The 51,752-nt window shown below is 31.8% G+C and overlaps 5 protein-coding genes and 1 pseudogene across 6 annotated transcripts; 1 reads left to right on the top strand and 5 right to left on the bottom strand.

Annotated features, from left to right (window-relative positions):
* Positions 1–1,040: 1,040 nt before the first annotated feature.
* LOC128182959 (uncharacterized) lies at positions 1,041–3,254 on the bottom strand. Of its 2 annotated transcripts, none has more exons than XM_052851739.1 (5): positions 3,091–3,254; positions 2,861–2,998; positions 2,545–2,628; positions 1,335–1,443; positions 1,041–1,217 (listed from the first exon to the last, which is right to left on the bottom strand). In XM_052851739.1, the coding sequence occupies exons 1-5, from the start codon at positions 3,164–3,166 to the stop codon at positions 1,115–1,117; spliced, it is 510 nt and encodes a 169-aa protein (XP_052707699.1). In that variant the 5' UTR covers positions 3,167–3,254; the 3' UTR covers positions 1,041–1,114. The 2 variants fall into 2 exon arrangements, with proteins under 2 accessions (XP_052707699.1, XP_052707700.1); XM_052851740.1 differs by having other exon boundaries at positions 2,545–2,625.
* A 3,928-nt stretch (positions 3,255–7,182) lies between these two features.
* LOC128185978 (uncharacterized) lies at positions 7,183–14,886 on the bottom strand. Its single transcript, XM_052855698.1, has 6 exons — positions 14,634–14,886; positions 8,423–8,715; positions 8,187–8,324; positions 7,908–7,994; positions 7,468–7,579; positions 7,183–7,336 (listed from the first exon to the last, which is right to left on the bottom strand). Exons 2-6 carry the CDS (start codon positions 8,493–8,495, stop codon positions 7,192–7,194), a joined length of 555 nt encoding a protein of 184 aa, XP_052711658.1. The 5' UTR covers positions 8,496–8,715; positions 14,634–14,886; the 3' UTR covers positions 7,183–7,191.
* A 1,810-nt stretch (positions 14,887–16,696) lies between these two features.
* Positions 16,697–18,732, top strand: LOC128184767 (uncharacterized; annotated as a pseudogene).
* Positions 18,733–18,915: 183 nt separating this feature from the next.
* On the bottom strand, positions 18,916–21,205 carry LOC128184768 (uncharacterized). Its single transcript, XM_052854356.1, has 3 exons — positions 21,000–21,205; positions 20,412–20,581; positions 18,916–20,094 (listed from the first exon to the last, which is right to left on the bottom strand). The coding sequence occupies exons 1-3, from the start codon at positions 21,162–21,164 to the stop codon at positions 19,578–19,580; spliced, it is 852 nt and encodes a 283-aa protein (XP_052710316.1). The 5' UTR covers positions 21,165–21,205; the 3' UTR covers positions 18,916–19,577.
* Positions 21,206–22,141: 936 nt separating this feature from the next.
* LOC128186154 (uncharacterized) lies at positions 22,142–23,380 on the bottom strand. Its single transcript, XM_052855896.1, has 4 exons — positions 23,195–23,380; positions 22,898–22,984; positions 22,452–22,563; positions 22,142–22,274 (listed from the first exon to the last, which is right to left on the bottom strand). The coding sequence occupies exons 1-4, from the start codon at positions 23,214–23,216 to the stop codon at positions 22,142–22,144; spliced, it is 354 nt and encodes a 117-aa protein (XP_052711856.1). The 5' UTR covers positions 23,217–23,380.
* Positions 23,381–44,621: 21,241 nt separating this feature from the next.
* LOC128185393 (uncharacterized) lies at positions 44,622–47,303 on the bottom strand. The gene is made up of 5 exons (XM_052854997.1): positions 47,138–47,303; positions 45,545–45,652; positions 45,204–45,284; positions 44,891–45,002; positions 44,622–44,758 (listed from the first exon to the last, which is right to left on the bottom strand). The coding sequence occupies exons 1-5, from the start codon at positions 47,301–47,303 to the stop codon at positions 44,686–44,688; spliced, it is 540 nt and encodes a 179-aa protein (XP_052710957.1). The 3' UTR covers positions 44,622–44,685.
* Positions 47,304–51,752: the final 4,449 nt, after the last annotated feature.

The raw sequence follows: 51,752 nt of genomic DNA, 5'->3' as shown, positions 1-51,752 counted from the left end.
AAAAGGATTTTTTGGTGGAATATCAAGAGTAGGATTGTAAAAACATTAGGTGATTCTAAGAGTAATGCAGGTTTTCTCTCTTTTCGCGTATGAGCTCGAGACAAGAATCATCACACAAACACTTAATAAGATCAATATATTGTTTAATATAAATTACAACACTTAAAGGAAGTCAGTTCTGATCTTTGATTTTTATGTTTGACAAAAACGAACACGCTTGTGTAGAACCAATCGCTTTCGTTCTTTAAAATCTAGAGAATTATTGAGTATGTAAAACTGCAAAAACTAAATACAAAGCTCCTGATTCATTTTTTACCATCTGTACTGAATATGACTTTTAACAAATGCTGGCTTTCATTTTTTTCTTCCACATATTGTACCGATCATGTTTAATTTAGGCTTTAGTAAATATTCGATTCATTTCTATCATTTGCCATTCAGAATATGATATTTTTGACAAAATTGGCAATCGTTTTTTTAGAATTCAGGTAAAGTAAAGTGGTTAAATACATTTTTGCTGATATTGTTATGTGAAGAGAATTTATATCAAGTTGCAAATATTTTTACCCTATATAAACCTATTAAATATTAACACCATTTATTTCTGGGTGAACTTTTGAATGACTCAAAATGATTTCCGCACGCGCTGATCGTTTAATGGTTGTATTATAATGAATATAAAATCACGGTTATATCTATAACTCTGAACGAATAGCCTTTCTCAAACGTAAATAAAAGTAATAAACAACAGGGTTAAAAAGTTCACTAGTTTAACTTGGTCAGTACGTGATCAAATCTTCTGGGAAACTTTTCGACCTTTAGAGGATTGATCAATAAACAATAAACAAGTTCATATTCCGGTAAACTTTTTAATATTGCTACTTATTTCTCAAATACTTTCTTTTACCAATATTGTGACGCAAAACAAATGTGATATGTATACAAAATAGTTCACACATTCAATTTAAATTAATTTTATTTGAATATGAAAAAAAACTCATTCAAAGCCAATATGTAAGGACAAAAACTATTTAGGGATATTTTAAGTCTCAATAGAAATTAATATAAAAACGTACGAAATCACTCAATTTAAGTTCTAAAATTTAATCATTGGTTACAGTAAAATTATCATCAACAGTGTCTTTTTCACTTTCGATTTTCCTAGCAAAGATCTCAAATCTAAAATACTCTGAATCTCCTTTCGTCTCTTGTTGCATCTACAAGAAGAATTTTTTGTTAAAAAAAACATAGACTTTGCAAAAGTTATCTTAAAACATATATTTCTTTCAGCTGCTTACATATTTGAAAAAAAGAGAGATTTACAAACTAAATACCTTTTTGATAAAAGTTTAGTAGTGGTACAACAGTTTTGATGCAATGTCGAGTTAGTTTTGTCTTTGCACATCTTTACAGTGCTTTTCCTCTTTTCCAAGAGATCCGTCCCTGAAAAACCCAACATATTTAAAAATGTAGATTATTTGTTTTCCTACTTTAAAAAAAACTAATGAAGTATTTAATACTATTTTTTAAATCAATCTATCTAATATACAAACACAATCCCTGGTAAATGAGATATTATACAAATCAAACGACTAATTCAAATCATTTAAACGTAAAATTGAATTAAAAGGACTAACAACAACAGCTACATGTAGACATATTCATAATTACATTTTTTACTGTAGCATTATAGAAATAGCTAGATTTATATCGACACATTACATTTACCACAATGACATGTAAAATGTTGAGATTCGTTGCTACTTATCATGTTTTTAATATGTCAAGAATAACTAGCAGAGCATTAAAGCTTTCAATGGCTTTGCCACTTGGGCACCAACCTGGGCTTTGCTCTTGACCCACTTGGGACCCTAAGGCGGTTCCAACCCCCCTTTTTAACAAGTTCTTTTTTTATCTCTGTATATTTATTAACTATATTCCCGTTGACATTTCCATTGCTGAGTTATATTTCGTTGCTCTCTTACTATAAACTTTCCAAACTTTTACTTATCTATCAAATAAATGTTTGATTATAACAACATGTAATGTATTATATTGATTCAAAACATCCAAATCCATGGTGATTTGATTACCTATATATGATTCAGATGCGTTCATAATATTTCCGTGCGTGTTACAATTCAAGTCGTGATTTCAAAGCCAAGATTGCAGTACGAGGAATAATGAGATAAACGATAAACAAAATAAATGATTGTATATATCAAAATTGAAAACTCATTTAAGGTAGACTTCAGGAAAAAATTGCACTTTAGAGGGAAAACAAATGTAAATTTAGGGGTTCGTGTATTTCATTTTATTAAAAACGACCTAGAATTAGTTTTCGATTATTTTCAATGTTTTTTACAACTTTAAATTTAAAATATGACAATACAGCAATTATATTAGAGGGAAAAAATTCAAATTTGCTCCCCAATCAAAGACAATAACTAATAAAGGTTGATTGTTTTATATAATCTGCAACTATAAATCATCTTAAAATGTGGAAATAAACAAAAGATCATAAAATGTTTTTGATACACTTACGTTTGTCACAGGTTTTCATTATTATATCCATTCTAAGTACTTTGTTGTTGCAGCAGAGATCCATTCCTAGTCTATATATTCCTTCTTCAATTGAAATAAATGGTTCAAAATGAAGTATTGTAGAATTGACTAGGTTAGAAGCAAACAATTAGAGCCTGAACGTGTTTTAATGTTTTTCTTTGAATATTTGCATTTGTTGTTAATATTACACTTTTAACAATGATACCATTTTTTAAAATTAATTGTCTCATTAAATTTTATCTTTTAGAGTGGTTTGGAGCACATATTTTTGTAAAATATGTACGCTTATTTTTACCTCCACAACAGTCTACTTCCTGTCCTTGCTGATACCTGTCGTGAACCCCTGATCTTGAGCAGCAGATCTGTGTCGTGTTATCAAATTCTGTTGAATCTATTGTATCGTTCTGTGTGAAGACGCATTCTCCACCTACAACTAGACGGCATTTTAAGTATATTATACAGCATTTATAGAAAATTATATTTATGAGATTTTTGAAATAAGTATGTATGGAAATTTGCTATTACCTTTGGCGACAGCTTTACCGTAGAGGACCCCCAGTATCAGCAAAATGCAGGCTAACATTTTCAGAGTACAGTTCATTCCTTAATTATTATATATAGACCTCTTCAGCAAAATTCAAAATGGGCTAAATGTGAGCGCTGTTTTATATAACATGGAAAAGCGGAAAGACCAGATATCAGCCCCCATATTCTTTTTTGAACCAGGATCATTCGGGATGTGTAGATCTTCGGGGGGTTTTAAAAAAATGCTTTGTGCTATTTAATGCTATTGATCTTACATATGATACCTGATTTTTTTTTTACTTATTTATGACGATTTTAATTTGAAGTAGAAAAATAACTACTATTTCATTCAATATATTATTTTGATTACGTTTTTGACATGCTTTTTAAAAAAAGAAAAGAATAATTCTTATGTAATCATTTATGTCGTGGTAATTAGTGCCTTTTAATTCGTGAATCCATTGATATAGTTTGTTCTGAGATTTAAACATTATCAAGCATACGTTTGCATGCATTTTCTTTTGAAATTTTGCACTGTTGATATTGCATTGGCATTTTAGCATTAAGTGGTGATGACATTTTTATGTCTGATACAATCTAAATTATATATTTAGTTCAAGGTATTGATTTCACTCAACATTGTTGGAATGTTCGTAGGAGTGGGTTAGTAGAAGTTTGAAATAATAAGTCACAATGCGCAAAGAAATTATTTTGTCAGGCATATCTTTGGAATGTTTTGTAATTAAAGGAACCATTAATCTGTATCGAAAACCCTAGGTTAAAAAAATTAGTTGTGTTGTTTGTGCCCAGACTCGCTGTATAACTACACACAATTAAAGGAGCATAGTCGCGATACATGTATTAGTTAATTTTTTCGAATTTTAAAGCTTTCAATACTTCAGTAGGGCATTTCTACATGTAATAGACAACCATAAAGTTGAGTGTCAGTCGATGAGTCATAAGCTAGTTGAATAGCCCTCAATTCGTTGATATTCTATGTAAAGCAAATCTTTTTATGCTTGAGTCGAATAAATAGATAGACAAATCAGCTTGAAAAAGATTGCTTGCTGGTATATTTATCCTATGTCATTAAATTTTTTTAGAATTTCATTTGATCATTATCAATGCATTTTTAAAGCATTGCAAAAAATAAAAAAACAATTTGATCACAATCGTGACGATGCCTTTTTTTTAAATCAAATGTTGTTTTTTCAAAAATGTAACAAAAAACATGTATGTTTCATAAATCGTTAGTTTCTTGTTTGCACTAGTTGTTTACATCCACAATTGTGGTGCTTAGCTCTAATTAATAATTCTATCGTTGTTTTGTAACATAAACATCTTCGTAAACAGGAAATAATTGTAAGCAATGTAATTCATTTGTTCCTTCTACAGCTGTTCATTTCGTTGCCTTGCTTAAATCTTTCACGGACTCCTGATCTGTGTTGCTAATCAAAATTTGCGTCTGAGATTTTGTCCTTTTCATTGATTGTACCTGTACATACCTGTTAAATGTTTCTTTGTGGTATCAGCAAAATACGAAACATCATGGAGACGTATATGAGATTTTATTACTTATCTATAAATTAAACTATTGATTAATCCTAATATTATAGAAATATGTCGGGGCGGGGGTTAATAAGAAACTTTCAACAAAATATATTGTGTTGCATATAGTCCTATCATTGTACAAAATTCAAATATTAAAAACCGTCATGCATTATGAATTCTATCAAAAAACATTACTTCGAATGATTTTATAACATGTTTGCCTGTAACAAAGCATATGGAGGAGGGAAATCATAACCTTAAGGTTGAATAATTTAATCGACGTAGCGTTATGAATATAAAAATATCTTGGAGGTTTACTATAATTATTCTTTGTCTTTATAACTTTATCTGCAGTGCTACCGAGTATGGACACCAAGGTACATCTATTTGTTAGAATGTTTTTTTGTAGATTATAGCAGATTTGCATTTTATTTATCAACGGGAAAAATGAAAGAAAAAACCGCATGAATAATTGTCAGCAACGGCAAATTTTACTCTATAATCTTTTCATTTTTTGTGTGCTGAATATTAACTTTAGGTTGAGGAAAATGATACACCATATAAACATTTCATTTACAGTTTGGCTGCACTGTGTCATTTAAATTTCAGCTTGAACACAATGGGCATTTAAAGCTTATTGGTTAAATTTCAATGAGAAATATCACTGTATGGAAAAGTGCAAATTTAACAGAGGTTTTCTTACAGTAACAGGTAAATATTATATGTGTGAAAAGAAAAAAAAGACGTTTGTATAAATGTAACACAAACGGATTAGCATAAAGATGGCCAGGTACATTTTTTTTATAATTGGTAGTAGTATAGTATGTTGAATACCAATATTTTTAATTGTGAATATGACCAACGAATATAATCAATTTTTGTGATATTTTGCATGCTGGTTTTTTATAATCAGCTAAACACATATTTCCCAAACACAGCGTTATTCAAACAGGCCCTCAAAACATGCTAGAATTCATTTTTTCATTCACGGCTATCTGTTAAATGCATTATCTGCTCTCTAAAAGGTATTAGAAGTAATGATATTCAAAACAGACGTACAATTTTAACAGTGTCATTTTGATTAAGTCATTATTAAAGCACCTATTTGAATGCCCATTTATGTAACATACATTTAAAGTACGTATCATTTTAATCACGAAAAAAGATTCATATTATGACAGTTTAATTTCACATTAAATTCCAAGGCATTCTCCATAAAGATGCCGCATACCTACTTTTTAAAAGATTTACTGCTTGACACATCCTAGGGGTTTTCCGAACTGGGGCGAGGAAATACGGAAACGCGATGGGTAGTTCAGGGTACATGTAATTTAAACTCTTAACTTCTGAATTTTATCAGACAAAATTAAAATACCGCATGCTTTAGATTGTGTAAAATGTAAAATACTGCGTTTTGCATTTATCTGTCCGTGTATATTTTTATGTATTTAAAGTATATTTCATCTTACATGTTAACTATTAATATCGAATACATTCAAATTATAAATCTAAAAACAAAAAGCATTCATTTAAACGGAGCAAATAAAGTTCTTAACCATGTGTATATATTGTTTTTTTGGGTGTTGTTGTTGTTGAAAAATTGAAATTGTTGTGTTGTTCTAGAGACACATGTACCAATACATGTAAGTAGTTAAGAGATCTCTGACTACTTATTTACTGTTTGGAATATATATACTTAAAAAACTGATGTAGATTGACTTGAAAAAATTCAACTCTTGGTGATTCATTATTACAGCTCTGCTCGGTGTGGTAAATACTTGTTATTTTTATGAATGAAGCTTGTGCATTTTAAGAGCAAAATAATATTTGATATTTTTAACTACCCTTCTATATTACCTGAAAGACTCTGAATATCCATTCACCTATGTATGTGTCATTTAAATTCTTTTCTGTAGATCTCACCATTTTTGCTTACGATCAAAATATGCGTAATAAAAAAATCAAGACGGTATTCGGAACGATTTTTAAACGAATTGAGAAAACGCCTGCATGTTTTTTCGCGGCTTCTTGGATTTATAAATCAATCAGCACTTTATAATTATAAGATTGTATTTCTAGAACAAGCACATTTGCAACATATTTATTATTTATGCTTCTATATATATTTATCATATGTTTATCTCAATATTTGATAGATGTCACTCCTGGAATACATTTTTGATATTCAACTGTGTGTTCCTACGCCACGTGACATCATAATTAAACATTACGTAACTTTAGGCAGATTATGGACGTAGAATGAAAAAGTAACAAAATAATTCAGTTGAAAAGCGAAGGTTTATAAATGTGTATATTTAATGCTGTTTCACTTTTTTTTCATAAATTGATAAAATACCAGAAAATGACTGAGTGAAATATTTAAGAAAAGTTTAAAAACTGCATTTGGGTAATGATTTGATTTTCCACAAAAAAATGTCTTTGAAAAACATTTATTAAAAATGTTCATACTTGAATTTTTAAATGTTGATTTTTACAACATACTTAAATACAAATAGAAACAACAACGTAAAATGTGTCTTAATATTTTTATTAGCTCCAAATCAAACTCTTATAAAAAAAGGAGCTGCCACTGAGTATGGATATTAAAATATGTTTGCTGTTCTTAGATTTTGTTGTCCGTAGTTTCCAGATGCAAAACAAAATTTTAGAGTTGCGTGGATATTTCTTTCTGCACCTACATGTACGTACACAAATATACCATGATTTTCATGACAAGTTTTATAAAATTACTTTAAATCTTTTAAAGCTTGGAAATTGTCTATTGTATATTCAAATTGAAACATTCATGAAAATATTGACTTTTACCTTTTCTCCAAACTGTTCAACTCTTTCCAACGGTTTTGACGAGTCTGTGGTGAGGAACCTTTAGCTGCACCAGATTTTATTCTATTCTCGACCTTCTCAAAAGTTGATTTTCCTTTTAAATGAAAAATAGATGACAAAAGAATTTTTAATTTTTATCATGATGATCCGAAAAAGAGACTAAAGAGATACTTTTGAAAGCACGATGATTAAATCTAAACAATAATTCGTTTTAATTTGTATTCATTTTCGATTTCTTCCTTTAAAATGAAGCAATTTAATGTTTTGGAATATACCCATGATATATTCTTGACAAACTTTATTTACTAGTCAATTTTTACTGTATTTAAAAGTTATTTTCTTGTCAAAGGCTAATTTGAATGTATAAAATCTAGTGTTTGAAACGACAAGAGTATATAATGCATTATAAAAGGATTACTTACCACACTTACAATCACAGTTTGTTTGCAGGTCCTTTACATACACTTGCTCGTTACAACACAACTCTATTTGAGGTTTGTAAATTCCCTCTGAAATCAACAACCAACGACTTCAATTCACATGGGATAACATAACAGAAAATAGTACGACTATAATGTTTTCTTGCATAAGTTTAAAGCAAAAAATCTGTCATATTCTCTCTTTCCCTTTTTCATATTCGTGAAAAGTAGTCCGTATATAAACAAAATTTTGAGTTGTTTGAACACTTATTAAATACTTGCCACCACAACAATCAATTTCCATTTCCTCTTGATATCTCGCATGGACACCGGATCTCCGGCAACAAATCTGTGTTGTTTGATTAATCTTTGCGCTGGTAATTTGGTCAATCTTTGAATATACACATTCTCCATCTACAACTACATGTACATTCCAGGTCAAGCAATCTGCATTTGCAAATAGTGTATTGGTCTAAATTTTCAAAGGTTTTTATACGTATGTATGTACCAGTACATACCTTTTAAATCCGTAGAGTTTACGACCGTTATTATGAGACGAAAACTTAGCATCAGGAATGTAAACGCCTTCATATTCTTCTTGAAAAATATTGATCCCAAGGTCTCTGGACTTCTTTGCTCAAGAATCGGGCAGTGTGTATTTGTTTAATATGATATATTAGAGTATATCATAGCATACTCCTTCATATTCGGAATTTCCTTGCATATATCAACCCACGGGTTTTATCTTCTTTTGGATAGAACTTGGGATTTGTCATTTTGGATTTTCCGCTATGTTTAATTGGCCACTAATCTGTGTCCGATAAAATGCATATTGTCAGGTAGTTGTTAATTTTATCATCGTTTGATGGAATGTACATTGGGCAGCAACATTTAATATTTTCATGTACTTTATTAATTTGACTGGTTAAAATGGACTGAGTCTGTATGATTTCATAATCTTCATATATAAAGATATCAATTTGTTTGTTTTATAATAAAGGATCATATTTAACATTCAAACAATTGAATCGAAGAACGTTTGGAACAACACACGACGACAAAACAACACATATCAAAGCAATGAAACAAATGGCAATTTTGTTGCAAAGTGTAAGTCAGAACTTTAAAATGATTGTTTTATATTTATTAAAATTCCAATGCTATATTTGTTATGTAATGGTACAGGACATAAAATGTGAAACATATTAGTTAAACAAACAACCAAGAAAACGCTATAGTGAGGATTAAATATACAGTGCGCAAAAATATGTGAACGGTTCATTCATGAAAGTCCAATCCTACGAAAAAGATATCGTTGAAATCATTAATTTAAAGAGCATTTATAAAGTATTTGCTTGTCATAAATACTGAATGAAAAATTTATAGGACAAACTGTAAATACAAATCTGGCATGATACACTTAAAAAGAATGCTGAGGTTATAATTACCTTGACATTTTTTATGACACGTTTGTGTGCATTGAAATCCGGTATCTAAAAACGCGTATCAGCAATTATATATCAATGAGGCTTTAGAACACGATCAAAGCTCGTTTTGAAAACATTTTTTGCCTCACATCGATTAATTTATCATATTTATCTACACTGATTAAATTACGAAAAAAAGGGTGGAGTTGGAAAATCTTCTTTAATCATAAGGGATTATAATTATTTAAGAATATATTTAGATGGTTGTGAAAAAGAAATAAGTACATGTACCTACAAAACCCTTTTAAGTTTAAATAGGTTATCTTCAAGAAAAACTGCGCCAGTTTGGATTACTTGTAAGCATTCTCTAGATTTCTACCCTCATTCATATATCGTCTCAAATGATGAAAAAATCTAGCATTTCAAAAGAAAAATATTTGCGTATTTCTTACGTTCTTTTAAGTTAAAGGTGGAAATAAATTGCAATGAACAAATTTGAATTGAAAATTTGTTCAGCACATCTATATTTATACTTGATATCCACTAGATCTAAACTATTACCCAAGAAAATATGAAATGAAATTAATTTTTAAAATTTTCAGCTTTATGATGCAGACGATCACTAACAATATTACACAATTCAAGATCAATGTCCCCTTATCTTGTCAGATAAAAAATGTAATAAAAAAACCTTTGTTGTTTCTAGTAGGCAAATGGCTTAAATATGCAATTTTAAATTAAACTTCTAGTTAAAACTGTTAAGCTTTAATATGCTGACGATCACTAACAATATCACACATTTCAAGATCGATGAATCCTTATCTTGTCAGATAAAAAATGAATTAACCAATTGCCGTTGATATGTCAAATGCATTACTTTGGGTAGCTGTGGGTATCTACAACATTGACGAAGCCTGCATGTATTCATAACCTTAATGGTGAGTTGATATTTTGATGACACTGCGTACCGGAAACGCCACTGGGCCATATATTGTTAAGTAAGACACTTGTTTGAAATTTAAAGACTTAAATTTATCAATCTTGGTCATACTTTGATAAATAAGGAAAAAAATATTTACTCCACCAAGAAAGTACCTTTTCCCCATGGTTCTTATAATTAAGGTTACTATTTTAAGCTCCTTCAAGTTGTCTTAAATGTTGCGCGACCTACTGCTGCATTATTTACGTTTATATATAATGTTACTTATATTTTGAAATGAAATAGAATGTACGCACTACTTGCAAATCTGTAAGTCTAACAAACAACACAGATTAGGTTACTTCGAGGATTACCCCAGGGCGCAAAACTATGTCAATGATTTAATTCACAAAAGTTCGTTACGACAATTCATACCTACATGAAAGGTATCTTTTCAATCATAAATTTAAATAGCAATTACAATGCATTGCTCATTACAGTTACTTAATAAAAAGTTTCACATGGCAAACTGAGATTTAAAATCTGGCATTATACATAAATAAAGAACAATGTGGTTTACCTTGACATTTTGCAAAGTTAAGTGCATTCGTTTGATTATTTGTTGGGTATATTGAACAAAAGTATCTAAAAAGGCGAATCAAAAGTTGTATATAAATGAATCTTTAAAACACGATCAAAGTTCCTTTTTAATGCTTCCTTCACATTAAATAGAATATTCTATCATATTATCTGCATTGATTAAATTAGGGCAAAAAGGATGGTATCGGACACTTTGTCTTGAATCATAGGGTTTTTTTAAAACTTATATTTGGATGTTTGTACAAAAAGTGAATATCTGTCAAAACCCTTTTAATTTGAAATAAGTTATCGTCAAGAAAAACTGTGTCAGTGTGGATCACTCATATGCATTCTCCAGATCTATACCTTCATTAATGCACCGGATCAAATGTTAAAAAATCAAGCATTCCAAATGAAAAAAAAATATGCTTATTCCTTATATATTTTTTTTTTTGGGGGGGGGGGTAAAGGCAGAAGATAATTTACAATGGACAAATTTCAATTGAAAAAAAATTCAGCATATCTATATTTATCCTTGATATCCACTAAATCTAAAACAATACCCGTGAAAATATGACATAAATTTTTAAGCTTTTTCATGCAGACGATATCTAACAATTTTAAATGTGATTCATGCCTACAGGAATGGTATCTTTTCAATCATGAATTTAAAAAAGGTTGGTAATTTTTTGTCTGTTTTGTTCTTTCAATAATACGATATCTCAAAAAATGCACAAATTATTTTCGATTTAAAAAAATTATTGATACCATGCATAGAAGATCAAATGGTCTTCTACAGGAAAGAATTACATTTTTAAGTCAGTATAGAAACGTATTCGTTCGGCTGTTAAATATAAGTTTGTCCAAAAATCTTTACCCTTGTTTTCGTACAAAATTAATGTCTAACCCATCAATATTAAGACTTACAGATATTTATAAATAAGCTTTTTAAAATCTCTGTATTATATAATAATCAAATATTAAATGGGCATGGTCACGATCTAGTCATTTTTTATATTGTTTATTGTTAAATTGCTTTCGTCATCCTCTTCTAAACAACCAAAACGTGGATGTCAATTAAAGAGTGATAAGCAAACATATATCTCACAATAGCTCGTGCCATATTTTTGTGTTACATTAGTTCAATAAACCAGTAAAAATTATATTTCAAGCTGATTTTTCTGTCTGCTAAATCGTTTTGAACAAAAATAAACGGTTTCAAGCATATCCATTTTAGGTCTAAACCTTACATATTCTTGTCAACATTCAAAGGAAAAAACCATACAGACATGGCCTAAACTTTGTTTATATACTAAACACTTATGACTCCTGTATCTCTCTTAAATCTCGTCGACTGCCACTCAAATTGTGATTGATTTGAACGGCTTACCAAAACATTGTGACCATGCCAAGTTACAACTGAGGTTCTGGTCACTAATGAATTAAGTACTTGGATGCGTTATTAAATTTCTAAATAAACCAATGCCTTTATTGATAGGAATTTGAAAGAGTCAAATTCATTTATTTATTTTACAATAGAAATACTAACATTTTTCACTTGCCAAAATTATCACTTGTTTAAAATTAGAATTTTCTAAACATTATCTGAAAGAAACGTTTTGGCCGTTTGCTTGCTAACAAGTTGAATGGGTTATCTAATGGACTAGCTACAACGGGTTCATGTCTTTATCGTGCTCATTGTATAATCTGCGCTTGAAAATGAGGACATTCTGCCTATATACACTTCTTTTGCTATATAAATACACCCATTACACACACCATTAAATTGGCTGAATAAACTGGATTCTAAAAATATGTAAATTATGTATTCAGAGTTCTGTGTGTTATTTTATGAGTTCACTTGGATTTAATTTAGGACTCGGAAAAAATTTTTGGGGGGCGATTAAAGAGAGAGGTGTGGAAATCCATTGGGCAGTTCAGAAAGCAATTAACTTTTTTTTACCACACTTCAACACAAATACGCTAAACTTGAAAAAAAAATCATTATCTTGGAGCTATTAATTGTAACGTTCATACATGTAATGTAATATATTTGACATAAAGCTAAAAACCTGATTGAAGAGCACATACAAAGATTGATAAAAATACTTAAATGTTGATATTGAGTCAAGAAAAGAAATGTTCACACTTAATTGAACTCAGTTCATAATTATAATTACTAAAATAAGCATAATCATTTACATGCACAATTTATATCAACGCGTGAACATTTATGCAACTTTTTTAATTTATGATAAAAAATCGCAAACTTTTTACGCATTTCAAATCGATTTTTTTTAGTATTAACAGTTTAATAAAATTTTATAAATAATGATATCAAGATATCAGCCTAGATGTTTCAACGTCTGTAAATTACAAATGCATTTTGTATGTTGTCTATTATTTTGTACTGAACGTCAACTACACAACATAATTTTGACAAAAATCAGTATTTTATTTTACATAAATACAAGTAGTATATACATTGTAAATGCTGCTCTTTTAATCATGTAATAAGAATCGGTAGCTTTTAAATACCTTTGAATAATACACGATATTACTTAACGACACTTCAACATTCTTGCTCTGGTTTTCAATGTCTCCAGAATCGGACATAAACATTTTAATTTTTTTGGCCAAACAAAGAAAGTATTAGTCAGCTGTGAGGGGGATGCATGGAAACCCAATGGAAAGTTTCAACTTATTTATTGAACTTTTTTACACTAAGCCTCATGTAAGGCGTTTAAGAAAGATCTCGGTCAAATAGCAACAAGCTTTCCAAAAAAAATGTGTCAGCAAATAAAGGTTTTTCTCCTTGCCATTTCTGTCACATTTTATTTGCATCATATATACGTTGTAAACAAGAACCATGGATTTTATGGATTGACTACCATTAGGACATTCCTTATTATGCAAAGAATAAATAGCTGAAATATTCGTGTTTTCATTTTGTCGTATATAATTGCACTGGTGTGCTCTCAAGCATTTAAACTATGATTAATAACTCAATTTTAACAAGACTACTTTTCTTTCGTATAACATAGTTTAACAGCCCTGAAAGCATTTGCTGCTTCACAGGTAAATGTAACTTTACCCACCATATCCCTGTTATGCGTTTAGAATTCAAATGAGACAAATAAGTAGCATCAGTTTATCTGTCAAATCTATCTTTATATACCAAGAACTAAAGGAGATCCTCTGCATGTGGTAATAAGAGACATTTGAACTAAATGATTGCTAATAAAAAGGTTAGTAGGAGTTAGGCAGCACAATTCAGGCACGATTAACATCGTTATTGAAAGGGTGGGAGAGACTGATCCAAAAGTTTGACAAGCCAAATGAAAAAAAAAAGTGGGGTGGGGGCAACTCTCTCTATTTAAGACAAATGTTTCCTGGGGGAAAGCGGGGCCCAGTCATTAACTCACATATATTGATTTAGAAGTATTTAATTTAGCAGATCAGTAAAAGCATGCGTTCTATATAAATATTGTTTTATAAAGTGAGTGATGCTATATAATTATTGTAGTTTCCTAAAACTATTCATAGAAACATTTTCGGTTTGATTTTCAAACCACATCTGTTTCACATTAAATCTTGGTGATAAGAACAATGATAAGTTTGCAAATAACGACTTGCAAAATATCTCTGAGTAGATCACATAACTCTTGCTTTAAAATAGCATAAAATAAATAAGGCTTTTAAAGAAACAAAGCATGACTTGTATCGTGATTAAAAAAGTATTCGTTTTTGTTAACTGAACTTTATTTTTAAAAATTTAATAGACAAATTTTACAACTTATTTACCTTTGCGTTATTTATATTCTCTGTGATGTTGGAATAGTTTATTCGGTCTGCCAAGATATGACGTGGTATTTCCGACAAAGAGTAGTTGAAACCACGTTAATATTCCTCATACTGTCACGGATGTTAGTATAAGGTGGGGGCATTAACGTTGCCGGAAGCGAGAGCATCAGGCGAGAACTCACTCAAGTGTCCATGCGGGCGACTATCATACCATTTCATATACAACCACTGTCGATCAAAGGGAAATGCCTCGGGTTGCAGCGGTAAGAAGGGATTGTATTGTCCTATATTGACACTCAGTCAAAATTTCATGAGATATTCATTTAATTATATATGAATATAAATATACGTTAAATATCAAAGCTGATTATAAATCAAGAAGGTCAAATAAGTACTCTTGCTTTGAAATTTAATGTTTTCAGGATGACAATAACTTGACAGTCACAGTTGAAAATGCAAACAAAACCGTGTCATCTTTTATGATGATATGTAGTTGTTCTTATGTATCACGTTTTTACAACATGTCTCCGATAAAGAGTTCAAAACAATTACGGGTCAATAATTCATAGCAAAGGTCCTTTAAGGATTCAGCAAACTAATCCACTTGAGGCATAAATGTACATGCATTTGATAAAATAAGCTCAACCGTTCTACCGTTTTTTATCGGCCTCATGTTATACACTAGACTTCTTGAAATTAAGTAAAATAACTTGAAACTATTCGATTGGCTTACTATCAGACACGGCAGCTAGTACAGAAAATAACCCGTTGCACAATTACCAATCACAGACGGCTAGTTGTGACTAAGGCTTTAGCAATTAAGCGTGACCAGAATTAAAATAATTTGGTTTTTTTATTGACGACACAACGATACGCTATATTTCATTGAGATGTGGATGACATAAAAAACCTAAAGGAAAATTCAAGTTATTGTGTTTCATTATTAGACTTGTTTACTTCACAATTCGTCTCCGAAATAGAATTAAAAATATATTATTATTATATAATTAAAAGTTAAAATTGCTTTCCTCTATAATGTCGGATGAAAATCATTATGCTCTTGAATCTGATTTTGCGATAGAGTTACCCCTGAAAATGCCAAAATAGACTCTAACTCAACTTTCAATCGCCTTGTGTTCAAATTCCCAACCGCTCTGCGACTTTAGCAGAACTGATACTATTCCGCCAAGCTTTAATTATCTTTTTTTCACTTTGACAAGTGAATTTTCTTTTCTGTTAAACTTTATTACTACAGAAAAGTGTTATCTTGTCAAAAGTAATGTCACATTTATTTATTATTATATTCAAACACTAGAAACGTTGTTGTGCTATTTTTTGGTTAAGTCATCTTAGTCGAAGCGGCTTTCTAGTTCATCACAAAAAGGAGCATTATTGTTGTCATAATTTGCAACAAATGTTAAGAAATAAGGTATTACATTTAGATGTATGTCTTCGGGTTTTATGGAACATTTGAACACATACCAACCCGTATTTATAACACGATATACATTCAAAAACAATACATTTATTCTGAATTATATAGCAATTTGCGATGTATTAATACCTCTGTATTTAAAAAAACGTATATCTTTCAGAGTTCACATATTCTTTCCCATAATTGAAAGATATACCCTGTGTCAGATAAGCCAGGAATACTAAAGTCTTGTGGTTTTTTTATGAATGAAGTTTATCCATTTAAAGAGCAAAATAAAAAACCATTATATCCTTTTAACCTTAAAATTATCTGTGCTACGAATAAAGACTCTGAATACCCATTCACCTATATATGTGTCATTTAAATTCTTTTCTGTAGATCTCATTAGTTTAGCTAACGATCAAAATTCTGCATGCAGAATCAAAAAATCAAGAAGGTATTTGGTGCAATTCTGTAACGAATTAAAAACACAACAAGCAAATTTGCGACACATTCATTACAACTGTTTATACACAATCCCGTCGTTTTGATTCACGAGTTATCGCTCTTGAATGCAGGTATAAACACTTCCGGTAGAATTGAAAGTAAGCCTAAAGTCAAATCCCCGCTATTATTTGAAACAAACATTATGCATTTAGATAGTAAAACAACGATAAAAGATATTCTTAATTACAAGAAAACCGATATTCAGTCGTATTTAAAGAGTAAAAGTAAAAAAATAAGCGGCACGAAGCTTGAACTGGCGAGAAGAGCGTACGAAACAAACAAGGATGACGATGTAAATATTAAGTCTGTTGTCAATTCTGAGCCGAATCTAGTCGATGAAAAAATAGTTTCAATAGACTCTTTAAAAACCGGCTGGACTTCTGAAATACAATTAATTCCAAAAATATCTCACAATGATGTTGAAAATTACCTATTACACAGCAGTCACCGGACGGAAGACAAGGAAAAGATGGAGTGTTATCGTCAATTTATCAGAGGTTTTAACTTTTTTAAGGAAGGATACGTACAAAAAATAATGATTAACTTAATTTCCGAAGAAAGCACATTTTGCTATATCCGTTCGAAATGCAGCCCATCTATGAAACAGGGAATGTACAACCAATGGATATTAGTTTCATGAGATTCTCCATACACTATAACAAAGGCATATTGCTCGTGTCCTGCAGGGTATAGTATTGTTTATTTTAATTTTTTGAGAATTTTTCCCCTAAAAATTAATACTAACGTCATTTTATGTTTAAGTATGTAGTAACCAATTGAATTATACAGTGTTTGTTATCACTAGTATCAGCACATGGAAGCCCTTTATCAAGGAATTATACATGTAGCTATATGTATACATTTATACCGCATATCATTATTAATTTAAGGCATTTAAATTTTATCGACGTGTTACTTTAAAACTTTAAATTTCTTATCAAAATTATCAATTTCAGACTTGGTGAGGGGTGCATCCATATTGCAGGCCTTCTCTTTTCCCTGGAAGATATAAACACAGCAGACAAAAATGAAGAGCCATGTACATCAAAGCCCTGCGAGTGGTCAAAGCCAAGCAAGAGAAAGCGAGAGGCGGACATGGTGTAAAACATTCAATTCAAAAAACTTAAATATGGTAAAGAACCTTCAGAAAAATCAAGATGTGAATTCCCCCCTCCTGTACCAAATGATTCTTTCAGAACACAATTGTGTTGTAAGCTGAGCAACATCAATTCAAATGCTGTTTTATTGCAAATGATAACACCTGAATAAAACTGTGAAGTTCATAGCGATTTAAATGTTGCTCGATTTGAAGAGGTGGAAACATCTGAATACATAAGTTACAAGTCTGACAAATACATTGATACTAAAGAGTTGATAAGCCCCTGTTCAACAGCTAAGGAAGCAATAGAAGCAATATCTAATGTATCTCTTGACATAATTAAAGAGTTAGAAATTAGAACACGTGGTCAAAATCAAAATGAAATGTGGAAAACTGCAAGAAAATGCAGAATAACTAGTTCCAACTTTCATGATGTATATGTCCGTAAGGATTCAACATCCCCTGAAAAACTAATCGAAAAATTTGTTGGAAAATGTCATGACTCCATAGATACCCCAACATTAAGGTGGGGAAGAAAATATGAACCAATTGCTCGAAAAAGATACATAGCACATAAAAAACTTTTTAACAAACAGAAAGTAAATGTAGTCGACTGTGGTTTGTTCCTAAGTGAGCATCATGCATATCTGGGATCAAGTCCTGATGGTATTGTGTATTGTGATAAAAAAGATTCAAGGAAATTATTAGAAATAAAATGTCCATACAGTGTTAGGGAAAAAACAATTATTGAAGCTTGCAAATTGAGTGGCTTTTGCTGTATATATGATGAAGATACAAATGAAATATCATTAAAGTCTACACACCGATATTACAGTCAGGTGCAAGGTCAAATGGCCATTTGCAAAATTGATACATGTGATTTTGTCTTGTACACTAAAAAAGACTTTAAAATAGTTGAGGTCTCCTTTGATGCAGATTATTGGGATAAATTAAAGAAGAAACTTTATGAGTTTTATATTGACAACATGATTCCTTCATTACTCTCTTGAGCCTGGAGGATGTATTAAAGATCCATGGAACATGTTATTGAATTCAAGTACCCGGTCCTGATGAAATAATAAATTAATGGACATTTCGATGTAAACCTTATATCATAATCAAAGAAATCTATTTATTACTATAGAAATATGTACTGGTATTGCAAATTTTATTTATAGATATATATGTGAACAATGAATTTGATTAAATTGATAATGATATGCAAATTCAATAAACACATGTACAAAAAATTTCATTTGTCTTCTTATTTTCATGTTTGTTACATAAGATTTTATCAAAAATGCACATTTTAGATTTATAACAATGATATATGTGTGCATGTTATAATGATTATCACAGATACAACATATATCCTAGTACTTAGTTCTACTTTACAAGAGGTGGTAAAAGATTTGTCAGAGATGCACACACAAAAAAAACTTCATCTACAATGTCACATAAGCTTATTGGTATAACTCCTTGCAGAATACAAAAGTTCTCGATCTGCTCCATTTTGCGCTCAACATGTATCCGTGCAGATGCAATCCTCCTGGTGCTTTCAACTTCCTTCTTGGTAAATTGATTTTTGGTCAGAAAAGGAGGGCAGTACAATTTAACTCCACGTTGTGATAAATCGCCCTTAATATGTATAAATCCTTTGTCCACCATAACAGCATCACCCTCCTCTAGGAGATCATATAGTCCACTTTCTCTGGTTATCTGGGTATCCGATACTGATCCACCCCAAAGACGAGATACAAAAACTACTGCTCCAATTTTGTCGATGCCAATCAAAGACTTCAGTGTATTGTGGCCCTTGTAGTTGGAAAAAGTCTGACTCTGGGTTTGTAGAGATGAAGGAGTTTGAACAAATATTTCTGTACAGTCCAAGACAATACGAGTATCTCTGAACTTCTCAAAACACTTAGGAATCGCTTTCATCTCTTTCAATGGTGGTAAAAAAAACAATTGTCTGCAAACACTGACACATTAACTGAATCCATGCCTTGAAGATCCTTGATATTCTTCCAGACGAAATTTTAAATCTAAATTCCAAATCTTTGAGTAAAAGACCAAGCCTTAATCGAATGAGAACCATAAAAAATTCATCCTCAATTCTAAGCTTCCTTTTGGCTCCCCCTTTCTTTGCATCAGTTTCTGTTTTCATAGCTGAAGAATCCAACACAAGCTTGTCTGCTCCTTGTTGTATTAGGCTTTCAAATAATGCTTTGTATGTGCCATAATCAGTGAGTCCAGTATAAAACAACATTTTGTCATTATTGTCCTTAATATCGTCAATGGTTATCTCTGGGAGTTCACAGTTCGAGAAGTTGTCCAAAGAGGATGGCAGAATATCCTTGCTAGCTTTGCTATCAGTAGGATCGATATCTAAATTTGGATGTTGGGGGGATGGTCCTTTCACTATTTGATGTACAGAATAACTGAAAAAATAAGATAGTTAATGTTAAAATTTACAATTCAATTTTTCCAATAGTAACGAACACTTGATTTTGTGTAAACTTTTAAACTACCATAGTCAAAGGATCATATTTCTGACATTCTCAGAATAATTGCATAGTTATGCTCATTATCTGACTTTTATAATAAATAATAAATATAAGTAAATAACACTGTTAAAATGTTCATTCAGGTTATTATGGTTACAAATATGTGTACTTGATTTTTTAAATAGAATATTTTTTTATATACATGATAAAGTATAACATGTTATTATGATACAAAGTGTTACAGTACTCACTTGTGGTCATTAACATCTACTGCCTGGACTGGGCTTTCTATGTTCATCTTATTACTGTTCGTTGACAGTCTTACTTTAACTGATTTCACTGTCTTGTGAGGAAGGAAAAGGGTTGGAACTTGATTGTTCCAAGTCCTTCCATTTCCTTCAGGGAAGTGGTCAGAACACACCTGAATTCAATGAAAAAGTTCATAATCAATAAGCATTCGGAGAGAGAGAGAGAGAGAGAGAGAGAGAGAGAGAGAGAGAGAGAGAGAGAGAGAGAGAGGGGGGGGGAGGCACGGAAGTGGGTCTGATTTGTTGAGGAAAGTGCGATTTTTATAACATGTAAGATGGCGGCGAATTGTAAGTGCCTCCAATGAAAAAGTTCATCATCAATAAGCTTTCGGGGGGAGATAGAGAGAGAGAGAGAGAGAGAGAGAGAGAGAGAGAGAGAGAGAGAGAGAGAGAGAGAGAGAGAGAGAGAGAGAGAGAGAGAGAAAGAGGCAAGGGAGAGGGTCCTGATTTGATGAGGAAAGTGCGTTTTTTATAACATGTAAGGTGGCGGCGATTTGTATGTGCCTCCAATTTACTGAGAGAAATTCTTACCTGAGTTCGCTTGGGATTAAAGTGTTTACGGCTTATAGCTCTAAGCCACGCAGTGCGAAGGTGTTGTTTATTTGGTAATTCATGCAGTTTTACCGGTTTACCAAATCTACCAATACGCCCAGAGACATTGTGACAGTCTTTAACGGTACAGTAATTTTTCCCCATGTTATTGTTTATAACCGGAAGTGAACAATACCTGCACTCACGAAGGATAACTCTTGCATGACTTGACTATCGAAAATCGGGAATTAACATACTGAGTAAAGGCTTTGTTTTTATGCCTGTTAGCAAATATTACGAAATCAATGATGTTATTTTACAGTAAGTGGATGTTTATAGCTAAGAAACATTGTCAGTTAAGCGTTTATAAAAAAAAATAACGATGTTGATAAGATCATAATTAAATTATTTAATTTTAACGAATGATTTATTTGATTCTCTTTCTAAATGCATTCACAACCCCCCCATAATTCTTCATATCATGTCTTAGACAGACTCAAACTTTTTACAATGACTCTATCTTTTTAAAGTAAATGTAGGCTGCAAACCATATCAGCAATGATATAAAATGATTATCTAAAAAAAAAAACTAAAACGGTTGTACTTCGCGCAACAAAGTATTCTATCTCATATTTTGAATATCCAAGGTACATGTATCATAATATTTTGTAATCTTTACCGACAACGTCGTTTTACAAGGAGACATGAAGGAGAAGATCCGACTAGACATAGAAAGTTACGTTGTTTATGTGCATATTTTATCTTCCAAATATTTCAAACCATTCAGCTATTTGGGATGTTTTAAATGTGTTTGTAAAAAACATATATCATTCAGTGTTCACATACTCTTTACCATTATTTAAAGTTATTCACTGTGTCAGATAAACCGCCTCTTCCGACAACAAATATCAACGTATATTATTGAAACAGCAAAACGTTACATTTACAGAATAACGTGTTTTCTAAAGAAAAGGTAAACAACTACGTTCCGGTAATGATTAGATCTTCCAAATAAAAGTCTTTGAAAAACTATTATTTTAATTTTCATAGATAGAAAATGTTGATTGTTACGATTTAATTAAATACAAATACACAAGTTTGAACAACGTAAAATGAATCTTCATATTTTTATTGGCTCAAAATCAAACTCTTATAAAAAAGGATTTGCCACTAAGTATGGATATTAAGATATGTTTGATGTTTTTAGATTTCGTTGTCCGTAACTTCGAGATGCAAAACAAAATTTTAGAGTTGCTTCGATATTTCTTTCTGCACCTACAAAAATATATATTGACATGATTTTTAAGACAAATTCATTATAATTACTCTAAATCTTTTACAGCTTTAAAATCAATCTATCGCATATTCAAATTGACACAAAAATGAAATTTGTCTACACTTTTTTATACCTAAATTTATTATTTGTTTGGCTGTTCAAATTTTTACTTTTACCTTTCTTTCAATCTGTTCAACTCTTTCCAACGGTTATGACGAGTCCGCAGTGAGCCAACTTTAGGCACACCTGATTTCACTCTGTTCTTGTCCTTCTCAAAATTTGTTTTTCCTATAAAATGAAAAAATAAAATGACAAATAAAATTAAGATTTTTTAACATGATAATCTGAAAGAAGCCTTAAGGGATATTTTTGGAGAGAATAAAGATTAAATGTAAACAATAATTCTTTTTATTTGATATTCATTTTTGTTTTCCTTTTTTTGAAATGATGCAATTAAATTTGTAGAAAGAAATAACCTCAACAAACTTTATGTGCTAGTCAATTTTTACAGTGTTTGAAAGCTATTTTCTTCGTCAAATACTAATTAAATGTAGGAAATCAAATATATACACTGTTTGAAACGACAAGAGTTATATACTGCATGATAAAAGGATAAACTTACCACACTTGCAATCACAGTTTGTTTGCATTTCCTTTACGTACACTTGATCGTTGTAACACAATTCTATTTGAAGTTTGTAAATTCCTTCTGAAATCAGCAATCAACAATTTCAATTCACATAAGATAAAATTACAACAAAAGTATAGTACAAAAATATTTTTTCTTCCATAAGTTAAAAGCCAAAAATCTTTTAAATATGCTATCTTTCTTCTTTTTCAAATTGCGATTTGCTCATGAGAAAATTATTCCGTATATAGACAAAATTTCGAGTTGTTCAAACATTGTTTTAATACTTGCCACCACAACAACCAATTTCCATTTCCTCTCGATATCTCGCATGGACACCTGACCGACAACAAATCTGTGTTGTTTTATTAAACTTTGCGTTGAGAATTTGGTCAATCTTCGAGTACACACATTCATCGCCTACAACTGCAAATACATTCCAGGTCAAGCAATTTCCATTTGCAAATTAAGTGTATTGGTCTAAATTTTCAAAGGTTTTCATACGTATTTATATATCTGTATAACCTCTTAAATTCGTAGAGTTTGCAGTCGTTATTATGAGAAAAAAACATAACATCCAGGGTGTAAGTGCCTTCATCTTCTACTTCCAAATGCTCAGTCAACGACTGGACTTCTTCCCTGAAGCATCGGACAGTGGTATAGTTTTATAATATGTTACATTAGATTATATTATAGCATTCTCCTTCATATTTGGACTGTCCTTGCATAATTATATCAACCCACGGGCTGTTTTTTTTTTTTTGGATAGAACATATGCTTTGTCATTTTGGACTTTCCACTAATGTGTGTCCGATAAACTACGTTTAGTCAGGCAAACTCATCGTTTGATGGAATGTACATCGGGTAGCAACATTTAAAATGTTCATGTATTTTATTCTATTACTGGTTAATATGCATTACTTTTGGGCATCTCCAACATTGACGCGGCATGTAAGCATGTTTAGCATTTAAAGGTGATTTGATATTTGAGAACCCTGCGAACCAAAACACAACTGAGCCATTTCCTGTCAGGCATTGCTATAAAATTCGAGACTTAAATCTATTTATCTTGCTAATGCTTCTAACAATAATAAAGATAAGAAATAATCACTTACACCACCGAAAAAATTATCTTTTCCCATGGTTCTAATCTCGAAGGCTATTTGAAGCCCATACAAGTTTATTAAAATGCTGCATTACCAACGTGTATACAACGATATTTGTTTTTATTTGTTTTATATTAAAGTATTACACTACTGGATCTAAAAAACCCTGTCCGTATGAAAATCCCCTGTCTTCCCCTGTCACCCCCTGTGTTTTCACTGTCATCCCCTGTGCATCCCCTGTGTGCCACTGTACAGAGCCCCTGTATACCCTGTCATCCCCTGTGCGCCCCTGTACACATCCCCCTGTGTGCCACTGTAAGCCCCTGTCACCCCCTGAACGCCCCTGTCATCCCCTGTAAGCCACTGTATACCCCTGTGCATGTCCCTGACATCCCCTGTACGGCTTTTGACTGGGTTTTTTTCAATATCATTTTCTTAATTCCACTATTGAAATCACATGTGTTATATTTTGAGCTAAAAGTCAATATTTGCACTCAACAGCGCCGAATCACAAGACACACTGTTATCGTAATTTTAGAAATCACATTTTTTAGTTGATAATTTGTTGATACTTCAAAAATTATGCTAACAACTGAAGATTTGAGATTCACCGGGTGGTAAACCTCAGGTGAGGGCGGGAATTATTTTTTTATATTAGGTGTGCAAGCCCTTAGGGCATGTAGTCCTTTTGAGCTCGGGAACATCGCTACTCCCTAATATTTGAAAAACAGACATAAAAATACAACATATAATGAATTATTAAGTTTTTAAAATTGTCTACAGATATATGTACACTTTACTTAAGAATATCTTAAGCCTATGGTAATAAACATACACTAGAAACAAACTAAGATCAAGCGCGGAACATGGTTTTGTATATATCTAAACATATAGGAGCGCACTTAAACCAATAAAGCAGTCAGAATAAAGAATTTATAATCAGCTATGTAACGATAGAGTACACCTTTCTTCTTTTTTCTAACCAAGTTCTTGGTTATACCTTTATTAATTTCCCGTGAAAAGCAAAATAAAGCTTCAATAGCTTATATAAGTTTGTCTAAGAAATATTTTAGTATGTTTGTTCAATACGTTTCTGACCGGCTTATTGGACTCTTGAATTGAATTAAAACTCATGTTTTAATCTCATAATCAATTTCATTAATTTCCAAAATCTATCCAAGAGAGAGAGAGAGAGAGTGTGTGTGTGAGAGAGAGAGAAAGAGTTTGAGAGAGAGTTTGCATTGACTTTGAATTAAATTTATTAATTATATAGTTTACCCGGGAATTAATTTCCTAATAAGTAAACATGCAATCCTAATCTTTATTACCTATTCTTTATCATTCCGCAGCCCAGGTGGTCAGAACATACACAACATAAATGTAAATGTAGAACTAGTGTTTTCTATACATGTAGCCTATGGAGTTTATACACTGAGAGAGAGAGAGAGAGAGAGAGAGAGAGAGAGAGAGAGAGAGAGAGAGAGAGATTGCATTGATTTTAATTAAATGTTACAAATAGTTTAAACGGGAATTAATTTCTTAATAAGTAAACATGCAATCCTTATTAATTTTTAAAACCAATTTTCTTTAGTTATTTAGATTAACTTAGAGCTGTCAAATTGATTTTTAATTCATGTATGTTTTATACTACTCCAGATCAATTGATCAAAAAACTTGAAGACACATGATTAACAACTAGCTGATTGAAGCTACAGTTTTCAAAGGAGATGATGTTGACATAATTTCACTCGTTCAGTGATTATATAATAGCTACTGTACACAGCCCTTCTTGACAATTTGCAGTTCACGGTAGCGAGATAAAAGAACAAGAGATGATAGACACCCGTGTACACGTATATATACACACACTTCCTCAGATCTGAATGGTCGGTCAGTGATTATATAATAGCTATATACTGTATACAGCCCTTCTTGACAATTTGCAGTGCACGGTAGCGAGACTGGGAACAAGGAGGTGACAGACACACGTGTACTGGTCTGGATGCTCGGTAATGCTACACAATAATGCAATATGTTGTTTAAACACCCCTTATGACCTTTTTCCCAGTCTGTCAAGTAAAGAAACAAGATATTGAAAATTTCAATTTTTCAGTTCTGAGAATTTCAAACATGAAAAGATTGATGAGCTTTAAATTCAGAACATTATTTGGCACAGTGATATGAAGTAAAACTGTATATTGCTCTTTTATATTTTTCATTTTTCAAATGAAATAAAATTAAAATAAATGCCTGATATTGTTCTGATCCGAAACCCGGACCATTGTTTAATATAATGCATGTGTGTATAATTATTTAATTATGCCGTCTGTCAGGTTGTCACTATATATTCAATACTCATCTATTTTCGCATAGTATCAAAGGATTTATATAGCGTAAGCATACTATGCCGAAATAGAGCACGGCGAATATTTTCAACGAAAATCTGTCAAGCGCCGACAGCGGGATTCGAACTTACGACGCTAAAATCATTGAATCTAGCATGAAGCCCAACGCGTTACCGCTATGCTAAATTAGCCGTTTTTATGACTAGCGGTATTTAGGTATATAAAACGTAGATATGTACGACTGACATCAAGCAATTAAAATTATTCATTTTTCCAAAAAAAACTTCATTATTGACGGTAATTTTAAAGTTCAAGTTTCCTATAAACTTTTGAACAAATTGATTGAACATTTTTCAAAGAAATTCTACATGAGAATCACAAAAACGCTTTTTTAAATGACGCTTGATAAAGAATGTTCAAGAAAAAAATTCACTGAGATTTCGTCTGCTAAACATTTCGAGTTTTCTCGGTAAGGCCAAACGTCTCTATATTTCTTGAAAAGAACATAAATCTTTGTTGACTTTTTATTGTACAACAACTTGTTGATTAAATAAACAATCAAATCAATTGATTACACGTAATTTGAAAAACAACAACAAACGCTTGCTTTTCCGGTGATTATTTTAAGGGACTTGTCAACACTCGAACGTCAGAGCTACTTATAGCAAAGCACGTCAGTATATTTAACAGTCGGCATAATAATAACAATAGTGTTGTGTTGTGCATGTATTATGCCTAAATAGTAGTCAGGGTTTGATACATAGTGCACTCGCCTCCGGCTCGTGCACCATGTATCAAACCCTGACTACTATTTAGGCATAGTACATGCACAACACAACACTATTATATAAATGGTACCCCGTTACCGGCATTTGCATACAATCATGCATTAAATCGTTCATTAACGGTATCATTGCTCTACAGTGTATATGCATGTGGACAATTCTATACAATAATGCATATGAATAACTAAACTGGAAAATGCACACTAGCTGATAGAAGTTTAAAGTGTCAATGGACCGGTCTAATCCCCCTTTCCGAAAAAAATCAACTCTCTCTCTCTCTCTCTCTCTCTTGATTTATAAAAAAACAATACTGACAGCAATTATCAGCGATTTACATTAAATTCATAAAGGCTGTTTAATTCTATGCATCATTGCACTGGTCAAAACAGTCAAAATATAGGTGATCATTTCGAGCGGTGTGTGGTTATCTGCACGTGCTGATCATGTTGTGTTATTATTATTATGCGCTTTCTCTCAGTCAGGTTACATGGCACAGAACATTGCAGATTTCACGCACTCCTCCACTTATTTTTCTTTCTTTTTTCTTTCTATTTTATTTTTACAAAATACAGAACATGGTCATTTGTTTAAATGCACGTAATAAAATAAGCGGTTTATCGGTATACAAGTATATCTTGATTTGTGTCAATGTTGAGTCAAAATTATTCACACTTGTAATAATATTGCCTTCTATGAAATGCAAAGAAAACCTGAAGCACCGTCTAAAACATGAATGCTATATATAAATTTTTAAAAATCCGAATTAATTAAAAGCTATTTAATTTCTTAGCGAGCAGTTAAAGACCGTACAGGGGATGTCAGGGGCATGCACAGGGGGAGACAGTGGCTTACAGGGGATGACAGGGGCGTACAGGGGGTGACAGGGGCTTACAGTGGCACACAGGGGTTGTGTACAGGGGCACACAGGGGATGACAGGGTATACAGGGGTTCTGTACAGTGGCACACAGGGGGTGTACAGGGGATGACAATGAAAACACAGGGGGTGTACAGGGGAAGACAGGGGATTTTCATACGGACAGGGGTTTTTAGAGCCAGTAGTGTTATGCTTTACATTTGAACAGTTGAATCGAAGAAATTTGGAACAACCTACAATACAAACACAAAACATATCATAGCTATAATAAGACATTCGTGAATTTTGTTTTAAATTCTTACACAAAAATTATTGGTAGTTTAATTCTTATTTCAATTTCAATTTATGTTGTTTTTATAATGTTTCAATACTTATATTATAAAATGAAGTTTAATGTATTCACTACTTACAATCTGTAAGTCAAAGAAACAGTCTAGAATATGCTACCTTGAAGATTACTCATCCGGGGCGCAAAACTATGTCAATGATTCATTCATAAAAGTGTGTGTATTGAATAAGTATCTAAAATCGCGAATCATCAATTGTATATCAATGAATCTTTAAAACACGACCAAAGATCCATTTGAATGCATTCTTCACATTAAATCAAATATTCTATCATATTATCTGCATTGATTAAAGTAGAGCAAAAAGGGTATAGTTTGACAATTCTTTTTTAATCATAGGGGGTTTTATTTTTTTAAAAACCCTAATATTTGGATGTTTGTACAAAAAAGTGCATAAATATCTGTCAAAACCCTTTTAATATTAAATAAGTTATCGTCAAGAAAAACTGTGCCAGTTTGGATCACACATATGCATTCTCTAGATATGTACATGTATCTTCATCATGAACCGGGGTGCGTCTTTTTACCCCAATGAACCCCAATGAACCCCAATGATACCCCAATGACACCCCAATGACACCCCAGTGAACTGTGAGATACCCCAATGATACTGAGTTTGTTCATAATCAATATACTTAATGAATTTTATGTACCAACATATCATGCTACACAAATGAATGAAATTTCAACTACGCGGCGTTTTTTCACCGATTGATTTTCCAATGAACCCATTGTTATCCCAACCAAATTTCGTTGATACCCTCACGAACCACAATAAACTTGAAATGAGCTCTGTGCAATGATTCATTCACCAATGGATTTTAATTTTCCAAATGATACGGCAATAAATCTCATTGATACAAGAATGTACCTTTACTTAATGAACAATTAACCCCAACCAGACCCTGAATAACATTAACTAACCAATGATACCGTATTTTAGCTGTAATGATACCTAAGTAAGCCCCATTGATACTTTGATGAACCCCAACAATACCTAGACATTATTTAAAAGCCTAACCCCACCCCTAAACAAAGTTTTTTTTGTTGGGGGAGAGGGAGGGTTATAGGAATTATCTTGTCCATAAGTCTGTCTGTGCAAAATTTGTGTCTGTTCAATACTTGTACTTTTTTCCCTTGGACTGAATTGTCACACTTTCATTGGTTTAAACATAGCACGTGATTGCCTCATATATCTCTATATTTGTGCTGTGAGAAATAATATTAGGCATTATGGCCGCCATTGGCCGACGCTTCGCTTACTCATTTCGACATTTCATAGTATTTAATACATAAACCGCATGCCGTACGTTCTTAAGGTATTTGGAGTAGTTGCCCTTTGAAATTCTTTAAAATTAGAGTAGTTGCCCTTAAAATATTGACGTCACATTGTTTTGTCTGGAGCAGAACAAAATGGCAGCGTCGACATTTGCTCAAATCTCTGCAGAGGAAAGGGAGAAACTGTTTAAAATTGAATAGCAACAAACATTGTAAGTAAACATGGGTTTTCATCAAGATTTTCAGAGACTATTTGAAAGGTGAGATTGTAAACTTTGAAGAGTTTAAATGTGTTAAATTAGACGAGATGTTTGGAATCTTGTACATGGTTTTGCGTAGATCATCGCAATATGTGAATAAATATGTCACTTGATAGTCCTCGGTAAAACAAAACATTTATTAGGTTAGTTACTGACTATATGGAACGCCATGGCTGCCTTATGTTATGTGATTTTATAATATGTTGTGGGTCTATAATTATATGCTGTGATTCTATAATTATATGCTGTGGGTCTATCATTATATGTTGTGGGTTTGTAATTATATGCTGTGGTTCCCTTATTATATGCTGTGGGTCTATCATTATATGCTGTGGTTCTATAATTATATGCTGTGGTTCTATTATTATATGCTGTGGTTCTATAATTATATACTGTGGTTCTATAATTATATGCTGTGGTTCTAACATTATATGTTGTGGGTCTGTTATTATATGCCGTGGTTTCGTTATTATATGCTGTGGTTTCATTATTATATGCTGTGGGTTCATAATTATATGCTGTGGGTTCATAATTATATGCTGTGGGTTCATTATTATATGCTGTGGTGTCATTATTATATACTGTGGGTTCATATTTATATGCTGTGGGTTCATTATTATATACTGTGGTTCATTTATTATATAATGTGGGTTCATTATTATATGCTGGTATACTTAAATTTTACACAGGGGCTCTTATTATAAATGTTCCTAAACAAAATGGCGGCAGATTCCACAGGGTTGATAGGAAAGGTATTGGAGGATTTAAACTTACATCTGTTTCACGACAGGTTCAGGGCTGAAAAAATAACCACAGATATTGTATGTAAATTATCTGCACACGAATTCCAAACTTTGGGGATCTCAAATACAAGGGATATGATGAGATTAGAAACAAGTGTGTGAAATATGGAACTGAAAAGCCAAAAAAGGTATGGCCTCAGTGTGGTCCTCCAATGTATGATATTCTAACAACAGTATTAGAAATGTTCCTTGAAAATGGATGCACAATTACTTACATTTCAAACCTTCTCTCAGTGTCAAAAAGAACGATTTACAGAAGAATGGCACAGTATGGACTTAGTAAAATGAATTTTTCAGAAATATCCGACAATGACCTCGATTTAAAACTCGGGGAAATTTTAAAAGATTTCCCCCTCTGTGGAGAAAATCTATTAAGACAGATGATAACTTTAAAAGGGATAAGGGTTCCTAGGTGGAGACTAAGAGAAAGCATACATCGAATGGATGAACGTGGTGTTTGTGAGAGACAAGCTGGCAGACTGCACAGACGTGTTTATAATGTAACGGGCCCAAACCATTTATGGCACTTAGACACTAATAATAAACTTGTGCGTTGACGATTCATAATTGTTGGCGGAATAGATGGTTTTAGCAGACTGGTGATGTTCTTAAGATGCACAGACAATAATACAGCTGGAATAGTACTGCAGTGTTTTTTTTTTACACATAATTTGATATAAAATCAGACCAAGCAGTTTTAAAGCAATTTAAGAAAATGTAGGAAAGCAGATTGATTAATAAATTCATTGAACTGTTTATCAATAAGAAGGATACATGTTATTTGTTTTCAGACTACAAAGTGTTAATATACAAAATCAATTATTTTCAATATGCATGTAGGTTGTGTATGAAAATATAAAATACAATTCGGGTAAATCCTGTATATCCATTATTGAAACTATATAGTCATTAAAATCATCTGTAACTAATAGAATTGTGTTTTTACGACTATAGGTTTACCTGGTATTTACTTCGGAGTGGGATTATGATATATGTTGAAAACTCTTTCCACGTATTCATTAAGATAAAATGTCAAATCCGATCATTTTATGTAAAAATTAATGAAAAATGATCGTTGTTATCTAAGAAATAATCAAAATTAAATCAACGCTTCTGGAAAGAAAAAAGTTAGACTGAATGTGTGATCCAGTCGACTAGGAGGTCTTTTTAGAAACGCAACATTTCATATAAATCTTTTCTCGTAATTACGAGATAATTAACTCGTAATAACGAGATCTTTTCTCGTAATAACGAGAAAATGATCTCGTAATGACAAGATCTTTTCTCGTAATAACGAGATAATAAACTCGTAATAACGAGATCTTTTCTCGTAATTACGAGATAAAAATATTTTTTTATGTGGCCCTATTCGTCTTTCGTACAATGTTGAAAACACTATCTTTTATTTGTTTGAGGAACTGAAGTAGAGATGTGCATTCAGCCTCGCCCAATGCCCGGAAATCCAACACAGATTCAATTTTGCGGGTGGGGATCCTAATCAGTGTAGTGGTAATAGAGTACGTGCAATATTCTTATGCAATAGCAGTTTTATTTTATGCCACTGTCATCGAAGATTTGGGGGGTACATAGTTTTTGCCCTTTCTGTTCATCGGTCTGTCTGTTTGTCCGCAAAAACTTTAAAATTGCACATAACTTTTGAGTGGTTTGGGCTTTGGCTTTCATATTTTACAAAAGTATTCCTTATGACCAGGCCTTTTTTGCGGTAACACCAAATTTGACCTTTTGACCATGAAGTTTGATCAACTTTTACAAACATTTTCACACTTTTACCTTGGCCATAACTTTTGAAAATTGGTGCTAAGGCTTTCATACTTCACATATGTATACATTCTGACAAGACCTTTCAGTGGGTATATGTTTTACCTTGACCCGAGAGTTTGACCCACTTTTCAAAAACTTGAACCTTGGTCATAACTTTTGAACATTTAGCACTAGGGCTTTCATATTTCATAGATGTATTTCTCGTTTCAAGCTCTTCCTTTGGATAACAACAAATTTTGTCTTTTGACCTTGACCTTTGGAGTTTGACTTGCATTAGAGAAACTTCAACCCTCGCCATACGCTGCCATTCTGGGACATCAGTGTTTCACAAACACATCTTGTATTTATTTTGGTTAATTTGGCTTTTTCCCTTTGAAGAACTACTTATAATTTATCAAATTACATGATTTTAAGATCATAATTTTCTCACCCTCTTAATAAAAATATGATTGCGGATCCATAAAAAAAATACAGTAACGTTACATTTAGAGGGCAAACAAATCATCAAATTAAAATCAGATGCGTTTGTGAAACACTATGAGCCCGGCGGCAACAAATTTCAAAAAAGCAATTTTTTAGCATATAGGTCACAGTTAAGGTCACAAACTCATTGTCCTATGTGTCATTTAAAAGCACCTAATTAGTGAAGTATGCATACCAAATACGAAGTCTCTATCTCCTATAGTTCAAAAGTTATGGCTAAGGTTAAAGTTGACAACAGACAGACAAACAGGACAAAAACAATATACGATTCGGACGCATAAAAATGTGTCCTTATAGAATTCGTGAGCAAACACGTACGGCTGCGCTAAGAGAGATGCCGAGACATAGAATTTTTTGAGCTATTTGGACTTTCAGTAACGTACTCTCAAATGACGGTATATATTCTCAAGCTTGTACTTGATTTTTAATAGCACACTCCCTTTAAAGAATCTTAAACATCAACAATTTAATTATTATAGTTGATATAATAAATAAAACAAGAAATCAATTTTGTATACTCAGTATTTTAATCATTTTTATTGTATTTAAAAAAAATAAAAGAATTTAGAACACAAACGCATTTTCTGCTTTGTCTGAAAGTATTATATTGATAAATAGAAACAGGATGTTTTTGTGAAACACTATGCACCCGGCGACAACAAAGCTCTAAAAAGCAATTTTTAGCATATGGGTCTCATTCAAGGTCACAAGATCATTGTCCTTGGTGTCAGTTGAAAGTGCTTGTAAATGTAAACTATAAAACGAGAAATCCGGATTCGAATAGCTAGTTTCGACTAAATCGACAGCATATATAATTATGAATCCACAGCATATAATAATGAAACCAGAGCATATAATCATGAATCCACAGCATATAAATATGAACCTACAGCATATAATTATGAACCCAGAGCATATAATAATGAAACCACAGCATATAATAATAAAACCACAGCATATAATTATGAACCCACAACATATCATAATGAAACAACAGCATATAATTATGAAACCACAGCATATAATTATGAACCCACAGCATATAATAATAGACCCACAGCATATAATAAAATCATCTAACATAAGGCAGCAAAGGCGTTCCATATTTCTCCATAATATTACTTATTATGTTAGTTACTGACTCACTACGGAAATAAATGTAAACGTGTCATCTTCGTTTGGCCTTTGTATGACATTTTTACTATTAACCAATGCTTATAATATATAATGAAAATACATGTACAGGACTATCAACAAAAGTAGGAAATAAGGTTCAAAGCAAGGAAAATAGATATATCAATTGTGAATTTCATTTTGACATTTTAATAGCATCCAATCTTAGATGGTTATGGCAAAACACTTACAACAGACGTTATCTTTTCCAAAAATTTGCCATCTTGGATTAAAAACAAACAACAATTCTTTCTTTGTGTATCGTTACGCAAAAGAGTTCTGAATATGATTTATTAAAATCGACTATTTCTTTGCGATTTTTAAAAAAAGAAGTCGATACATTTGTCTTGGAAGAACAATAAAAAGACAATTTCGAATAATTCATTTCAAAAATCACACGAATCGTTTGTTGCAGATTTTCTAGCCACTGATGCGCTCATTCTTGCCATTGGAAATTCTGTGCCTGCTTTGTTCTTTTTATTAATACGATATCTCAAAAAATGCGTAAATAATTTTCAAAAATATATCTATAATCCATTTTTTAGATACCCTATTAGATGAAATTGTCTTCAGCAAGAAAAACTTACATGTAAAAGTCAGTTTAGAAACTTGTCTACACTTTTTTATACCTAAATTGATTATTTGTTTGGCTGTTTTTAATTTTTGTTTACCCAACAATCTTTACCACTTATTTAATATATAATCAATGACCTGTAGACATACAATATCTGGACTGATAAAAATAAACGAATAAGCTTTTTTAAATATCTGTATTATATAATTATCAATGTATTTAAAGAGATATGGTCACGATTTGGTAACATTTTATTTTTTGGTTATTATTGTTTATTATTCTTTGGTCATGCTTTTCTAATAAAGCATTATTTGAGTGTCAGTCAAAGAGATACATGTAAGATATAGAGCTCACACTGGCTCCTGTCATGTTGTCTTTACATCGGTTCAATTTACCGGTAGAAATTCTTTTTCAAGCTGATTTTTCTGTCTGCTTTTTCGTTTGAACCTAAATACACGGTTTCTAGTCTATCAATTTTAAGTCTAAACCTTGCATTTTCTAGTCAACATTAAAATGTAAAAAAAAAAAAAAAAAAAAAAAAGACCTGTTCTTTGTTTACATTCCAAAGTCTTATGACCTCTGTATATTTCTTATAACTCGACAACCGACACTTAAATTTATTCTGCGTTTAATATTTATTCATCATATGAGTTCACTTGGACGGATTTCTTTTCGCATTTGATACAGGTTTTTGAGGGCGTTTACAGTGGGAGGTAAGAAAATCCAATGGGCAATTCCTAAAGCAATTAACATTGTCTTGTGAATCAGCTCCATCGAATTCCATATTGTGTTTTGCTAAATCTGCAAAACATTGATAAAAAGTAAATACGGATTATAAAAACTCAAGAAACAATGAGACACTAAGCATACATTGAAACCATATGTTTTGATACACTTTCTCACAAACAAGATTCCTTCAGATTTTTTAATAGTGGCCCTGAACGTTTTCTATTTGAAACTTAAATTATGATACTTTATACAGCGTATGCACACTTGACTTAAAATAGTTAACGTTGTTAAAACATTTGTTTTAAAACAGTGTTTTTTTCTTTGTCTTTTAACAAAGACCGAATTTGTACACTAGGTATCATCTACACTTGAAAACTCTACCTTCATAGACTTCTTTTTACTATATAAATACTCCCATTACACATACCATGAAAACGGAATTTCAAAAATGCATAAATTATGTATTCAAAGTCTCGTGTATTTTTTATGAGTTCACTTGGATTTAGGCTAGGACTCCGAAGAAATTTTTTGAGGTCGATTAATGGAGGAGGTAAGGAAATTCTATGGGCAATTCTAATAGCAAATAACAGTTTATTTATCATACGTAAACACATATACATTATTTATTAATTTTATCAGCAAATTTTGCACTAGACGTCAACTACACAAAATGATGTTTGACAAAATTCAAAACTTTTTTCAAAAGTCTCCGGTATGCATCATATTCAAACTGTAGACGAGAATCTTGGTTTTTATGGATTTGACAACCTCATTATGCAAAGAATGAAAAACGGAAATATTTTTGTTTCCATTTCGCCACATAGAATTTTACTGGTGTGCATTTCAAGCATTTAAACTTTGACAATAACTCAATTTAAAAAGATTATATATAATATCCAGATAAGGCTACTTTCCTTTCGTACAAAAAAGTTCAACAGTGCTGAAAGCATTTGCTCTAACACAGGTAGATGTAACTTTACCCACCAATTTCCTATGCGTTAAAGCCAGTACATAATTCAAATGAGAAAAATATTTAAGTATAATTTTATCTGTTTAATCTATCTTTAAATACCAAAAACCAAAATAGCTCTGTGTGTTGAAAAAAGAGACAATGATATAAAAGTTAGGCAAAATGCTTGCTTACAAAATGACTACTAGTATAAAGTTAGTACAACTATCATTTAATCAGTTGTATGCCATGTCTACACTTTTGGAATCTACCTGTGATATTCAACACCCGATTTTGAGATTAGTCAACCAGAAAATTTGTGTCGGTTGGATTACTCGTGTATTTCACAGATTTGTTCATTTACAATACTGGTTTAATTTTTTACAATGCTCGTAGAATGCATTTTTTATAACCATATAAAATTTGAGAACCAGTCGTACAGTTATATGCAAGATAAAGAGCTCAGAATTCAGGCCCGTGGCCTGTGTTTGTATATTTATGATCAATATACTATTAAATAATCTTTGTCAAGCTGATTTGTCTAGATCTCCTTATTCATTTTAAGCATAAATAAACAGTTCTTAACATTTAACACTTTCATTTTAGGTCTAAAACTGAAATTGTGACTTCAACATTCAAAATGTGAAGAAAAAAAAAATTGTTTACACAACAAAGAATTGTAAACTCTGTAACTCACTTTAAACTCAACAAAGGGCCCTCAAATTTTGGTTGCCTATTTAAGATGCCCTACTGAAGCATTGTAAACATTAAAATTGGAAAAATAATTTTTGGCAAAAATCGTAACCTCCTATAAATGCCCCTTTTTACAAACAAAGCGTTATAATTGTATGAAAGGGGGGACAATAATTAAACGCCATTGTTTAGGGCGTATGTTTTTATTAAGACAGTCGATTTCAATTTGAGCAAAAACAAAAGCCTTATATAAAAGGTAATTTAATTATTATTTTAGAATTGATTCATGTGTGTCATCCAACAGCATTTTTTTTTCTCTGATGATACAGAACATGTAAACTGTCGTCTAAATTTTGTCGATTAACAAAACCTCATTCTGGTTAAAACCATCCCATTCTTCTTACATTGGTCAAATTAAAGTGAAAAACGAAACACATATTTGATGTGTTTGAATTAAAGAATTAACTGTAAAAGTATTCTTCATTGTAAAAGTAACATCAGCAGTGACCTATTCAGTTTCGATCTTCCTAGCACCGATTTCAGATTCATTACATTCTGTTTATTATTTTCGTTTTGCTACCCCTTTAAATAACCACTTGTGTGCACTACACAATGTGATGAAAAAAAGTAGTTAAATAGCTGAATATCGTCAAATGTAATGAATGAATAGATCGCTGCCTAAAACGTATGACCGCATTTTTAAAATCTCAGAAATCGCTTACTATGCAGTGAAAAATAATGGCAGAAGCGGTTTTTTAGAACTCTAGAAGCAAGACAGAATGCTCAACGCTCGTAAAACTGGAAAGTCACTCAAAACAAGACTTGCAATTGAAACGTCTTAACCCTTGACTCTAAGGCGCAACGCGATGTAATTGTAAGTAAAACATCATTAGATTTAATCTATTAATTAGAAAAGGATATGCTACTTCTTTTTCACTTTTCAATTACTTTTCAATTGCCAACGAAAAAGTGAACTTGGGAGATGTAAAATGATATTCATTATAGGGGGCCATTTTAGGCCCATATCATTTATATTCCTTTTCAATGTTTTTCTCTCACAATTTAATGACTCTTGTTTTTAAACATTTTATTAAGGAATATTAATAGAAAGCAAACTGTAAGTCGTTGACATAAAAAAGTCCGCTATATTTACTTAAATTTACATAATGTGTAATATTTTCTCAAAAATCCACCTTACCTTAACTTTTAATTTTGATATATATACAATCATTTATTTGTTAAGCGTTTTATAAATCAACTCCCGTCGCATCAACATTTGTCTTGTAAAACAATTCTGTTTATGTAATTATGAGTTAAACAATATCCGGCATGGAAAAAAAATAACGTATCTAATTGATACACAAGTGATCAATGCATAATTGAATCCCACCGATTTATTTTTCAACATTTTAAACGTATTTAGGTGTCATTTATTTAATGAGTATGTTTCGTTCAAATGAAATGTACAAACATAGTTACCTCAGATTGTGTTTTGACAATAGAAGTTTACATTTGAACATTTCCTGGGTAGTTACATGTAAGTTATTGTCAAAAAAGGAAATAGTAAGAGAGCAACAAATGATAATTCATCAATGGAAATATATGGCTATGGGGAAATCATAAAAACATATTCATTGATCATAAATAAGTGTGGTTGATGTTCCTTTTATTATCAGAAAATTGATTTTATGATCTATGATGAAGCGAATGAAGTTTAAATAATTACTATTATTCTATTGATTTGTATAATATATATTTTACCATGGATTTTGTTTGATATTTGCTGAAATGATCTAATGAAAAATTCTTTATGCTTAACATTTTTAAAGAGATGTTGTTGTTTTTTTAAAGAGACGGAGTTCTTGGGAGAGAGGAAAAGCATTGTATGAAGTTGTGCAAAAACAAAATTTGAGACTCTTTGACTAAAGTTTTATCAAAAAGGTATATCTTTTGTGAATCTGTTTTTATATCCGCAATTTATTACGAAAGTTCGGATATATTGTTGTTACCCTGTTCCGTCCGTCCGTCCATCTATCACGTTTTACTTTCTCAAACTGCCCTTACATCTTATAAACCAGCAAACTGAACTCTTGGGGTTTGATTTGGGGTGTCATGTTGTTTTGTAAAAAGGTTTCCAAAATTCTTTGGTAGTCCTGGGGGTCAAATAATTGGTAAAAATTAGGGGTTTTTTTTACCAAAAAAACTTCTTCCTCGAACTCCTCCTACATTTTCAACAGTAGATAAATCATCTCTTGGAATATGTTTTAGGGTATCCTATAGATGCGCAATAAGGTTTCGGAATTTTTTATTTTATTTTCGGGGTCATTTAATGGCTGAAAAATTCGAAAAACTGGTTTCAAAAACGTCATTTTTTGCAGTAGCCAAATGTTCTTTTAGAATATAATTGAGGGCGTCATATTGAAGTGCGATCAGGTTCCAGAATATGTTTTGCAAAAGAAGAGTATGGTTCCCAGAACCCCTGAAGTGTAAATATCTTCTCGTGTAAAGTACCACTTTTACAGTAGAATCAGAGCCAAATTCAGCACCGATGTTGTAAAATGTGAACCAGAAGCATTATGTTTAGTGTGCAATTATACAATCACAAGAAATCTGTAATTGACCCAAAGATAATACCTTATTTCTTAAAAGCATTTAGTCTGTAGAATGAATCATTATAATACCATAATGTTGTTGCTTGTTTCCTCTTTGGTGATTTTTTGATGATACCGGTTGGTTATGCAGAAAGTGTTCATTTTTTAAAGATATTACCAGAGCTTAAAACCTACCCGGTTTTACTGTTATATAATGTATATTATATTTCAAGCTTTTAGATCTCATTAACAATTTAGGAGTTTGATGTTTTGGTTTGGTCTTATTTACGAACAGATAGAAACCCTGCATTGCTCTTAGGATTACAAATTAAAATAATTTCACGATACTACACTTGAGATTCACCTCCACAATCTTTCTGAAACGTAAAATAATCCAAGTTATCTCATTCACCCTGTGTTTTATTGATACATGATATGCAGTACACTGCGGTATAAAATGTGCAGGTAATATTTTCATGAAGCTATTTCATTGTTCTGTAAAAGGACGTTTTTTAAACGTACCGGAGCAGGTGAATGAATGTTTAAAGAATGTATAATCGTCCTGGTTCACATGAACGTGTATTTGCAGTAAAAATCACATGGTACTATTTAGATAATTAACTTAAATGAATTTATTCAGACGCTTTGAACGACTTCTCAACATTAAAAAAAATTAAAGCACTGACTGCCAATATGAGCGACAACATGAATTGCCAGTCGTCGAAAGTTAGCGAGTATGAAAAAACGCACAATATGATATTTTCTTGTAATATTGTCAAATTTTTCATACCTATACTTGTAATATTCATTATAAGGGCAGTTCAATCAAATGTTCATATTAGTTTTATCTATTCAAAATAATGCAATGAAACAAAAAACATCATGTATTTTTCTTTTCATTACCCTTTAATTTAGGCGTATTCTATGGGCAATTAAAACCAAAGAAAGCGTTTAAAAATCATTTTTCTACACACAAAATTAAATTTTCCAAATAAAATGTCTACCTCAGTACGACAATAGAGAAAATATTGAATGCCTACTTGTAGCTGTATTGTATGTATGTGTATGTTTAATATCTGACAACCTTCATCTAAAATTAATAGGATACATGTAATAAGATCAGTGCAAAATGATAGCTTAGGAAAATCCAGTTGCAATTTCTCAATTCATACTCCTTTCTTACATATCTTTTGTTAAAGTCATGTGTCATCATATACCCATATCTGTATAGAAGGACAAAACATCTTTACAAGTTAAAAACGTTTGACTCTTGTGGTACGTGTTATGTTTGTTTTACAAGTAGGTACAAGTACATGTAATCTTGTCTATCATTTTAGCAGGCAAACTGAGTCCATTTGCTGATATTATTTAGTGTGAAGATGATATTTTTGCATTGTTTCTTTTCAATCTTTAAGGTTATCCATCGATAACTATAATATTTCATATCTAATAGATTGCAAGTTTGATCACTAAAATCTTGGTGTGATTGTAAAGGGTGTATCATATAATAAAGATTCACCTCAGAATTTTTTTTTTTAATTTAATATTAACAATTACATTATATGTTGAAGTTAACATTAAAGTCTATGTGTAAAATGCTATTTTAAATAAAAAAATTTTTACATTCCTCTTGGTAAAAAGCTGGAATGACTTTCCTTTTCATTTGAATATGCTAAAATAATTCATAAATTACCGTACATATTTTCAGAAAATGATTTTTAAAATTTTTTCGAAAGGCCAGATTACTCTTTTAAAAAGTTTTAAGTGCAAAAAGTTCTTTTTTTTACTACATACATCACCCCGAGTTTGGTTTACGTCAGTCTCATAAAAACTTTAAAATACGTATTTTATGTAGTATAGATCAATCAAAATTGTTAAATACGTCTTAGTTATATTGATGGACTACCTTAAATTTGATCCCCAAAGAGAGATTGCACAATATTCTACTGCATTAACAACATTGCATCTACACTGATCTGTCTTTTACTGATTACCACTGTTCAAGAGACAGACCAGCCGTGGATAGTACTCGTCCGTCCATCCGTCTGTCTATCTGTGCAAAATTCGAGTCCGGTCAATATTTTTCTTATCAAAAACAATGGAAGATCTTACTTTGCACAAAAATTGCTGACTACTCGAAGGTGTGTATTGATTTTGAACCTTGAAGGTCATTTTTGCTAAGTTAAGGCCACTAGCAAAGAGCAAAATTCGTTTTTATTCAATATCTTTTTACTGGAGAAACATTGGAAGTTATTGCTTCACAAAAACAATGCTTTTGACCTGATAGTGTGTAATGACCTTAACCCAAGGTAAGTTGGGCAAGGTCAAAATCACTGGTAGGAAAAGTGCAAAATTCGTGTCTAGTCCATATCTTTCTTATCCAGAAACATTGGAAGTTCTTACTTCACACAGAAATTAATTATAAACACAGGGTGTGTAATGACTTTGACGAAGGTCATTTGAGGAAGGTCAAGGTCACTGGTTAGAAGAGTGCAAAATAGGGGTCCGCTCCATTTTTTTCTAATGCAGAACCATTGGAAGTTGTTACTTGACACAAACATTGCTTATGACCTGATTGTCTGTAATGACCCGGACACAAGCTCATTTTGGCAAGATCAAGGTCACTGGTAGGAAAAGTGCAAAATGTGTGTCCGGTCCATATATCTTTTTTTATAAAGAAACATTGGAAGTTGTTACTTGACACAGACATTGCTTATGACCCGATCGTCTGTAATGACCCGGACACATGCTCATTTCGGCAAGATCAAGGTCACTGGTAGGAAAAGTGCAAAATTTGTGTGCGTTCAATATATTTTTTTTATAAAGAAACATTGGAAGTTGCAACCTTACACAAAGATTGTTTATGTCATGAGGGTGTGCATTTTTCCCTAGGTTCTTTGGGCAGGTTAAAGGTTTATAGTGTTTTTATGGTGAAACATCGGAAGGTTTAATTTCTCATAGAGCTTGCTTATGAACCGATAATTTGTCATGAACTTGACCCAGGATCAGTTATATTAAAAAATGCTTAATTCCTGTTTGAGCTATTTCTTGTAATTGAAAATGATTAGAAGCTAAAATTTTAAACAAAGATTGTTTTTGACCTGTAAATGTGTTCTTACTTTAGCTTTGGTCTTTTTTGCAAGTTCAATATCACTATAAGAAAAAGAAGCAACCATCATTTTCTAATAGGAAGGTGCTTTCGTTTCCATACTTTCTTAGCGGGGAATATCATATGTTAAATGATAAACCCCAAAGTTAAAATTAATATACATTAGTCTTGTAAATATTTTTATAAAGTCTTTTCAAACAAATTCGACAGTGTTTTTACCCAAATCGTCGATTCATAATTAAGAGTGACAAATACAAAGATGCATCGTATACAATCACTTACGGGAAAATTACAACATCTTTCCAGCTAATTTTATAATGTTAATTTCGTTAATCTTTGATTTTATATGAATAGGTTTTTAAAAAGAAATTTCCACTTATTTGTTTTGATATTTATTTCTTAGAACCTTTCTTTTAAAAACTTAAATCTTCGTAATGCGTATCGGAAAAAATAACTTATTTCGTTTTGATTTTTTTTAACCTTAAGAAATTTGATGAAACCAAACTTATACCTGTATAAATCAATAATTAATTCCATTTGTATTTCAAATCTAATATGTTATTCAGATGTCCTAGAATTAGATATATTTAATATCGCATCCACAATCCCTTGTTGCTAGATATTAGAAAGCTTTTTACATCGAAAATGCATTTTTAGATTTTATACTGGTTCACCAAGCGTATGGGTAAACGTCATTGAAGCTGTCTTACAAATAGAATACTTGACTCTGAAGCAAGAATATCTTCATTTCCAACAACTATACAATTAAAATTTTCTTCGTATTATAGGTATAGTTATATAAAAAGTATTGTCACATTTATATTATCATTATCAAATGTTAACTGCAAGATATAGTATATATTTAACATTTCTAGTTTAAACTGTAATTTCAAGGAAATTAATATATCAATTCTCTGTGAAATTTATGAGATGGGTGAATCTTGAAAACCATTTACTTAAGCCAGTACAGCAATTATCTTAATTAGTTTTCATCTTGCTACCTACGCGGAAATAGACACTGGTAACAAATCCACTATCAAGCAAAGCAAGCAATTTCAAATGAATTGCTCGGTACCACAACCTTGTTCTCCTTCTAACAACTCTCCTGAAACTTTTGAAAAGTATCGCTATAGAGGTTACAAAAAAGGTCTCCACTAACCGAAGGAGGGAATTCCACCTTATGTTCGATGCTCTCCGGCCAACTGTTCATCGCTAGCCAGGGGAGTGTTGCATGTGCATCTAGTATTAACTCTTACATGAATAACAATAACGTCATTCAGGAAGCCGTCGAAGCAGCAATTGAAAAACAAACCGATAAGATAACAACAAATAGTTTAACAATCGGCTTTCTCAGCAGTATATACGTCATGCACTTGTAATCTTGACTGACATTTCATATACCCAACCCGTGTACATTTTACCTATATTCATAGTTCCAACAAAGTTTTAGTGTCATTTATCAAATTATAAGAGAGTTACAGAGCTCACACATATTTACTGTTTTTCAGCAAGACTAGCGACGTGTTTTATCTTAAATGGAAAAGTAAATTTTGTTTATACCTTATCTCTTAAAAGCATTTAGTCTGTAGAATGAATCATTATAATACCATAATGTTGTTGCTTGTTTCCTTTTTGGTGATTTTACCAGACAATGAATAATCGTAAACTATAAATAATAAGCATGTTCTTTATTTCATGATATATTAAATAGATGTATATGATTCTACACTTTCTGATAACTGATATTTTGTTATCACGTTATATGGTATAATAAAATGCAAAGATAAAATGGTTGTTTACAAATGTTATCATAAGAAAAAAATAAAGATAATAAATCAGGCTATTGAGTCTTAGATGCTTTCATTTGTACAGGTTAGTGATCACCAATGGATTTTTCTGTTTAAAATGCCCCTGGAAATACTTTTATTAGGCGACTGATGGCTTTCTTGATCTTTTTAACTTTTTTGGCTAATCTGCAAAAATTGAAAGGAAATTTGGACATATGATATGACAATAACATTTTCGGTTATCAAACGAAGCATATTACACCCCTCCAACTTTCAAAAAAGAAGAAAAGAACGCTTTAGCGTAAGTTAATTTTCTACCTTTCACTTGACAGTTGATCAACCTCCATACTCCATTGTTGATGCAGTAGCAAAGAAAGCCTGACTCTGGGCAATTTGGTAGTGTCTTTTCGTGACCGGGCTATTTCTGAATCTGTATTCACAAGTTTCAAAGTATTATATTGTTGTTGACTTTTTATATTTTATCATAAGAATCAAATGTGTAATATTTAAACATTCCTATAAAGAGACACAAAAACCAATAGACTATAAATACATAGTATTGCAGCTTTCATTCAAAGGATTGTTATTTCTAAAAATGAACATTGAACTAAAATTACGTTTTAAAACTTACTTTTTCCATATGTCTTCTTGACAGCCTTTTGAGATGTATTTTTATTGGGACATGGCTCGGATACCACTTTGAAGATATCTTCTGTATTCAAGAACGTTGGTACTTTTTAGAATTTGCGGAATTGCAAACACGCACACATGCACAAACACGTGCACACTCACACACACACACACACACACACACATATGGATAACTACTAGTGTACTTGCGTTTATATTTTAAGTAAATTTCAAATCAATTTAATTATCTGCGTTGTACCATGCATTTCCATTCCATTTGTAGTAAAAAAGTTTTGAATTTGTATTAACATTCAAAAACTATATGCTTGACTCAATACTCACCTCCACAACAGCCAACTTCCTGATAATCTTGGTATCTTTCGTGAACACCTGAGTTTTTGCAGCAAATGTGTGTTATGTTGCGTTCAGCCTCTTCGCTGCTTTCTTTTTCTTAAAGGTCATATTAAACAAACATTAACACTGTGATTTTCTTTCATAATTATATAAAGCTTGGTATAAACAAATGTTAAAATACGTGTAGTAAGATTTTTTGCCTTTAACCGTGAAAACACAGCACCTGAAAAAATTCTTCCCCGCTTATCGTTCTTCATTTTGTGGATGTATGATGTCACAGAGACCCAACAATGTAAACAATGCATTAAATCTTCGTAGTACAGATGACTTAGTTTTAATTGGTCGTTAATTTAATGAACGAAATGCACCAATAATAACAGCTAATTAATGAATTATCCTAATCCTTTTGAAACAGACACATCCTTCTTCTTGACTGAGTTACATTTAAAGAAGATTAAAAATTTTCAGTTGATTTGATTTATTTTGTCACAAGAAAAAGTAAAAGACAGGACAATGAAAATGTTTAAGGCATTGTGTACAGTTTGGATTTTAAAGCTGCTATAAAATACCGCAAAAATATTCTTATTAATTTTAAAAATTAGATTGACAAATTCTAATTAATCTGGCCTAAATAGTTCTGACTTGTTGATATATGTTGTGTACACGTGTATTTACAGATCGCGGAAATATGGCATTTAAGGATTTGAAAATGTACTGGTAAAATAAATCGGTTTGAGAAAAATCAAATGTGAAAAAATGCGTAGATAATCAACAGAATTATTAATTAAGAAAACGCATCAATAAATATAATAAAAGAACGAAAGCAAACGTTAAGGAAGAAAGTGAGATAAAAGGAATCTGTGAGTAAACACCGAACATACACGTTGTAAGATTAAAACACCGCACATACAAATACACGTTTTAAAATCAAAACATTCAAAGAAATTAATAATTAAATGGTATTATATTTCTGAATTTTAAAACAAAACAAACAAATCAATCTTGAAGTGAATGAGGCAGCATTTGTTGCCTATAACATGTGTAGAAAAAAAATCATTATGAATTGCATGAAACTGCAAATGAGAAAAAAACCCCGATCAGTTCTTTCTGAGTTTGACAATTTCATTAAAATTAATTGAAACACGACATATATACATGTACATAAAGATATTAAAATCAAATTATAAATACATGTAAATCTATGAAGAAAATCATTCATTCTCGAGTCTCTAATATAAACAAAATATATACACACTATTAAATATAAACGCAAACGATTTAATTTCTTGAGAAGAAATACTGTCATGGTTGATTATTGTATGATTTTATAAGATTTTATGTAAAATAATATTTTTTCTTTTAAAATACTGGAAAACGACATGGATATTTGTATTCACTACAGAGCTTTATATTAAGCAAGGGAGGTAAGCCGCGTTAGTCAATGTTCCTTTTCCCGATTGAGTGATGTTGATAGACCGTAGCGCTAAAAGTATTATGATACGTTTTATCATTGTTTTTTTTGGACATTCATTCATTTTTGTTTGCAGTAAATAATTCTAAGCATTGTAATTTATTTCTTACCCCCACAACAGTCCATTTCCTTGCCTTGCTGAAATCTTTCATGGACTCCTGATTTTCGACAGCAGATCTGCGTTTCCGGGTCAAACTTTGCATCTAAGAATGTGTCCTTTTCTGTATACACGCACTTAAAATCTACGATAACTAAAAACACTTCTAAAGTTATCATATGTTTACAAGTAGTTTTTGTTTGAATTGCATACCTATATCAAATTCTTAACCACCTTTCGCAATAATCGTCTTGCCGAGAGATGCGACTATCATCAAACAAAAAACGTTCATCTTGAGGACTTGTAGACTTATCAAATGTTGCTTCAAGCTTAAAGCGCCAAGGCCCTTGGGAATTGGTTATGTTCAGAACAGGCTTGAGATGTGATTTTTAAAGCAGGATAAATCGGGGTTTTCCTAGGTAATGTTTGCTTATTGAGTGTGGGCGGAAAACTTTCATGATAACAGAAATGTGCATACTATTCAAAATCATTCTTTTATTTACGTTAACCACGTGCACATCTCGTTGCTTTTTTTTTCTATAAAACACTTTTTAGTTTATACTTGCAAGTAATTAAGCCTATATGTTAGGAATATATTGTTACTAAATGATAGTAATTGAGAACCTGTTCTACGAAAATTATCGATGATACTTAGGTTTTTGTGATTCTTGACAATTATTTCTTTTAACTTATGGTCAACCAAGGAAGGTTATATATCTCACATTACTGATTGTAAAGCTTTACGATTAGGAATACTGTTGTTGAAATTGATATCTTAAGAGCATTTTTAAAATGTTTAAAGACACAATACTGAAAGGATTACATACTCTAAGTATTAAAAATGGATTATATCGGGCTACATATCAACAACCTTTTGTAGATCATAATTTTAACTGTAAAAATGATATTCATCCAATATTGTCGAACATAAATTGAAAATTTCAAATTTGACAAAATGTGCCATGTCCCTATTAACATAAACAATTTAAGGACTTTTGAGGGGGAAGCATGGAAAACCATCGAAAAGTTCCACTTTTTATTTATCAGATTTTTGTTGTGACAATATCTGCATAGATAAATACATTTGTCGGTCAAACACCTACGTTCTTTTTTTATTTTAGATAAAACTCATGGCTGTTTTTGTATCAGCAAAATTATTATTTGACTTAGTAGATACATAAACTATATGAAATGTATAATTTGACCCTAAAAAATACTACTGCTTAATTAAGGTCTTCCGTTTCCAACGGAAGACCTTTCTATTATTGTGCTGGTTAAGATTATTCTTATTTTTCTTTTTTTTTCTTTTTTTCTTCCTAGACGCGAACTTTGAGGCTTCATATCGTGCTCATTTGTGAACGGTTTTTGCTCAAATTTTTAGGGCTAATGGACTTTACAAAACACTATCTTCCTCAATTCATAAAAGTTAGAATTCCCTTTCCGGTAACGAGTTATTCCCCTTTTAAAATTGTTTAGGGCCTTTGGTTTCCAGACAAAGGCTCCGAGACTATGATAGCAGGGAATGGGAATGCAACGAATTTGAATAGCAGAGACATTGTAGTGGTGCACATTAGTTTTTGTTTTTAGATTACGTTTTTTATTTAGGAAAAGGTAGGGGGTCAAAAAACAGGATTCCAAAAAGTGCCAAAATTTAGACATATTTTCCTTTATATCTTTTTAACGAAAAATATTTTGTTAAGACGTGTTGAATAAAAGTTGTGCAGAATATCAAGGGCTTTCATTTAACACCAATAAACAAGGGCTGGCCCCTTAAATTAAGGGCCAATAGCCCTTAAAAGTTTTTGCTTAATAACTAAAAAACGGTTAGGATTTTGATATAGCTGTCGCTGGAAAAGTTGTTTGTTGGGATCTCATAAAGGTCGTAACAATGTTATTTTATAAGTGATTTGTGTAGTATGAGTGTAAAAAGCTTTACATGTTGACATGTACCTGTTGTCATTTGACAAGTTAACGAAAGTCTTTGTGCGTGCAACTGGCATAAAGTTGCCGCAGCAAGTATGCTGGTTTATACAGGAGGCATTAATTTATAAGAATTTTTTTGTTGTTGGAGTATAAGCTTTTCCTTTAGGAGTTAAAGTCATTGTTGTTAAGTTCTTATAGTGCACAATCATTAAAAACGGCAATTGGAAAACAAAACATTCTTTTTCTTTTCTAGTAAACAACAAAATATGGAATTAAAAAACTCTATGCATTATATTTTAGTTATTAACTCCATGCATTTAAAATCTACTTTGAATCAGAGCTGCATGTGTGTGTACCATTATGTAAGCTCTCCCTTGCCCTCGGCCGAGAAAATCGGTTACCATGCTCGCGGCTGGACTACCTAGCGGTCAGCGGTTATCTAATACACGAGAATTGCGTCTCTCATATATGAGTTTATTTAGCCGTGAACTCAAGAATTGTTTTAGTTTTGATTACACAAAATCTTTTGTGAATTAAATGATTGGATGTCAAGTAAGAAATAGTTCATTTAATTAATAAAAGCAATGTCATTCTCTAAAGCAATAATAGACATAGATCAATTGTGGGGTTTAAGTTTAAAATATATAACTTCTATTTGATAGAGTAAGGTCATTATACTGCAAACTTTTCAAATCTTCCTTGGTTCTGAGCTGTGCGTTTCTGTGCGTTGTACCTTTACGTAATCTATTCTTCGCCCACGGCCGATGAGATCAGCCACGGCTGCATTACTTAGCGGTAAGCGGTTATTTAATACACAAGATTCGCACACCGCGACTTACACTTACACATGCATATGAACGTGTTTGAGTTAATATAGCCGTATATACAAGAACTGTTTTAAATTATGCTATAAAAGTTTGTCCTACTTGTATATATATTTAATTAAATATTTGAGTGTAAATGAATATTAACGAACGATATTACTCCAAATCGGAAAAATCGTTAGACAACTAATGGTTGGTTTATTTAGGTAAAGTTAAAAACTGTACAATTAATGTTTTAAATCAACAACCCCCCTCAAATATTAAACCTTTAAATGATGATCATCCCTCGCACATGGCTGAGGAGATCCGGCGCGAGTGGATAAGTGATCCGCGGTCGGTTCGTGTTTTTGTACATGTTCCTTATGACGCGTTTATGTTTCATATTTTGCACGGACACAACTATATTTTATTATGTTTTCAACTATTATATTGGTTTAAGATGAAAAGATAAATTTATTTTACTTGTACAGTTGATTAAGCATTGATTTATACGATAGCGTACAAGATAGTTTAAAAATGAAATCAAATTATAATCAAAGTTCCATGTTTGCGGTAGGTGCTAGCACGATAAAGGAATGCCCTGAATTGAGGCATTCGATGATTATTTTAAAAAACATTCACATGAGTTTAAACAACTTTAGATTAGGTTCTATCGGTCACATATTAATCACTTCTGGAGTTTCATTGTGGAAACGAACTCATTGCCCCCCCCCCCCCCCCCCCCCCAGCTCCACCTGCCCCGCTGACAGGTGCTCGCGCTGGATTTTTTTTTTTGAATTGGAGAAAAGATAGCAAGATCTGTCGAAAATCATTTTTGGTGGTTTCTTCTTATGTGTAACATTTTGTTTCACTTTCCCACCCCTTTGTTTATTCGGCCAGTCTGTGTTAATTTAATTGCCGCATGCGACCGAGAATCTTGTGTCGCCTCAGCGCACACAGCTCAGAACATTTATAGCCCCAGGTCATCAATTGTTATGTAATTGAGTAACAGTTGGAAGGGTGATTTTACTACATAAAATAATAAAATCATAATATAATCTATTTGAATTGAGTATCATGCGTATAGATTCCCATAATAATTAATTTTTTTATTTCCTTTCTATGTTTACATTTAATTTTCTTCAAATTATTAATAAATTTTCTATCATTTAAATTGTGTGCTTCATCAAATACTGATTCCGATTACCTTGAAGTCATTAATTTTCCATTGGCTTTTGACAAAAGAGAGACGCCTGACCATCCAATGAAAACAAATACACAGAGTTTGATTGACAGGTTCAGCCAGGTGCAGGTCTCACCCGATGTCCGAGGTTATGTGTGCTGCTTGTACACAGCCGAATGGTCTCAGTAAGAGTTATCGTAAGAGTTATCGATGTAAATAAATAATAAAAATACATGCCTATCAAAACATGATCGTGCAAGTTAAAGTTGATTTAGGTTTGTTCCAATAGAAATCATGTTTCACTAACTGTATTTAATATTTTTTATGTATAGCGAATTTTAATATTGTTTCAGTACTGAAACATCGCATGAAAACGTTAAATATACATGTACTCTGTAACTAGTCGTCTTTTAATACATATACCTTTCTTTTGTTTGTTAAAAATTCGTTCAATTTTGTTAAAGTAATGTAAAACACGGGCGCCATTTTGAAACAATTAAATTGCCAGGGAGTTCCGAATGAAATCTGATGAACGTTTCACACGGTTCTCGCACGCTTTGCCCGAAACGCTAAACGGTTTACACGAAACTCTGAAAGGTTTACACGAAACGTTTCTCGCACGTAGGTCGCACTCTTTTTGGTGTAGTAGTACGTTTTAGGGTCTGTAAATTTTGTAAGCACGCAATTCTAAACTTGCACATAGTCTTCAAAAATTTAGA

Source organism: Crassostrea angulata, chromosome 5 (assembly GCF_025612915.1).
Source record: "Crassostrea angulata isolate pt1a10 chromosome 5, ASM2561291v2, whole genome shotgun sequence".
NCBI lineage: Eukaryota > Metazoa > Mollusca > Bivalvia > Ostreida > Ostreidae > Magallana > Magallana angulata.
This window is presented reverse-complemented; position numbering and strand designations above follow the sequence as displayed.

Coding starts and splice junctions, on each gene's coding strand:
- LOC128186154 (XM_052855896.1), bottom strand. CDS start 23,216: ATGGAAATTGGTTGTTGTGGTG. Junction 22,985..23,194: donor GGAAATTGGTTGTTGTGGTG/GCAAGTATTAAA, acceptor TGCTGATTTCAG/AAGGAATTTACAAACTTCAA. Junction 22,564..22,897: donor AAACTGTGATTGCAAGTGTG/GTAAGTTTATCC, acceptor TTCATTTTATAG/GAAAAACAAATTTTGAGAAG.
- LOC128185393 (XM_052854997.1), bottom strand. CDS start 47,303: ATGATAACTTTAGAAGTGTTTTTAGTTATCGTAGATTTTAAGTGCGTG. Junction 45,003..45,203: donor CAAGAAGACATATGGAAAAA/GTAAGTTTTAAA, acceptor TTGTGAATACAG/ATTCAGAAATAGCCCGGTCA. Junction 44,759..44,890: donor GATCAACTGTCAAGTGAAAG/GTAGAAAATTAA, acceptor CAATTTTTGCAG/ATTAGCCAAAAAAGTTAAAA.
- LOC128185978 (XM_052855698.1), bottom strand. CDS start 8,495: ATGAAGGCGTTTACATTCCTGATGCTAAGTTTTCGTCTCATAATAACG. Junction 7,995..8,186: donor GGAAATTGATTGTTGTGGTG/GCAAGTATTTAA, acceptor TGTTGATTTCAG/AGGGAATTTACAAACCTCAA. Junction 7,580..7,907: donor AAACTGTGATTGTAAGTGTG/GTAAGTAATCCT, acceptor TTCATTTAAAAG/GAAAATCAACTTTTGAGAAG.
- LOC128182959 (XM_052851739.1), bottom strand. CDS start 3,166: ATGAACTGTACTCTGAAAATGTTAGCCTGCATTTTGCTGATACTGGGG. Junction 2,629..2,860: donor GGAAGTAGACTGTTGTGGAG/GTAAAAATAAGC, acceptor TTTCAATTGAAG/AAGGAATATATAGACTAGGA. Junction 1,444..2,544: donor AATGAAAACCTGTGACAAAC/GTAAGTGTATCA, acceptor TGGGTTTTTCAG/GGACGGATCTCTTGGAAAAG.
- LOC128184768 (XM_052854356.1), bottom strand. CDS start 21,164: ATGGGGAAAAATTACTGTACCGTTAAAGACTGTCACAATGTCTCTGGG. Junction 20,582..20,999: donor TTAATCCCAAGCGAACTCAG/GTAAGAATTTCT, acceptor CATTGAATTCAG/GTGTGTTCTGACCACTTCCC. Junction 20,095..20,411: donor GTAGATGTTAATGACCACAA/GTGAGTACTGTA, acceptor TTATTTTTTCAG/TTATTCTGTACATCAAATAG.